This window comes from Cydia pomonella, chromosome 10 (assembly GCF_033807575.1).
Source record: "Cydia pomonella isolate Wapato2018A chromosome 10, ilCydPomo1, whole genome shotgun sequence".
Lineage (NCBI taxonomy): Eukaryota > Metazoa > Arthropoda > Insecta > Lepidoptera > Tortricidae > Cydia > Cydia pomonella.
Window position 1 is genome coordinate 17,681,167 of NC_084712.1, and position 72,089 is coordinate 17,753,255.

The 72,089-nt window shown below is 36.7% G+C and overlaps 3 protein-coding genes across 3 annotated transcripts; 1 reads left to right on the forward strand and 2 right to left on the reverse strand.

Annotated features, from left to right (window-relative positions):
* Positions 1-15,835: 15,835 nt before the first annotated feature.
* On the reverse strand, positions 15,836-20,853 carry LOC133522309 (macrophage mannose receptor 1-like). The gene is made up of 6 exons (XM_061857605.1): positions 20,728-20,853; positions 19,025-19,123; positions 18,092-18,232; positions 17,372-17,560; positions 16,683-16,949; positions 15,836-16,136 (listed from the first exon to the last, which is right to left on the reverse strand). The coding sequence occupies exons 1-6, from the start codon at positions 20,837-20,839 to the stop codon at positions 15,913-15,915; spliced, it is 1,032 nt and encodes a 343-aa protein (XP_061713589.1). The 5' UTR covers positions 20,840-20,853; the 3' UTR covers positions 15,836-15,912.
* A 10,399-nt stretch (positions 20,854-31,252) lies between these two features.
* On the forward strand, positions 31,253-36,135 carry LOC133522310 (uncharacterized). The gene is made up of 5 exons (XM_061857606.1): positions 31,253-31,359; positions 32,598-32,780; positions 34,137-34,256; positions 34,505-34,651; positions 35,446-36,135. The coding sequence occupies exons 1-5, from the start codon at positions 31,321-31,323 to the stop codon at positions 35,836-35,838; spliced, it is 882 nt and encodes a 293-aa protein (XP_061713590.1). The 5' UTR covers positions 31,253-31,320; the 3' UTR covers positions 35,839-36,135.
* Positions 36,136-38,561: 2,426 nt separating this feature from the next.
* LOC133521715 (uncharacterized) lies at positions 38,562-40,434 on the reverse strand. Its single transcript, XM_061856778.1, has 3 exons — positions 40,007-40,434; positions 39,331-39,591; positions 38,562-38,989 (listed from the first exon to the last, which is right to left on the reverse strand). Exons 1-3 carry the CDS (start codon positions 40,290-40,292, stop codon positions 38,736-38,738), a joined length of 801 nt encoding a protein of 266 aa, XP_061712762.1. The 5' UTR covers positions 40,293-40,434; the 3' UTR covers positions 38,562-38,735.
* Between the last annotated feature and the right edge of the window lie 31,655 nt (positions 40,435-72,089).

Sequence of the window (72,089 nt, forward strand, 5' to 3'; positions counted from 1 at the left end):
GTGCAGTAATGATAAGTTTCTGCTCTAGAGCACTGTGCTTTCTAAATACATTTTTTTGCTCTTTTGTTAGATAAGAAATTAAAGTTTTGGTTTTAAATTTCCATTCTGATTATTAACTACCCATTCCATGATTGACAATATTTTAACCTAAATTGTTAATTGAAAGTACCCTCAAGGAATACTACTGAAGTTTATAGCCGTGTTTTTTTAAATAAATATGAATTTTACTTTCCTTCTCGGGTGAAAGGTACCATTTCAGTCTAGGACTATTGGCGCTCTGACTATGGTCCAGCACAAAACTGTCTCGACAGAAATGGGTACCCTTATTCTTTTACAAGGGGCCGAAGTTGTTATTTAACATCTCGTTATTATATATTAATACCCGAGCAAACGTAAATCTAGAGCGTTGCAAGGTTTTAAGGCACGAAGTTAAAACAAATTTTGCTACCGAGAGAAACACAACATTTTTCACCACGCTGACGCAAGGAAAATATGAACTATAATATTTGCTATAATTTTTTTTACATTCAAAGTCACTACTTATAAAAACATGAGGTACCAACTCAAAATTTGCATCAAATTAGTTTGCCACTCTTGTAGATAAAATGCAACTTTATTATCAGTTTTTTGAATAATAAAGGAAGCCTTTATCAGTTGTGGTGAAAATAATACTTCTATTACTTTTCGTGAAGGTTTAGTTAAAGTTTCAAGTTTAGGACGTGAGAGTTTAATATGTGGTGAATATGAACCCACATGGTTGTGAGTGTTACCATAATATTGGTATATTCTGAACTTGAACCTAATCCAGATGTTTTCTAAGGGATTAATCACACGGATGGACGGGCCCTTTGCCTAGATTAAATTAATTCGAATATTATTGGCATACAGCCAGAGAATAAATTGGTTTTGGCACAAGCGTAGATTTATAGAGCAATTCATTGCAATGTTTTTTCGTTGAAGTCATTTGTTTCAATATAACGGTAACATTCAGATGACAAATATAGCAGTATGCAGCTGCCTTTAAACTGAGGCGAGATGAGTGGAAATCAGGGACCCGTCCACTCCTTCTCAGAAAAATGCATTTAAATGACTTGGTAGTTTCTCGAATAGCCCCAAAGATTAGCTTTCCCTTTGATTTACTTACCCGTTCATTTGACTTGGTTCTAGAGGCTTCTAGAAATACCGCTAAAATGAAAAGGTATCCTCTTCAAAATTAAAAAATAAATATGACACCTGTGCTGTCAACGCAATATTTGATAGTTTTACGAAGAAAAAGTTAGAATCGGCATAAGCGTTATAATTTATACTCGATACGTCTACAAGAGATTAGTGCTTTGGAACGGATATCAGCTTTCCCGTATTATTAAGTGCTTAAATTAATAATTTTTTAGTAGTAAAATTTAATAGTTAATAAATTTTATTGAAAAAAAAAACAGATGTGCTGCACAGGTGCTCTCTTTATGGTACAATTTTTTTTTTATTACAATACAACCCCAAAAGTTATTCGATTGATGAATAAAAGTGTTTCTATCTGTAATATATCTGTATGTAAATAGTTTCTATCAAATAAAGTGCCAGAAAAATAGTAATTGGTGGGCGGTCCATTAAGAGGAAACATTGGTGGTCATTTTTCCATACAACGTTCTCGACATTTTCCTCTCTGGATGTTGACCCTAGATGATATTTTTTTAATGAGTTAAATATAACCATTACCTGTGTCTGTACGTTTTGCCTTTTTTGATGTTAAAGTTTTTATAAGATCTAGGTTACTTCAAACAGCGCTAAAACAGCCAAAAAATGCGCCGTAAACAGACGCCTAGCGTAGAAAATTGGCAAAAATTAAGACGAAATCCAAACAATCAGACAGATAATTTCTTTCTTATTCGATTCCCAAAATTTCGGTACGATTGGTTAAGTTTTGGAGGAGAAACATGTCGAGAACGAAACCTCGGTTTCTACGATTTTTACGCAGGGATTTTCGCCTAAGCTGCTGTTTGTTCTTATCATATTCATTTTAGAAGCCAGCTAGTCAGTGCGACGGAGATATTTACTTGAAATTCTCATATCTTTTCATATATATTTGGCCCTCTGGTTGACTGTTGACATTTGTATATTTGTATATTTTTTGCTATCTTTTTTTGAATATCAGAGAAAGGGCTCGGCTGGTATTTCCTCTTAATACCACACTTTCTTATTTATCAAACAATCTGAACACCGATCCAAGTTCAGAAAGAAACCATTTGAATAATTCCAACTGCGTACAAAAGAACAAAGAAAATGAAAATATACATAAACGAAAACGTTTAGGTACTGAGAAACGATAGGATTGTACTGTGTAATGTTGTATATTAACGAGTCCTTTATTTACTGTATGTCCAGAGAGAAAAATTGGATTTTTGTTTGTATAGAAAAAACGGTTGCCCACTTTCCTCTTAAGGGCTCGCAGCATCATCATCATAAGACATCACTGACATCAGGCGTATTCGAGATTTAAAAATATGATTTCCATTCGATTTAAGCTCAGTCAAGTGCGTCTATCTTAACTTAAGCCACCACAATGAGTGACTGCGAGATTCTAATAGATATATCATTTCAATATTAAATTCTACTTTACCTGTGTACGTTCTTGCGTACTTACCTTTGTACGTTATTTTGTCAGGTAACAGTCTTCATTGTTAATTAATTTATAATAATAACCCAGCTAATCTGTAGTTCCCAGAATTTCAGATACCCCCAATATATCTACGTCATAAACCCAATCATTATTCATACTTAATACAGCGCATACGGGAAGTTTATTCCCAACTCTACCCAAACGTGATGAAACTCTTTAATATGAAATAATTGCCGCAAGAAGCTTACGAAGTGTAACATCCGCACCGGGGCTGCGGAATAAAAAGGCCTTAAGATCAATATTACGCCAAATTCATATCTTATAAGTGATTTCAGTTGACAGGATAAATGTTTATGGAACTTATAACTATTCATAATTTAGGCGTAAATCTGCATTCCATTAGCCTCACGAGACCGAGCCCACACATTTAAAATTTCACAAACAACGCAAACGGATGACTGGATTGCCCCACTATGCTTAAAAACTCATTCGTTCGATTTAACACCTTGTTTATACACTATAAAGCACACTTTCAATTTAGTTTTCCGTAGTAACACAGGTTTGTTATGTTACGCATAGGTACGTAAGAAGTGTAAAAAATCCAAAGTTTACTCTGAAACTCTGAATCCTTTCATAAACGTTAACCACATAGCCTATACCCGAGAAACTATTCATATTCATTTGTTAAGCATACATTGTCATAAATATTACAGCTACACAATAGTCATTACACTAGATTAACAGAAAATAAGCACAAATTTGGAAAATATTTACAGTATAACATAAAACAATTAATAGTAATTTTTATAATAAGTCAGATTAAATTAGGAATAAAGAATACAAATCTGTAGAAATAAGAAATAATATAAAATATCAATATCAATTCATGTCAAAAATTCATTGGATTGTTTTTTAAACAATCAAATCAAGTCAAATTTTAAGTCAGGAGATCAGTTACGGAATCCTTCTGGATTAAGAAAGATTTCAATTTTGAGACAAACCCGAGATAGCTAGGGGTATTTTTTATACATGCTGGAATTTTGTTGTATATTTTCGGTCCTAATGGCCAGCTTTTTTAAACCCGTATTTAGGCGTCCCTAGATCTTGCTCCCTTTGTTCCTGACAGCGGCGTTTACTGGTCCAGTTTTTTTAGGGAACTGGTCTAGATTTTGTCTTACAAATTTACCTACCTCTAAAATCAACAGAGAAGGTAGTGTCAGGGGAGGCTCGCAACATTTTTTTTTAATTTTCTTTCTGTCTTCTGTCCTGTTCCTGTTAGCGGCCAAGTAGGCATGATAGGCACTCATTAAATTATCGTTAGACAGGATAGATATAAGTGAGATATTATGTAGTAAGCCGAGTTGAGTTTACTGCATACCCTGTCTAATTGTCTATATGTTCTTGCCATCGCAAACCAGAATCTAGAGTAAAACCCAGAAATCTAGCATGCGTAACAAAGGGAACAGAGGTATTTTGTATAAGTACCAAATTTGCGTTGACAACAGCATCTCGACTCTGCCTCAAGTTGAATTCCGTTACACATTTTTTATGAAGATTTATTTAGATTCCTATTGCTGTAAACCATTCGGAGAGGCCTGAGATCACATATTGAACATTTTTTATTAACTGGTCCCCGCTGTCCGCATTGACTATGACGCAAATATCATTTGCGTACATTACAAAATCCACAATCGGCGATTCGAAGGGAAGGTCGTTAATTAAAATAAGGAATATGTTATTTCCTACATTCGATCCTTGAGGTACTGACTTAGCTCCTATTGGGTCAAGACACCATTTTTCGTTATTAACTTCCGTAGCCTGCTCTCTGTCACTCAAAAATGACATAATGACCTTGAGAGCAATGCCACGGATGCCATAATGGTCGAGCTTGCTCGCGATGAGATTGAACCAAATTGAACGCGCGTGATAAATCAAAAAATACAGTAGCTACGCGCTTCCTATTTTTCAGTTTTTCCAGAACCATTCGGATCAAGAGTGCTATTATTGACCTCTCAAATTGTGGACATGATTCCTTCACTAATAGTAGTATTAGTATTCATATTATGATGTAATAATATTACTTAACTTCTTCCTCCTAGCGTTTATCCCGGCTTATTGCCACGGCTCATGGGAGCCTGGGGTCCGCTTGGCAACTAATCTCGAGAATTTGCGTAGGCACTAGCTTTTACGAAAGCGACTGCCATCAGACCTTCCAACACAGATGAAAAACTAGGCCTTATTGGGATTAGTCTGGTTTCCTTACAATGTTCTCCTTCACCGAAAAGCAATTGGTAAATATCAAGTGATATATATCAGTTCCGAAAAACTAATTGGTGCGAACCGGGGTTTGAACCCGCGACCTCCAGATTGAAAGTCGCACGCTCTTACCGCTAGGCTACCAACGCTTCAATTACTTACTACCTAAAGTACCTAAACATTTACCTAGCTTACCTAAATGTCCCTCCAACCACTGAAATCTTGCAAAAGCTTATCAAAATAGTACTTTACGATACAAGTGCGAAAAATAGGAAATTCAAAACGAGTGGCGATAAATTAAAACACGACCGAAGGGAGTGTTTTAAATCGACACGAGTTGCGAATTATCTATTCGCACATGTATCGTACAACGTTTTACAGTACATATGGCCCTTTAAATATTCGACACAGTAGCGTAATATGCTAAATTTCGCACTAGTGCGGTAAAGTAGCACCATCTGTACTGTAAACATATTTTAAGGGCCGATACAGACGGACTGCGTCCCGATTTCAATTTGTATGGGAACTGCAACGTCAGCGTGCAGCCGGGGTCCATCTGTACCAGCCCTAAGAGTTACCCGAACCTAGCCGGTGGCAGTAGTCACGTGTAGGCAGTAGTCCGGTGGCAGTAATAGTAGCATCATAAATGCGATAACTACATTTAACGATTCATTCAAAATTATACCTTGTTTATTTGTAATAGGGTATACTAATATATGTGGGTTTATGCGTAGTTAATGCACTTTTGCCAAGTAGTCGGGCGTATATTACCTTAAATAGCCCGCGGATTATATTTATGTGTGCAATAAACTCGGCGTTCGTAAAATTGTCGCCCGTCGCTAAAGCTCATATAACATATTCTGGGACACCGTGTATACCGACGGTATACTTTCGAAACCTCGTATCGCAAGGCAACGTTTGATGAAAAAACTACCGTGTTTAAAATAGAATACGATTTACTTTTGTATCAACACACAACATACATATCTACGATATTTAATTTAACGCTTTCATTACTTAGGCGATATTTTTTTAGGTATGCAAGATATCTTATAAGTATTTCATTTATCAACTTAACATGCCTGTTTGTTTTAGTGAGATTTAAAGTCATTTAGATATACCTAAAACAAAACAAAAACCAACAAGAAGATATCAGTAGTAAGTGAACGTACAACATTCTTAATGAAATAAATACTATACTTATCTAGCAAAAGTTTTAAGGTTGTTCCCGATTCGACTAGTTAGATCAATTTGTCTTTAGTGGAGCTCCACATAGATACGTCAAACAAAACCCGGAGCCGAATTCAGATTTACAAATTTGTTTTGATTTTGATCTTGTTTTGATACAATATTGACGACCGTCTTGTTGATTTACGCGCATCACGTACAATTTTCTCATCATTACGGGTGCACCAATCAGCGTGAACGATCGTCAAGGTCGTATCAAAAACTATTATAATAACTATTAATTTTACTCGGGCTAAGTTGGCCACCAATGGTGAAGTTAGGGTTACTTACGGTGGATACTTTTGTTAACCCTGATTTTCAATGAATTGCAATCAATAGATAAAGGTGGGGTTTGGTATGTGTACGCTTATTTTTTTATACAGATTACTACCCAAAGGTGACATTGAACATGTACAGGTTTATGGAGGTAAGGAGAACAATCTATGTGTATGAAAAGTGTCCATCAAAAAACGTTAAATAGGTGGCGCCATAATACACCGCGAACAAATATTTTAATTTTGATAAAAAAATAATGTCTGACGGTACTCTTCACTCCGTCAATAACGTCTAAGTTCATGTCATGTCCTTGTGCTATCCTAGCGCCACCGGAGAAGTTTCGAACTATTATTTACAACTGCCAGCTAGACACTTTAGCTGCAGTTCTAAAAAGGTTGCCAGAGCTCAACGAGGGTCGGCAACGCGCATGTAACTCCTCTGAAGTTGCAGGCGTACATAGGCTACGGAGACTGCTTACCATCAGGCGGGCCGTATGCTTGTTTGCCACCGACGTAGTATAAAAAAAAAAGTTCTCCCATAAGAGATTGTTCTCCTTACCTCTACCTTCCATATACAGATTGAATTATGCTCTGAAGCGGATATTGTACGATAAATTTGACAGTTCAGTACTAATCTCGCGCCAGCTCGTATGAATATAGCAATACATCATTTTATAATTTTTATTAAATTATAAACTGAAATAGATGGCATGTACTAAATAAAATGTTTCCAAAGTAGGCGAGGCCGGAATCGAACCGGCGTCTCAAGCTTACGCTTTTTATTAAAGTTTGTAACAAAGAAGTATTGCGTAATATTCAACTTTAGTCGGTATTTGACTTAACTCGTTAGTGTTCAGTAAAGTTAGGAAGTGCCCTGAACACTCGCTGTTGCTAATTAGTTGAATGTTTTAGTTTCTTTCTTGTATCGAGCTTCCGCGCTGCCTGCATAATGTATTTGCTCTGAACTTGGTCGTGTGCTATTGCCTCCTTTAGACAATTACACCAACGTAAGTACAGTCAGCCTTGATATAGTAGCGTACGGAACAATGCGCCAAAAGCATCTGCCATCTTAGAATATTTTTCCAACTAGAGATATATCTCTACAGTTGGCTATCGGCCACCGTTATTTACGAAAAACTAAAAAGGGACTTTAAAATTGATTATTATTAACATTCCCGCTTTAGTATCTTTTTGAATATTGATCCTAGCGAAAAGTGTTCAACATGACAGTGTTTCTTGATATAAGGAAATTTTATGATAATTATTTATGGATTAGATTTTTTTGCTCTGGGTCTTATTTTACTAATTATTTACGAAAAACTAGAGAAAAGGAACCTTAAATATGATTTTATTTAACTTTCCCTCTTTAATATCTTTTTAAATATTCATCCTTACAAAAAGTGTACTGAATCTTTTTTGTGTAGGTTATTGACTTTTAACAACAACTTTTTCTATTGGCCACCGTTTATACGTTATTTACGTTAATACAAAAAATCTTACCGCAGAATTGATTTCAATTAACTCTCTCGCTTAAATATTGATCCTAACGAAAAAGTGTACGGAATCTTTCTTGCGGAAAATTTTCTATAGATTATTTACGTCTCAGAACAGTTTTTCTATGGGCCACCGTTTACGAGTTATTTACGAAAAACTAAAAAGGGACCTTTGCTGATGATACAAAGGTATTAAGATTTTTAACACTTAAATGACTGACAAATAGTCTTGCAGAGCCTTTAACCCTTTGAAAGCTTCGCCTATTATATATAACGCGCCACAGCAAACCTTATCGGAATCACGTAACTGAGCGCGTTAATGGACGTCTTTAGCGGTCAAAGGGTTAAACTCATGAAAGTTAAAGGCGAATATAGTGAAGCGGTTGCAGTGTGATAACCGCCTAATTTTTATACGCAGTTTCGTAGCATTACCGCAGAGGCCGGGAAAAAGCAATTCGTGGATGAATTTGGATGTTGTCGGACGACGCGAAGACAAAGAAGACGAATCTACGAATTGCTGTTCCTGCTGAGCCATATATAGTGCTTTTCTTCAAACATGCGAAGAAATAAGGTAAAAAATCATAATTTAGGCATCAACCAGCACTCAGATCGAACCTTTACATCAAAAACGTCAAAACAATTCCCGTCTTTAATTATTTGAAAAAAGTTAAAAGCACAACTTATTCTGCCGTTCAGTACCATTCAATATTCGTTCATTAAATATATTTGTGCAATATAAGCTGCATGTGCACGCACGAGATCCTAAAAAAAAAAATTTAAAGTTATATAGTCTTTGATTTTATTAAGCAGTATTCGCACGATCATACACGACGGTCTTGTAAGAACGAGACGACACAGCTTGAAATGATGCTGACCGGGTCGTGTAGAGGTGGCCTGCGGCTATATTAATTGGCTGTATGCGTTTTTCTAAGTGTTTTTTTTTAAGTAAAAAACAATACTGTAATAACTTCCCGTCCGCTAAAACACGACATTAATGGTTTGAATGTTTTTAATTTGACCATAATGAAGAACTTTCCGTAGTATTTTTGATATAATAAGAACATTTCCAAGAATATTGGAGAAAAATAGTTATTTTTTTAATACCAGACTGTCCGCTGATCGACCCAATTCGGTTACCATAAAGTCGACGTTCGGTTCGGACGTAAACTACGGCTGCATTACTGTTGCGACATTACTGTGCTGATGTGTTTATGCCGTTGCTGTCTGTCAATTGCCGAGATTAAATGAGTGACGAATTGAATGTTCGAATCGTGACAGTAATGCGGCGAACGCTCATCATTCATTTTATGAAGGAAATTGATAGTTAGAGCGGCCGTGACAGTAATGATTTCGGCCAAAAAACTGCTAAACGTAGCTGCCGCGCCTCATCTGTAAGTATTTTCCGTAGTACCCGGCTGAAGTTTCAGTTTCGCTTTCGGCAGATTTTGGCATAAAAATCATGTTTTGACTGAAAGTTCGCCTTCGACCGAAACTAGAGTAAAACTGAACCTTCGATTTTGGCAAAAATTCCGGCTTCCGTCGGACACTAGTTTAGATGTCAATTGAAGGAATGGGGAAGGTTGATTTTAAAGAACAATTTCTTCTAGTATTTAAAAACTCTTTATACACCTATAAATATATAGAATACCTATAAATATAAGATTTCCCCCAAACATATAGTAAGAGTTCCTATAGAGAGCTTAAGAAATGGCCAAGGTTGATTTCCGACCCGCAGATGATCCAAGCATCCGTACCCGTCACATTTTGCGGGTTGTTTCACACGTCTACTGACAGCAAAGAAACTTCCCGAATGAGCAATGGTTTGATCGATGGTGGTTGTGAGGTACAAGTCATGAGAGAAATGGTCAAACATACTTATCATACCTATCAGACTTATCATCATCCTTTGAAGGATTATTCTGATCCTGATTTAAAATATTTAGACAGTAACAACATTAGGAAAAACTAAACCTAAAGATTTTGACGACCTGTCTGGCCTAGTGCGTAGTGGCCTATGAAGCCGATGGTCCCGGGTTCAAATCCCATTTATTCGTGTGATGAGCGTGAATATTTGTTCCTGAGCGATGGATGTTTTCTATGTATTTAATTATTTATGAATACGTATATATTATATATATCGTTGTTTAAGTACACGCAACACAACCCTTATTGAGCTTACCGTGGTCAATTTGTGTAATAATGTCCTATAATATTTATTTATTTATTTAAATTTAGGTACTAAACGGTTAACTTAATTTAAATCGCTTCCTCCCGTCACTCACGCCGATGTCGCTCCTTTTAAGTTTTTCGTTCATTTTTACCCCGAAATATGTTATATTTGAACATCATTTCTCTGCCTGTGTATTCATTTCATTTGCTCATCGTCAAGTGTATATTGAATTCCTTATGGTAATGTCTTTGAAGGGGTGTTTTCTTTCAATTCAGAATGTAATGAGCGACAGACTTGACATGTTGCGCACACAAATTTATCTTCATTTTGAGCGTATTGTAATATTACCTAAAGTTTCTTTCAATCGCTAGCGTATTTTAATTTAATATTTTACTTACCACAGATAAATATAATAACCCAAATGACACAAGTCACATAACACAGAAACAACTGAGGATAGCAACAATCTGGTATATTTAAATATATAGTATGTATTTTTTTAACCGCATATCGTAGGTTTTAGTGCTATGAAACGATTATCTGAAAGTTTATATTTATTTTTATTATAGTGTTAAATCTTAATTACATTATTGATTTTTTCGAGTGGCAATGTATTTTATACATCGTGATCACTTGTGAAACTTATGACGTCTTAAATATGATGCTTTGAGTTTAAACAAAGTTGTGTTACGTAGCTCGAACTTTTATCACATTTTGCACTACTATACTTTTGATAAATAATTTTAAGCGCTATTGCAGTCGTGTACTCTTTTGTGTGACTACATATCTATGACTACTATGGGTACAATCTGTCGCAATGCTGTTACGCATTTACTTGCAAATCAAAATATTCTTGGCACCAATGCAATCTTTTTGCCAAGCTAGCGTTAGCGACTCATAACTTGCAATGTACTTTTACACTGTGTGAGTATCAGAATACCTATATACATTTATACTAACTTAAAATGTTCGCGTTTTGAACACTTACATAAGGAGTCATTTTTAAACGCGCTATAATCCTTAATTTAATAATTTAAAGATCAAAAACATATTATTATATTATTAAAACTTAAAATTTACACAAACAAACCGCTCCCCACCGTCCCGAGTGCAAAGGTGCCCATGATACTCGCAGCATTTCCACGCTGAATTACCATGGACAGCCTTTGCACTAGGAACGATTCGGAGCGGGGACCCTCCCCCTTTTGCCTGAGACGACGGCCTAGTTCGCGTGTAAAACGTTTTGCGTCGGCTCCCCAGCAACCCGCCGTTTCTACAGCGAAAGGAACGAATATGTACCCTGGGCAAATAGGGGCATATTTTTGCCCAGGGCACATATTAATCCTTAATTAGATTTTAATAGTTTTGTCTTAATCTATCACTAAGACCTATGTATTAATGATTTATTTTTTTATTATTATATGAATTAGAAGCGAAAAAAAGTTAAATACAAATTGTGAAAAGCTCCTTGTTGTCATTAAAAAAATCATAGCTTTGGTCAATATATTTACTAAACATCAAATTGTACAGAAATATTTTCTAAAATATGAATATTCTGATAGGCAAACGATGAAGTTGTCCACTTTTCTCTTTAAAAGCTTAAAAGGAATTTTTAAAGGCCTATTTGTTTACCAAAACTATACGCGACAATAATTTGGAGCTCATTTAATGTACCTACTATCCTGGGGACGACCTCAAAACATTTCGTGAATTAGCCTTGAAACTAAGAGAACTCACCTTTTCACCTTTACGAAACCAGAGAAAAGTAAATTATAAAGACACATTATCAATCTAAAAATGCACATTAGAAGGTCTCAGTTCGATTTAATTAAATATTGGAAGAGCTTTGAAAATAAATAAATAAAATAAAATAGAGAAACGGCCCGATTCGAAGAATGATTAAGACACGTTTATGATCTTAGAAAGATCTTTAAAAGATCGATAACTAAACGACATGTCAAAATTGACGTTTATTTCCATTCGGCTGTGATCCCAATAAGATCTATCTACGATATTTCTAACGTCAAAGTGACATTGGTTGGCCGAATCGAGCTGCTTCTGTCAATTATACGACATCTAAATGAGGATTCGACTTATCTAAACCAGAACTTATCGTTATCGTATCTTATTCATCGAATCGGGCCGAAAGATAAGAGTCGTAGAATGTATGGCTTCGCTTACATTCCACGACTCTTCTCTTTCCGCACAGAGAAAGGCTAGTATCGATATTTCGTAGGAATATGCTTGATAATGATCCTGACCGAAGTTTTCGTCATCTTTTCTGGAACGTTTTTTTCTTTATCTGTATTATATTCTCAGTATTTATCTTTATCTTAGAGATGTAGGCCTCCTTAAATTTTTACCATTCTGGTCTATTTTGCGCTCTATATACCTATTTCGATCCAGCTATTCTCTTGATATCGTCATACCAACGCATTTTTGGCTTCCCTGCTGGGCGCGATCCATCAACAATAATAACGAGTAACTAGGCCCGGCATACGTCAGGATTTGCCCTAATATGTCCGGGTTCTTGGCCCTTTGTCTGGATTACGGGGGACTTGGCGAGTGTCAGGGTTTTTAGAAACCTCAACTAAACACTAGAAGCTAGCTAAACGTTTGGAGTTGGGCAGAGGAGACGGAACGTTATGTCAATGCTATAGCTACAGCATATAGCAGGTTAACGGGCTAGTGCCCATTGTGCACTGGATCATTTTTGGAGAAATATCCGTCTAGTAAATGTGAGGATTTTAGGGTTATGTCTCGACCTTCGTCACGATATTCCATTTTTTCATATGACAATTTTACTCTAGAAGTAAGAAACTGGCATTTGGCGATAAGAGTCTCTATTATTTATTAATCTATTCCTCAGAAACAATAAACAAGGCATTGTTTATTCAGCAACTAAAACGTGTTCCCAGAGGTTTGAATATTACATACGATTGTAAAAGGTTTTTACTGTAAACTGGAAATTTTACAGATTTGTACTGATAACAACTACAAAGTTTTCGAAGTACTAAGTAATGACGAATGAGCCTGGATGCTCATTATAACTTATACTTTGACATCAAATGATGATGATGTCTTCTTGTCATAATTCGCCCGTGCGTCTCACTCAATACATGTATGGACAAGTACCAGGTAAATGTCCGCCTTAATCCGTCCGTCATATTAATCGGTCATTGGTCATGGTCATAGACTCATAGTAGTAGTAGTACAGTCAACGTCAAAAAGTTCTTTACAATTTTCGCCTTATTACAAAGGAGTAAGTTACAAAAGTGTCAAGATATATTTGACTTCGACTGTACTAAAGTCAAACTGTGAATTGGACCCGAGTATGTCCTTAAACTACATCCAAAAGAGAGGTATGGGCACTGTGAATGTCATTTCACTTTGAGTGGTAGGGCACAGTACAGCGGATGTCATTCCAGATCTAGAGCAAAGCCCAACTGGGGAAGTACCTCCACCTTACAGAAAACGCAGCGAAATAACACTAGACCCTACTCATAGTGTTGTGTTCCTGCCGGTGAGTAAGGTTGCCAGAGCTCGACTGTGCGGAGTGTTAGGGTCGGCAACGCGCATGTAACTCCTCTAGAGTTCCAGACGTACATAGGCTACGGAGACTGCTTACCATCCGGCGGGCCGTATGCTTGTTTGCCACCAACGTAGTATTTAAAAAAAAAAAAACAAGTTAAGTTGGTAGCGATTTTGATAGCCCAGACGGTGCGCGGGTTATTTTAAACGTCAAATTCAACAGCCGCTATACAAACTTTCTACCATATTCCTCAAATTAACTGTTGCTCATCAAAAAGTCATTGGTCCAGAGTATTGGGGTGTATATCACCGATCGTTACTGTACGAGTCACTACCACTGTTTCGCGATAAAGTTTGAACATATATTATCTACTTATTTAGTACCTAATAGATTGATACTTGTCACGTCGAATGAATAGTTCCTTAAACTATCTTTTGATCAGGCTTAATTAAGAAAACAATGAATAAATATGTTTTTGCCATATTTATTGTACTTAGTTAGGTTATAACTTCCGTCACAAGGGTTTTGACTTATAACATGTAATACAAAGCGTTCAATAAAACTTTGCCATGATTTGAAAGCTTGTCTTGTAATGATCAAAACGTAATTTAAAGTTTACTACTTGTTTTGTTTATTTACTACTTGTTCACTTTTGCATTGTCGTTAGACGCTAATACGCGGCTGGATTGTGAAAAATTATACTTTATAAAAGGGAGTAAAAATCAATAAACGGTACAATTGTTTATTTGTATGAACCTACTTTATTAGAACGTTATATTATCATCAGCAATTAGTTCTCCGACAAGTCTGTACTTCAGCTAATACCCTTCAAACTTACGGTACTTTTCAGTGACACGAAATTTTTTGACTGCCGTCCAACGAGTATGTTTGGTAAAACACGTACAGTTGCAATTTTGGCAATCCAATACACATAAATTATATATCTTAAAAAAGATCATAGACCCAGGTTTTGTTTTATGTAAGATTGAACCATCTAAAAAGGAAAATAAATGAATAGGGATTAAAATCACTTAAGTCGCGTATTTTTTGCATGTTTTTTATAACATTTTTCCTAATATTACATGAAATTATGCAAAACTGAGACAGCAAATTACTTTAGATTATATTGTAAGTGATTAAGCATTAAATAAGCGTTCAACCCATATATATAAATAAGAAGGGATTTGTACCTATAGCTTATCAGTAAAAATCCTGTGACAGAACATATGACCTAAGTACTAAAATGCTATAAATGAATTAGTTGATGTGCTAATCTTAAAAAAAATAGCACATTTTACGTGACAGCTACTCGATATAAAATTGAACTGTGATTATCACGGGCGAATGATAAGAAAATTACCTACTATCATTTTGACATCGAAATATACTTGCGTTGCGTTGCGTTGCGTCAGACAGTCATTATCATGACACTGATCATGATAATGACCTATAGCCTATAGGTACTAACATATCCTTACTCTGCTTAATATAGGGTGTAACAAAAAAATGGGCATCCGTTAATGCGGCAGGTCGTCCAAGTCGGCAAACCCTCGAAACAAACACCAAAAATTTTTCTGATCAAAAAAATGTTTCTTCTATTTTTTCCTAATCAGAACACAATACTGAATATGCCCTTAAACGGATCTCCCTTATCTTTGTTACACATTGTAGGTATATGGTCTATCGCACAGGTAACAGTTACAGATTGCGATATTTGTAATGCACAGTATCAGCACCAAAATCACTTTACGTTCGAGTTCGTTTTGGCAATAGTTTAGTTCAATTTATACCTACAATGGTATAATGCTATAAAAAATATAACTTCCACATTTTGGAACAACCTTTTTTCTTGCATCTCTAAATCCAAAGGTAGGGGCTTCAGTAAAAAAACGAGACAGCCTCGACCATCCCTAACGATCTGGAGAATGGCCGATACCGCTTTTTGATGGAGCGATCCAACACAGCCAATAGGCTTCTATATACATACATACATAGAAACATATAATCATGGGTAGGCAGAGACCACGGATTCCACATGCTACGATCCTGACATACCTCTTTCGCTTCCTTCACTACGTCTACGTCTCCTGGGCGTACTCCGAGGAACTGGTGTTGATATCCAGAGAGAAAAATGTATTTAGGTATACGGATTTGCTCGCATGGAGAAGCTCTCTTCTTTTTTTCTTTGAAAAGTGAAACGAGAAGAGCGCGATGCATTACTACTTTTTATCTATCTGCAGAAAAAAGGACATTAAAACAGTTATTCAATTTGGTTCAAAATATTTTTATTTTTTGTGACAATGTCTCAGTTTTCATCACTAATTCAAAATACAAAGTTTTATAAATTAAGCAACAGTAGTAACCATATTTTCGTACTCGGGAATGTCCTGGATGTACTCCGGCTGCTTCTCGCAGATGAAGGAGCGGGTCCAGTGGTCCGGGTCGCCGTCGTAGCAGTTGACGTCGTCGAAGTGCCCGTTGATGAACATGGCGCCGCAGAACTGGTTCGTCGCGTTGTTGGGCTCGCCGTGGTTCCACTTCAAGTACCCGGCGTCTTCGAGAGTTTGACCTGGTATCAGGTGTGTTTTTGTTAATGAAACTTTTTTTAACACGTACAGTAGCCAGCAGATATTTCGGAGCGCCCAAGACTCAAAAATATCTGAACAAGCGTCTTGATACTTGAATATTTTTCGGATATTTCTGAACACCTTGACCGCTTCGATATATCTGATGGCGGCTGTACATATTTTTGTTTTGATGCATGAGGGAGATAGGGAGTTTCTTAACGTGAATTTACCAGTTTAAGAGGAAAACATCATCGATTTATGTGTGACACATACGCTACCATCTCTAAGTGCTATGAAACATCACTTTAAATAGGTCTATTAATATACCCCTTATTAACATAATATCGAATAAATACTAATTGCTAACACTCGAATTCGGTAAGGTCATTTTCTGAATTTCAATAGGAAAGAATTAAATAAATAAATGGGTGAAAAGAAATCAGATATTGAACCCCAAATATCTCAGACTTGAAGATTATTTTCTACGCTAGAAATACTACGTCTAAAAAAATATATTTTAAATGTTCTTTAACTAAAAAAAAACTCACCATGAATAGTCATCCACAAGCCTCCTTCCCTGCCCCAGTCAACGAATCCGATGTGAGCTACTTCATTCACCCAATCAGGTACTTGACCTTCCCTACGACCGTACTGGTTAGCTCTGAACAGTTTCTTCAGCACTTCAGCTTCGTCGTCACTGTTGATGATGGCCAGATAGGCACCCTCACTATCGCAGGAGGCAAAGGCGTCCTTCCACCACTTATCTTCCCTGTGGAACTTGTAGCAGCTGCCGATTTTGGCGTTGTAAATGTAACCTACAGCAAAGAATAGAAATTAGTTATTGATTGGACAGCTTGCTGAAAATTTCGCAGGAATTTGTTGGACGAGGAAGAAAATAAACTTCATATTTTGGTAAGTGAGGTGAATTTTGTTAGTTGAATTTGGCTTCGTAAGGTTGTTTTGAATTAAAGTCGCCAGTGGTGGAAATATAATGAATTTCAAATTCGTTATTGTTTTTACCAACTATACAGACTCGTATTAAGGGGTTTTGAATTATTGGGATTATATGCATATTATAATACTACTAGTATATGATACTTTATCAGAGAACAACTTTTCTCTGTGAAGTCTAAAAATGAATTTTAAAATTAGTTTCCTAGATCTCTAAAAAAGTAATATTATATTTTTGAGGTAATTATTTAATTATGATTACAAAGATTTTAACAATCATGCTTACCGTTATCCTCAGGACCGCAGCTAGGTATCTTAGGGATGACGTCCTTCCTGAAGCAAATGAAAGGCAGCTCGTCAGTGCAGGCGCTGTCGACGAGCATTCCATCGTAATGCATGCTTACGCAGCTTTCATCGTTCTTAGACTCTGGTTTGCCGGGCGCCCATGGTACGGGTATATTTTTTAGAGGAGTACCTGCAATAAAAATATGTTAGAGGATAGCTCTTAACGAATTGTTACTGGACTCAAAGAAATCAGGGACACAGCCGTAGTGTCTTGACCGCGCTAGAGTGTTCAATTTTAATCCTTCTACATCTCGAATCTCTGTATGCCTCGCAAGAATTTTAAAAACGTTTTACGTCAAAAATAATAAGAATGTAAAGAACCGAAAAAACAAGGTCGTGTAAGAAAACGCCATTCTATGATGTTCTCACTAACACGTCAATCTAATATTAAATAGCTAGAATTGGGAGCTTAACCAGAGTTAGTACGACAACCCTTCATCATTATTTTAGACCTCCATTCTTTTGAAACAATTAAATTTTCTCTTTTTTTTTATCTATTTTCTCTTGTAACAAAGACAATAAATAAATCCAGTTAACCAAGTGGATCGATGTTATCAAATCAACGTGTAGGAATGGACTAAGAACAACAATTGGTATTTATGGTGACCAGTCTGCAATGGACTGATTAAGCTGTTAAACATTAAAATGTCTCGTTTATTACCTCCCAGAGAATAGAAAAGCCCTTTAGAGAATGTGTCGTGGATGCCGGTGAAGATGTAGGATGGCGTTTTGGGGTGAGCCAGCATAGCGCCGCTCATGGCCTCTAGAAGGGCCTCATTTTCTGGCGAAGCCAGCACACCACCTGAAAAATTCGGAATAATTTCTTATTTACTAACCATAGCAACGTTTCATGACTAAAAAAATATATTTACATGACAAATTAGTAGTAGCCATGAATAGATTGGAACTAAAGATTACTATTTTAATATGAGAACAAGAGAAATTCGTTGTTATATGTGTATTTAAAAAGCAAAGAACTGATGTGAATCTACTCCTTTTTTGATATAAATTTAAATGAATAAAAGCTATCTAAGTCACAGACATAAACAACTAGTTATCTACTCAGAATAAAATTGTTTAAGCCTGCATTGTAGCCACAATAAGGTATTTTCAATGTCATTCCAAATTATCTCTTGGACGTGGACGTTCACAAGTAAGATAACTTAATGATTTAAGTATCCAAACTAAATACTGATTTCGTCTCGTATCAAGAGGCAAAAGAGGAACATAAAATATGCTACGGTATAAAATATAATTGCGAGAAATAAGTATGATTTTTAGCGTAGACTTTTAATTCTAGTCCTTGGTGTCGATGTATCTTTTATAATATATCATTAATACAGTCATAAGAGAGGAGATCTATCCAAAATAACCTTAAAGCAGCCCAGGCCTTAACTTGGCCGTAGTGTTCATTTCCCCGATCATATCAAGAATTTTCAAAAGAGATAATTGATACTTTAACCTATTATCAAATCCGGCCTGCAGTTCTCCAGGTTTTGGGCGTACCGTGGACATTCAGCCTGCTCTTTGCCTGACTATAGTGTCTATATTCTTGCTATAGTCAGGTAATTCCTATAGTTAAGTGATCCATTACCTTCCTCGAAGCAGGTCAAGCGAGCTGTCCTCCATGTTGTGGGTTTATCGTGGACCTTCAGCCAGCCCTTGACTTGGCCGTAGTGGTCATAGCCGTCATCTGCGCAAAAAAAGTGTTTACAAATTACTGCTTTGCTTGCACGGGTAGATACAGTACCTAAAGTTGCAAAAGTGTAAACATAAATCTTTGACGTCGATTGTATTAGTTACTTACTATATTACTAAGTTACTAACACATGGATCATGTAGATCATTTGGAGAAATAAATAAACAAATATTTAAGAGAGGTATGGGCACTGTGAATATCATCTCGCTTTGTGTAGTAGGGCATCTCACAGCGAATGTCATTCCAGATCAAGAACAGAACCCAACTGGGGAAGTACCTCCACCTTACAGAAAACCGCAGCCAAATAACACTAGACCCTACTCATAGTCTTGTGTTCCTGCCGATGAGTAAGGTTCCCAGAGCTCAACGAGAGTGCGGAGTGTTAAGGTCGGCAACGAGCATGTAACCTCTGGAGTTGCAGGCGTCCATAGGCTATGTGCACTGCTTACCATACCGTATCCCATTCTTACATTTGTATGCACAAATAGTTACCTATTTGTTTATTTATTTTTCCTTTACATTAAAACTTCAAGAATGCACAAACAGTAAACACAATAATAGTAGATGAGTGTCTGATTTTACTCAAATTAAATATTTTTGTTGATAAACCGACTATGGATTTTTTTGGAAATCAGTTAAAAATGTAGCAACGACCAAAAACAATCGGCCTAGCAGTTTCGAAAGAACTCATACTCGTACATTACTTATTACGTTCTTAAACAACAAACATACATTAACCGCTAAAACCATACACCTGATACACCGTACCAAAACTCAGTAAGGCCAACATTATATTTTTTATAAATGTTATTAATAGCACAACAAAATTAATAAGAAGTTCCGAAAAAACATGTTTCAAAGCAAGCTAATCACGAATTGCAAAAACATTTCTTGGAATTGTACCGGTCTGTGATAAAAATGATATAAAAATAAATTATCATCCTCAAGTTAGAGGTCAAGCACCTATCAGTGCCAATAATTTAAACAAGTTTTTTTTTTATTAATGCTTTTTGTATTCCTGGAGCGGTAATCAGATTTGACAACTTTGAACCTTGCCACAAAGCGCACCAAAAAGCTCTAGAATCCGTCTAAGGTAACTTCTCACCGCTTAGAACAGAAGAAAGTGAGAGAATGTCATAAAAGTCATACTTTGATATATATGACCTTATTACACTTTGTCATTGCAAATGCCATGAGTGCCAGCATTAGCTTAGTCCAAATCTAGATCGTATCGTAATCAAGAACAAATCAAGTTAAGATTTAAAAATAAGGTTATCGCTGTTGGTGTTAATTTAAACTGGTTGTTGTCGGATTAAGTGTTAACATGAAAACTAACCTCTCGACAAAGTATTTAGATATTTATGAGTACCTTGTTCTCTCCCACATATATCATAAATAAGAACAAGAAAAAAACGGTAACTACTATTTATTTACTTTTGTTTTTAGAGAACCTGTGATTTCCATAAATACTTGAAATAGGTAAGTATTTGAATGAAGTAATGTTTTCAATGTAGCCCGCGTATAAAAATAAAAAGGCCGAAAATTTCTTATAGATAATTAAGCAAAGCAAAAGCGGTAAAAAAAGCCAAACAACTTACCTGCGGCCACAGCAGAAATAACAAGAGCAAAAATCAAATGCGTAAAATACATTTTTACGCTTTCATCAAACTTTACACTTAAATGGTTCCAAAGGAACTGACTAAGATACATCTTACACGTGAATATATACCCGATATACTCAGGAATATAACTAGTATACTTAATCACTCAATATTCTCATATCATTATAGACTCTATCACCTTCGAATACGATCTATAATTAGATAAGTAACTTCTTTTACGAAGCTTATCACCGTTCGTATTTGGAAGTAAGTGTGTGCATGTAAGTTCATAATGAAAAACCCTGCGGAATGGGATAAAACATTATGTCATCTATATAAATATTTGTTTGTATTCTTGTATTCCCTGTATTCGAAGTGCGTGGGGGAAATTCAAGCGATGATAACGCACCACGTAGGACAAAGGCCATCGTCGATTTTGTATAGACACTTGGGCCCAGAACAAACTGGAGCGTTTTGGATTAAAAAGAAGGTTTTATTCATCGTCAGATTTTTCGATTACGATGGTAAAAACAGAATCACAAAATAAAACGGGAATATGAAGAAATTCTGCAGTGAAAACATGAATCTGAAAATAAAAACTTATAAACACCTATACTATTCATACTATTCCGTAAAATAAGTGTGGTATTTTTCATAAACAGTGACGAAATCTGGGGTGTAAATAAAAATGAAATCATTTTCTCATGTAATAGTTCATTATTTCCTAATGTAAGTGAATATAATGTTAATTGACCATTTGTAATACTTCTTTCAATAATAATAAAGTTTATTTTAGGTTGGCGTTGCTTGCAAATATTTGAAAAATTGAAAAAAAGATCGATAACCTTTTTGACAGAAAAAAAGATCGATGACGCTACATGAGTGACTGAAGTTACATAAATTATAGGACTAGATATCATCCTCATCCTATTGTAAGTAAAAAGTTTCAGCTCAATAGATTGATTGTAAGCTAGAGCTTAGCCAGTCGTTTTAAATGAGGGCTTAACTACGTTTGTAAGAAGAACCGAGCTTGCTGGGAACCCTTAATGACACTTGACAGCATTCCGTTTAAGATCGCACTTTTGATATTTGACAGGCAATCTTATACAGCAACACACTTAACTGTCCATCGGTGGAGCTTATGCCTTTTGTAATAAAGTCCACCTATGGACAATTAATATAGTGTGGGCAATGGTACATTCACAGGGTACATTCTAGACCTACATGTGCTCAAATCAGAGCGAATAGGGGTGTACCATCTAAATTTAGTACGAGTACATTAGGGTGTTTCACTTTTGTATGGAGAAAAAAAAATAGTGATATTTTTCCTTACTTCACTCACCAATCGAGTCTCCCCTCTTTAAGCACTATCTATTTAAATTTTCAAAAGAATCGTAAAAATTTTAAAGGTTGCACAAATTGAAAAGGTAGAGGGAGAATACATTGCGTGAAAATTAACTATGTTCTAAATTAACAAGATATAATGAACTGATACTAAATTAAAATCGAAAGCACTTTTCCTTTGGAAACAGATGAAAAAACTAAATCTTAATTAGAACATTTATCGAGTAACCGAAATCCAAGTTTAATACTTTTTTTTCACTTCGATGGCAGACGCTCAAACAATATTCTACTCTCCGATGTAGAGTCGTCGGTTATTTGAAAAAATCTTTGTTGATATTGTGCAACCTTTAAAAATTTACCGATTTTTATTTTTTTGGCATATAATATTTTTTTATCAGTGAAAACAAGAATTTAAGCGAAGTCAGATGAAAATCGAATATTCAGGAAAGTTAAATACCCTAAAGTACATCATATCATATCCGTTACGTTTATTGCCAGTGATACAATTGGCGGGCTTAAAGCGTTAGGCATTCTCTACCAGTCAACCGTTTTGAACAGTTGTTTGGTAATTTGATTTCTAATAATAGTCAAAGTGTAATATTCATTTAATAATTAAATTGCATCGTTTAGGCGAATCGTGAGTTTTCAGTTCGGGGCGAACTATTACCTAGTTATAGTTCGTGTCATCCACGATGACGCGCAGATTTGTCAAATCTAACCTTTAATGACATGACAATACGAGTCAAGGCACACGTCTTCGTAAATGACACGATCTATACTTATATTGTTTTTCATAATATTTGGATATAAAAGTTTACTAAACTTACCAAATAAGTCTAAAGGGTTTTTACCCACGTGTGGTATTTATACGTCAGCTCATTATACTAGATAAGGTAATGACTTTTGACACTTGAAATCACATTAAAGATTCAACAAGACATAGTTAAATTATAACCGTCGTGCGTCATTTTATGTAGTTACCTACATACTGTAATATATTTGTTTATGTAGGTATTCTGTAGTTGCACTGAACTGCATGAATTTGCAAATAAAATTCTAACCAACTTTTAAGAAAATGTAGCTTAATATATAATTTCCACGAAGATTATGTTGAACATGATCGGTTCAGCCATTAATGAGCTTTTCCAAAAACTTTCCTTTTTGTGTTCCTGCTGGTGAGTAACGTTGCCTGAGCTCAACGAGGGTGCGGAGTGTTAGGGTCGGCAACGCGCATGTAACTTCTCTGAATATGTTGAGAGTGTGTTGTGGGTACTCGGACAACGATAAATACTTATATACATAGAAAACACCCATGATTCAGGAGCTAATATCTGTGCTTATCACACAAACAAATGGCCTTACCGGGATCCGAACCCAGGACCATCGGCTTCATAGGCAGGGTGACTAGGCAAGACCGGTTGTCAAAATGTATGTATTGTTTATTGTTCATAGAAAAATAAATAAGAGAAACACCAAGAATACGAGAAACAAAGAGAATTAAATACAACAAAGGCCAACTTATCCCTATATTATCATATCTTATGAAACTATGGAACCCTCCATTATGCGTGGCCCAACCGTAAGCTTGTTTTGCCACCAACATTGTTTAAAAAAGTTCAGTCTTTTGTAGTCATGTTACGAGCACAATATCAGACTCCATATAAGAGCCTCGAATCGCGTCCCTGTAGCGCCAGCAAAGAGAATTTGAAATAGAACTGCCATCTTTTAATCATGCGATTAAAACTTTTAGAACGCCATTTGACTTTGATCCTTATTCTTTTACAGATATGTGTTAAATTTGTTAAATATGTATAAAAAATGGCGCCATCTTTTTTTATATTTATTTAGAAGAATCTTACCGGGCATAACCCAACGGTTATGGCGTCGTCATCACTCGAAACGATGCCGATAACTTTGGCCTCTGTACCCCTAGTGTAAATATTTTCGACAGCGAAACGTGACGTACGCGTTTGCGTTAAGTGTCATTTTGTATGAGATTTTTGACTTTCCAAAACGTCCCGCTTGGCGCACTGTTCAAAAACCCATACAAAATGAGACTTAACGCAAACGCGTACGTCACGTTTCGCTATCGACTAAAATTACACTAGGGGTACAGATCTATTAAATGGCGCCACTTTTTGATGTTTAACAAATTTAACACATATCAGTGAAAGAATTAAGGATCACAGGCAAATGGCGTTCTAAACGTTTTAATCATGTGTCGAAAGATGGAAGTAAATTTACTGTGGCTACCATTTTTTGTTTGATAATCCACCTGTATTTCGAATCCTCTTTGGCGCCAGTAACGATGTACCTAATCATTTTCAGAGACCGACTCTTTTCATGAAATTTTCCGAGTTATGCACACAGTAGGTACATTAGGGCGTATATTCCTTTCGAAGGTTAACGAACCAGCCCAGATTCTATTAGAGATACCGTCAGAGTCCTGTACTGGCGGGGACGATGGTAAACTATTAGCGAATTTAGGAATCGTCAGAGGTACCAATAAGAATTGCCAAAGTAATCCATTACATTCATGGCCACTCATTCTTGTTAACGGTAGTTGTAAGTACGGGAGTTATGTTAAAACTAAATACTTAACTTTTTTTTATTTAAACTTTATTGCAAAAAGATATACGATTACGTACAAATGGCGGATTTGATGCCAAAAGGCATTCTCTACCAGTCAACCACAAGGCCAAACAGAAACACTAAAAGATGGTACAAGGAGAAACGAACAATCCAGTAACAGGTTGGCTTAAAGAAATGAGAAATTTTATTTTCGAAAACCAGAGAATAAAGACAATAGATATAGTTTAATGCATTTTATAATGACAAACTAGAACATATCCAGCATTAAAAGCAAATGCTATAATAAACCAAATTGCTCCGTTTCTTTAACTTCGCGTAACTTGCTTCTGATCGTCTGCATTACACTTTGGACACCTTTCAAGTCGAATATCTTTAATTACTTTTGGATTTTCATTGTTAATTTTATGTAATTCTCAAAATAACTTGCCACCCATCGCTATACACATATAAATGTACTTAAAATTGCCCAAAAACCTTCGAGCCTTAAGGACATTCGGAAGTATGGAATCATTTAGTACTTTTGCCACAAGCGCGTAAAATTAGTCAAAAACACCATCACATACATTTTTACCAAAACATGCAACTCTCCGAACGTTTCTAAAGTGCCATCAATTGCAGATCTGTGGGCAATTTCCAGTGGAATAATATTGTGAAGGATGGCTTTTAATGGACGAGAAGCTAATATGCCGAAATAAATAAAATTAATGGTAAAAAGACAGTTGTGAATATTGACTAAAACGTTGGACAAAGCATTATGGTCGGAAAACACTACAAAAAATCTAAGGTGGACTTTATGTTATAGGTATTATTGTGTTTGCTTATAATGTCGAATATGCTCTAGTTCGTCATTATAACATAATCCAAAAACTAATAGCTTATGGTATTTATTTGTGTATTCTAAAATAAAACTTTTCAATACTTTAAGAGGCAATTCACAAATAAATTATTACAAAGGCAAACATTGTTTAATATATTATATTCTTACATAAACATACATATATATTATATAAATAAATATACTTATACATATATGGGAAAGCTTTATTCAGCAGATATTCTCGCATATTATGATATGCGAGCTATGGCTCGCAAATGGGATGAATTCGTTTTTTTCCACGCATGGAATGAGCACTCTCAGTTTACTTAATTGTCGATGGTTTTATAATATTATACACACGCAGAATTAAAATTGTATCTTATTAAGGGCAATGGAGGCGAACTGATCCGAATTATATTGGCTAAAACCGGTTCTGAAGTTTTGGCTATACCTGCCTAACAAAGGAGGATGAGCTAATTAACCCATTTGACAAATAAGGGCAAGCGTGACATACACCGGATAGATTATTCTAAGTTGTAAAAAATGTACAACTTTTACTAGGTAGTTCCAAATCTTTCTTCTTCTTCCTCGCGTTGTCCCGGCATTTTGCCACGGCTCATGGGAGCCTGGGGTCCGCTTGACAACCTAATCCCAAGATTTGGCGTAGGCACTAGTTCTTACGAAAGCGACTGCCATTTGACCTTCCAACCCAGAGGAAAACTAGGCCTTGTTGGGATTAGTCCGGTTTCCTCACGATGTTTTCCTTCACCGAAAAGCGACTGGTAAATATCAAAATGATTTTTCGTACATAAGTTCCGAAAAACTCATTGGTACGAGCCGGGGTTTGAACCCGCGACCTCCGGATTGCAAGTCGCACGCTCTTACCGCTAGGCCACCAGCGCCAGTCCCAAATCTGTGTGTGAAATAAGTTATCGCCGCAAAAAGTAGTGCGAGTTGAAACGTGACTACATATTTTTTTCGATACTAAGTTCGTGTGTCGCAGATCATAAAGGTTTTGTTATTGTCAACGATTATGTGTCACGATATTTTAGTTTTTTATTCGGTTTTCTTGTTTTTTAGGGTTCCGTAGCCAAATGGCAAAAAACGGAACCCTTATAGATTCGTCATGTCCGTCTGTCTGTCCGATTCTGTCACAGCCACTTTTTTCCGAAACTATAAGAGCTGTACTGTTCAAACTTGGTAAGTAGATGTATTCTATGAACCGCATTAGGATGTTTACACAAAAATAGAAAAAAAAAAAAAATTTTGGGGGTTCCCCATACTTAGAACTGAAACTCAAAAAAACTTTTTTCATCACTCCCATACGTGTGGGGTATCTATGGATAGGTCTTTAAAAATGATATTGAGGTTTCTAATATAATTTTTTTCTAAAGTGAATAGTTTGCGCGAGAGACACTTCCAAAGTGGTAAAAAGTGTGTCCCCCCCCCCTTAACTTCTAAAATAACAGAATGAAAAATCTAAAAAAAAAATATGATATACATTCCCATGCAAACTTCCACCGAAAATTGGTTTGAACGAGATCTAGTAAGTAGTTTTTTTTTAATACGTCATAAAAATTAAAAAAAAATTTTTTTTTCATCAAACCCATACGTGTGGGGTATCTATGGATAGGTCTTCAAAAATGATATTAAGGTTTCTAATATCATTTTTTTCTAAGCTGAATAGTTTGCGCGAGAGAACCTTCCAAAGTGAAAAAAAGTGTGTCCCCCCCCCTGTAACTTCTAAAATAACAGAATGAAAAATCTAAAAAAAATATATGATATACATTACCATGCAAACTTTCACCGAAAATTGGTTTGAACGAGATCTAGTGAGTAGTTTTTTTTTAATACGTCATAAAAATTTAAAAAAAAATTTTTTTTCATCAAACCCATACGTGTGGGGTATCTATGGATAGGTCTTCAAAAATGATATTAAGGTTTCTAATATCATTTTTTTCTAAGCTGAATAGTTTGCGCGAGAGAACCTTCCAAAGTGAAAAAAAGTGTGTCCCCCCCCCCCCTGTAACTTCTAAAATAACAGAATGAAAAATCTAAAAAAAATATATGATATACATTACCATGCAAACTTCCACCGAAAATTAGTTTGAACGAGATCTAGTGAGTAGTTTTTTTTTAATACGTCATAAAATTTAAAAAAAAATTTTTTCATCAAACATACGTGTAAGGTATATTGGATAGGTCTTCAAAAATGATATTTAGGTTCCTAATATCATTTTTTTCTAAACTGAATAGTTTGCGCGAGAAACACTTCCAAAGTGGTAAAATGTGTGTCCAAAGTGGTAAAATGTTGAACAAGATCTAGTAAGAAGATTTTTTTTAATACGTCTGAAATTGTACGGAACCCTTCATGCGCGAGTCCGACTCGCACTTGGCCGCTTTTTTTTGTTCGCTCTCTCTCGTCTCGCAATAAAAAAAATCAAGTATATAAAAAAACCTTTGCGTTAGTTTGTCGCTTACTCTTATTGGTTCATAGGTAGGCCAGTGTCAATACAAATCTGCCCATCCTCCTATATGGTATTTTTTTAAATTTCTTGGGTACAGAAAAGACAACTTATTTAATAAGAGAGAACCTGACAGCTGTGTTTTAGGTTTTAGGTTGTGCTGCTTAGCGTTTGTTCCTGTGTTCCAAAATCAACCTAAAATTATCTTGTTACGATTAAGTACCACCTACTGACATAATTGACTAAATACAAAATACACAAACTTAGTATTTAATAAATTGAACTACGAACATAGCGAGTGGTTCGAAAAGTGGAGTTTTGAGCGTTATGAGGATTAAACACACTTTGCTCCCGGGTGAAGCACAAAAATATTGACCACACCAAAGCGAGGAAAATACTAACTGTAAAACGTTACAAATCAAACTCAAATTAATATAATAAATAAAAACATTTTATTTATACAATTAACAATTAATAAGAATTACAGTAAAATGTAAATAAAGGTACAATACAAACTTAAACTAATTAAAAACTAAAAATCTATATCTAAAGAGGGCCCCTGGGGCATAGTGCCAAAGATACTGGCAGCATTTCCCCGCTGAATCGCAACGCTTATTTGTTGAGCGAGGAAGCTGCCAGCTCTTTTGTCCCCTGTAACGTCAACCAGCCGTTTGGCCAAATCATTAAAGATGATCCCCATACTTAAATATTTATCATTCAAACTCATCACTTAATAGTCAATTCTACCAGCCAGAGTTAGCCATTATTTGAATGAAATTGAAAATTATATCTAAATAATTATTCGAATGAACAAACATTCGTCGTGGGATTATTCGCGAATTAGGTATATTATATTTTCGAATTATAAATGAATTATTCGTTATTTTATTCGAATAAATAACACAAATGATATTTTAGTACATTTTCAGGATAGCAAATTGAATAGGTAAGTAACTCCAGAGTATTTGAGGGCCAAGGAATTTATTACATCGCAGGTAACCAACTATAAAGATACATAATATAAATTAAAGAGCGAGAAAGTTTCACGCAGAGACCTATTTTCTTATTTGTTTGTAATTATTACTTTACACATTAGGATATACCTAGGTAACCGACATTAAACCTACCAGATAAACCTATATAAAAAAAACATTGTTTTTCTAATTATTTGGATAGAAAACAGCTAAATATTTATTTTGTAAGCTAACTATTCGACCAAAATTATTCGCGAATAATTTTTCGTGGACTATTTTATTCATGATTTTCATGAATAATTTATTCGTGGAATAAATAAATACAATGTACCTTTTTTCAACGATCAACTAAGATAATTCTAACAAACCTGATCATAGTCGTAGTGAGGTTGCGTTTATATATTAAGTTCCTCTGGCCACCTCCGTCAGATCAGCTCGATTGTTGAATTTTATAACAAAATCTAGTAAAATAGATAGCAAATGTATTACGATAATGTGAATATTAAATTAATATATGGCAATGATAAAAAAACCGGACTTGAAAGTTTCAAAATGTACGTTTTTTTTTTAAATCGAAAAAGCTAAAAAGTAATGATACAATATTTCACCGACAAAAACGCAATCTTCTTGTTTTTCATACTAAGATGGGTTCTCAGTTGGATCGTGTCACAAATCACATTCTTTAGATTTTTAGCGAAGTTCAAAATTTGAATGCCATTGTTAAATCGATATCGAGGTTATTATTACGCAAGAATGCCATTTACACATATAAGAAATTTGTTCTAACAAAATTTGTTTTTGTACTAGCCATACGTTGCGGTTTTTAAATTCATCATAGAGGATATATGATACGTGTATAGATAAAACAAATAATTTTACTTAAGAGGAATCATTATTGGCCATTTTGGCCTTAGAAAAATATTTTTTATATGAGTTCAATATTACCAGTACCTGTGTTATTTTGCTTTTATTTATTCTTGGTTTTTATAAGAAACAGGCTATTTTAAATATCGTCGTTGTCACTCAAGATCGTATCGTGGTCGTTTAAATGTGTTATCTGTATGATGAATAATATTCATTATGTAACATTAACAGGAATGGAATTTCTTATAGTAGTTTAGATACAGGGGGAGGGGGAAGGTTAGTAATTAAGATCAGCGCTGGAAGCCACCAGCAACATGCTGACATCGGGCCATTTCGTGGCACTGTATAAATAGTTTCTATGTTTTTGTTATATTATGTATTTTTTCTTGTTTCTGTTTAGGAATAAAATAATTTTATTCTATTCTATAAAAGCCGACTTTAATAGCAAGATTTTTACTAATAACAACCATACTAGCCTGCCTTACTCGTAATGAGAAACAAATAGCTGTACGTATGCCTGCCAAAATCTGAAAGCATGGCAATGTACATGCTTTCAGTTTTCGGCAGGCGTATAAGATTCCTCCGAGAAGGTAATGTAACTGTAGATTATAGGTGCTTATTTATTTATTTAATCTTTACTGTACAAAAAAAAACCTTATAGTACAAAAGGCGGACTTAATGCCATGAGGCATTCTCTACCAGTCAACCTTTAGGCAAAGCAGAGAGATTATAGGTTTGTTTTAGTACATTTTTCACCAGTAACTCTTTTTATCACATATTGCATAAAAATTACCATTAGACAACTCATAAATAGAAGTTACATGTATTGTATGTTACCATTGGATGTTGATGATATTAGTACCCAGGTATGTCCATAAACTACGCCCAAAAGAGAGGTATGGGCAGTCGGTCATCTCGCTTTGCGTGGTAGGGCACAGCACATCGGATGTTATTCCAGATCTAGAGCTGAGCCCAACTGGGGAAGTACCATACAGAAAAACACAGCCAAATAATACTAGACCCTACTCATAGCGTTGTGTTCCTGCCGGTGAGTAAGGTTGCCAGAGTTCAACGAGGGTGAGGAGTGTTAGGGTCGGCAACGTGCATCTAACTCCTCTGGAGTTGCAAGCGTACATAGGCTACGAATACTGCTTACCATTAGGCGGGCCGTAAGTAAGTAAGTTGTTTGCCACCGACATAGTATAAAAAAATGTCAAATGACAATTTTAAAATAAAATAACATAGCAAGCCTATTTCCTTGAAATTATTTCGATATTATCACACGTTGCAAAATTTCGCTTATAGCCAATTGCTCAACTAGAAATTTACATTTGTCCGATTAATGTCCAGGGCATGCTATACATATATATTTCATTCGTATTTTGATAGTATTTGAGAACAGAGTTAAAAACATACAGTATTTTATCAGACATAAGTATAACAAAGATAATGGGGTCAGGGGGCAGTGGCCCCCAAATCTTCAGTCTACATACAACGGTTTAATAGATAGGTTTGTAACTGCAAATTTGTGAAAATGTGGTTAAAAATTGTGTTAATCGTTTTTGGTGTTTCGGTAAGTGGCATTTACGGAAATGTTATGAAATATTAGAACATATTAGACGAATCGGTACGTGTTTTACTCAGTACTACCACAGTTTTGAAAGAGTCCGTCTGAGCTAACTCTGCGATGGGTTGATATGCGGTAGAGTGTATCATCAGCCGTACATCAGTGTACATCAGCCGTAAAAGTGCATGGTGACTTTATCAATGAATTTATTAATAATTTCTTCATGAAATTTCGCAGCTTACTGTACATGTGCGAGTGCCTACACCATTACAATAAAAATGTAACGTTTCCAGTGGCAGTGACTTGTTTTGATCTCTGCCAAGTTGTTGTTCATTCGTAGATATAGTAAAGCTCGATCGGAACCGCATTGAGTCCTCCATGTAAATTTCTAGATACTTCAACATGCTTCAACTATGCAATGCAATTCCGTACTAAACCTACTCATATGGTTGCCATTCTTACCTAGGTTTATCGCGAATAAAAGATTCTTATTCTTATTCTTAGGGAAATTCCCGCTGTAAAGCCCGGAACAAAGACAGACTAATAATAATAATTCAGCCTATATACGTCCCACTGCTGGGCACAGGCCTCCTCTCATGCCCGAGAGAGTTCGGGCTATAGTCTTCACGCTAGCCCAATGCGGATTGGGGACTTCACATACACCTTTGAATTCTAAAACTCTTCGCAGATGTATGCAGGTTTTCTCACGATGTTTTCCTTCACCGAAAATAGTGGTGAATATCAAATGATATTTCGTACATCAGTTCCGAAAAACTCATTGGGACGAGCCAGGATTTGAACCCGCGACCTCCGGATTAAAAGTCGGACGTCATATCCACTCGGCCACCACCGCTTCATAACACAAAACACACACAACACAAACACAATACAACAAAACAGACTAACAGCAGTTTTTTAGAAGTCCATTAAAATTATACATACAAGCAAATGTGTGGGTGGGTACGTTAGACAATTTTCCTGGGGTAATAGTGAATTTATGAGGGACGGAAATAATGCAATTATCGCTTTTGAATGGAAACGGCCGGACAGAAACCATGGCTCCAAGCATGTGTGCTCATAGCCACAGACCGTTGGAAGCGACTTACGACAAGTTAGATGGAACTAGGACAAAAATGTTTATGGGAATAGAAGGAGAGGCGTGGCGTCTAGTACCCTGTGCACCTCTGGGGTGCCTTAAGAAAACAACAATAATAAAATAGCAAAATTCCTATTTTTTATTTCAGGCTTCTAGCTCCCTAGATGTCGGAGGGGTGCTCTCTGGCAACCGGATGGGGGGAGTTCCCCTGGGCGTCTCGTTGAGCGAGGGCGAGCTGGATGTGGAAGGGATCTGCAGCAAGCAGGGTGTGGCTTGCTTGAACTGCTCGCTGGCTATCAAGTGTGTGATATTGCCGGTAGGATGGCTAAAGGTTTGTGTTTATTTTTCAAACTTACCTATACTAGTTGTAAGGGTAAATACCTATATCATTGCCGCTCCTGCTTTCCAATTCGGTAATGATATTGCTAGAGTATTCTCTAATGACGGGAGTTACTAATGTGTAATGTGTGCTAGATAATTCCAAATGTACAGCCAAATTGCGTAATATATAGTAAATTAATGTTTAATAGATTAGACAGCAACAACATTTATATCTATATCTATATCTATATCTATATCTATATCTATATCTATATCTATATCTATATCTATATCTATATCTATATCTATATCTATATCTATATCTATATCTATATCTATATCTATATCTATATCTATATCTATATCTATATCTATATCTATATCTATATCTATATCTATATCTATATCTATATCTATATCTATATCTATATCTATATCTATATCTATATCTATATCTATATCTATATCTATATCTATATCTATATCGTTGATCCCCTGGAGGATGGGCCGTGCGCTGGTGTGGGACGCTACTTGCGCCGATACGCTGGCAGCTTCCTACTTGCCAGCGACCAGCAGAAACGCCAGGGCGGCGGCTGACGCCCGAGAGCGCTTTAAAACTAATAAATATAGCTGTCTCGGCACCAACTACGAATTCGTAGCTTTTGGTGTCGAGACACTTGGTCCGTGGGGCAAGGGTGCGCGTGGGCTCCACAGGGAGCTTGGAAAGCGATTGAGGGAGGCAACGGGAGACCCTCGCGCAGGCAGTTTTCTCGCGCAAAGGCTTGCCGTCGCGATACAGCGCGGGAATGCTGCCTGCGTGATGGGCACCCTGCCCAGAGGCCAGGGTCTGTTTTAGGTATCTTTTTTTTTTCTAGGTAGGTTTAGTTTTAGTAGTTTTATTTTATAAGTAGTCATAATTCATTCTTTGGTATGTATATGTCATACGTGAGATGTGTCAATACATCTACGAATTTACTTCTGAATATGTGATGATAGACTGCGGATGGTGGAATTAAATAAGTACCTTTTATAATTTTGAGGAAGTGCCATTCCTAAACACACTCGTCTGAATGCATTCAATAAAATAAAACAAAATCGTGTAAACCAATAAGAGAAGACTATATTGTGTGTTGTACAGTCTGGATCACTACAACATATCAGACATGTCTGTGTACTTGGAGATTTTATTAACATCGTTTATTTGAATTATTCTTGTTACTTTAAAATATTTTGGCTTGGTTCAGATCTTCATGAGTATAAAGCTACTCATGAAGATCTGAACCAATCCATGATTTAAATAGAATATGTTAAAGTAGATGACGTAGATGGTAACAATTTGATTACGAATACACTACCTGTTTTACAGATCCCGTTGGAATCTTGTGACGAAGGCATGACTTGCAACGCCCACCTCGGTGGTTGCTCCGAACAACATGTTCCTGAATGCGACTTTGCCACCAGCGAGTATCAACACTCATGTGAACAGGTTGGCTAAGATACTTGTTTTAAGTAAAACTTTGGTAGGGGTTATGGTGGGTATGTCAGTTAATAGTACATTACGATATAAGTGCGAAAAATAGGAAATTCGAAACGAGTAGCGATAAATTAAAACACGACCGAAGGGAGTGTTTTAAATCGACACGAGTTGCGAATTACCCTAACTATAAGCTGCCTATTCAATTGAAGAAAACAGGCAAGTGGAATACCAAAACTAAACCAGGGTTTATTTTTCAGATTGGCATGTTTCCTGATGCCTATGACTGTAGGAAGTTTCACATCTGCTCGCCTCCAGAAGACAGTCCTACTGGTAGACCAGCAGATCACCGCAACGCCCTGTGTCCCAGACACTACGGCTACAATCCGACGACTGCTCAGTGCTCGGTGAGAGAAGTATTAATTATCGATAAGACTGAAGATCCTAACAAGAGACCGGCAGGCCACCGCACCGGTATTACTCCTAGGGACTACAAATATCAATCTAGTGACTGTTTAGTGTTGGCAAGTGTAACAGAAGAACTTTCAATGCTCGCTTTTTGAAGACTGCCTTAATGATACCGGCAGACTGATATTTATTCCAAGCGCTACGACTTATTACTGCTTGCAAACGTTTGCTCAGTTATAGCTATTATGAGAAAAGTTCCACATCTGCTTACCTCTTGAAGGACAATATTAGATTCATGATAAATAACTGCGCTGTATAGACAAGTCGAACCAAACCTTTAAATAATCCCCCATCAAACCGATGACCTATCTATAACCCGACCTGCATTAATAATAGCAGACGTATTCCGCGGTCGCATTACCCGCATAGCGACACGCAGCTAATCCAGAATCCCCTGAGATTCCGCGCATTATGCCAACATGCCACTTGCGATGCGATACAATACGTGTAGGATAATATAGGCTACTGCTAATTTAGATTATCCAGTTAATTTGTAACCATAGTACGCCTTTAATTGATGTCCGTATTGTCCGTTATGGAACTTGGTTTCTTACCAATTTAAGAATTAGTCTGGAATAATAGGTACTTTTAGAATTTGGTACCTAGGTATTTTATCCGTATTATAATTTATACAGAACTTTTGTGCCTTAGGCATATAGTTGATAAAGTATGCTTAAGTAATAATTAATTGTATCGATTTCCTACTCATCAAAGCATTTGCTACCTCTTTCAGATTCCACTGAAAGACGGCCAATGCGAAAAGAGACCCGTACCCACCTGCACCAAAATCGGTCAAACAGGCGTACTTCCAGGCAGCCCCAACCACTACTACGTCTGCCGCATGAAGTACAACAACCTCCAACCACAAATTTTCCTCTGTCCCCACGGCTGGTACTTCGTCGACGGCTTCTGCCGACCAGAACCCGACGTCAAATTCACCACTGAAGCGACCACAGTAAAAGCGACCGAAGTGTCTAGATTAGAGAGTTTCTTTTCCACTGAGAAGGCAAGCACATACAAGCCAGATACTTTCTTGGCTGACAAGTTTGATTTGGCTAATTATGAGGTTGCTGATGATGAACAAAGAGCCACGGCAGATTCCTGGGAAAATAACGTTTCTTGGTAGAGGAATCTTAGAATTAGTTGTTAAGTAGAATGTCTCAGTACAGCCTGATAAGATGAGACAACGCCAGTCTTAACACACACACATTCGAATGGCAGAGTGTTGGATTCATCGTTCTTATCAAGACAACAATATGGCACCAACAGCAACGCAATTTATCAAGAATAGATAGTAACATTGCCCATTTCCCGCAGCTACATTTAAGTATGTGTAGATATGGAGAATGATTGCTTAATTCAGAATCATAAGAAAACTAGTAGTTGTAGAATTTATTGTGATTAAATCGTTTTGTAATATTGATCAACTTTTTTTGTTGTTTTTCTAAGTCGTTGACAAAGTGACAACAGTAGCACCGTCTGTTTTAGAAGAATTAATGTTGTACATCAGTATCACGTTTTGTTATTTCTATTTCTACTGGAATGCTTAGAAGATGTCCAGATGAAGATGGCCGAAGAATTATGAAAACGACTTGTTTTAAACTATCACAAAAAGCATGTTTCGTGAACTTAAATACCGTAAAATCATTTAAAGAGTTATTTTCCCCTGGAAAACTATTGCTCCGGCTTGCTATCGCCTAAGGCAACCAGTAAGCCGAAGCTGCGGAGCCAAGCGAAGAGACAACTATTGTTGTGCTTCGCAATAACAACGATAAAACAATAAAAAGTAGGTTTCATAATGACACTATTCATCGAAAATTTTACAAGTCCTAAAATCCTCCTAACTTTGAGATCAAATATATCCGCCATTATTGATTTTAAAGAAAAAAAAAATCTAACAAAACATGCTTAATTTAGCGTATTATCTACGATATAGACATCAAAAATATGCGTCATAATAACATCACATGGATGATTTTTTTCCTGTTTGGGGTGCAAACTTCTTTGCTTTTTTAGTCCAACCGATTCGTTCCAGTTGTCAGCAAGTGCAGATTTGTGTACTTGGCGCTTTTTAACAGCTTGTTTGAAACTGTAGTTAAGGCTGTAAATAGGACCGATAAGATTAGATTAAGGTAATGTAGCTCACCTCAGCAGGTCAAGTAATTCCACTGTTGTCCGCTACAGCAGCCTTGATACAGGCGATGTGATGTCACTGTCAATCGAATCAAAGACATCGCCCCCGTCAACGCTGTAGTAACCCTACAAGAACAGCGCTACTGTAGTCGTTATCTGAATACAATCTTTATATAAATAGTTAGCGGAAATCCGTATCGTTAACACAACCAACAAAACACACGAAGAAATCACTGACAGCACTCTCTGTACCATTGTCGACGTACTTCATATCATAATCATGACTAACGTTACTCATGGATCCTCCCATCACTTGAATTCTTCTTAAACACATACGAGAAAAGAATATCCCACCAAAACATTTTATGTAAAGTGTTGCCAAGACTAACATGCGCCTATAGTTTTCACACTAAAAAGTCATCAGATCTCTTAATACCAAGACTTTTACTCCGTTAATCCTAATCCTTTAACTCTATAAATCCTAACTTCACAAGCTCTAACTATATAAAGCCATCATCTTGGTTAAACAGTACAGCTTGGCCGTTTCATTGCTGTTACAAATTTTGACCACGAGTCCAATGTCACCTTACCTAAAAAAATTTAGCTCTCTAGCGTTATTCTAACCGAAACTACGAGGGTCCGAAAATACGACGAAACGTGCCGAGAAAAGATTTTGCCCTTTGTCTCATATTGGCGGGGGCACGGCCATGCCCCCAGATCTACCCTCCATAAACTAGTAGGTATACTAAATACCTATTAATAATCATGTAAATAAATGATTCCACACATGTAACCGCAACAAAGCTGTCCATACACACGAACAAGATGTTAAATAGCATATTCAGGTAGCCTAGCTAAGGTGACACTCATTTGTGCTACGATAACAAAAAGCTTTGTGTCTCACTCTTCCATATTAGTGCGACAGTTGCGTTTCGTTCGCTACGGAGAGTAAGCGATTGGCATGTTGGCTACGCAGACTGGTGTGTTTGAGCAGCTTGGCCACTCCTATTGGATGGCCACTGTAAAACGGCACGTGCTCACTGCAACGTATCATACAAATGACATTAACGAATCTGTTAAACTATTATTATTACTACAGTGTCTAAAATATTATTTGTATGAAATGGTAACTAGAATTGTATCGTAACTTTATAAACTTTACTAGTGTAGCCGTACCATGAGTTAACACTTGACGTTTTCGATAGCCACTGCATAAACTCAATCTAGCCCATCTCACTCGCACTGATGGATTGGTGCGATAGAGAGGGAATACCATCGGGTTTACGCAGACGTAAATGTCAAACGTCAACTCGTGGTTTCCGCTTAGCTTGTATTTTCTAATACCAGGCTTATAGATTCTGGCAATTCTGATCACCGATATGAGAGAGTATAACTTTGCTAATTACTTTGTATTGACAGTTATTATGTAGGTATGTTTACTCTTTATTAAAAGTACCTACCTATTAATGTACAGAGCATTTCTATATAATAAGTACTACGAGTATTTTAACGATGAGCAAAAAATACTAACCTAACAAAAACAGCAAAGAAATGAATTACACAACAAAACAGCATTTTGCTGTGCAAATCTAAACTTTTAGAACGACTTTTTATTTTGAGGGACGATTATTAATAAGTATTTTATTTCAAATATAAAAATAAAATCAATGAAAATAATATTAAGTAATTTATTCAGTAACTTAATAGCTTAACAATATGCAAGTTGGCATTTCTTTTCAAATATGACATAATGAAAAATATGGAACATCTAAAAGGACACACAAACACTTCAAACACATAGCGAGATAGGGCGCTGTGGGCTTTAGTTTTGTAAATACATTACATTTCTTTTTCTAAAAGGTCAAAAATACAACTGATAAAGATGGCTGTTTAGTAATCAAAATCATACTCGTAATAATTAGAATTAACACTTTCATTGTCAATTGTCTCTGAAGCTAAGGTGTAAATATATTCCGGTTTCTTCTCACAAATGAAGTAGCGAGAGTACTGGTCTGGATCTCCATCGCCGCAGTTGACGTCGTCGAGTTTTCCGTTGTCGAACATTCCACCACACCACTGATTGGTCTTGTTGTTTGGTTCACCAGTGTTCCATTCTTCGTAGCCAGCCTCCTTCAAAGTTTGACCTGATTTCAAAATATTTTGTTTAGAAAAAATATTCAAAATCTTTGGGAAAATGTTGTATCTTGTTTACCAAAGTTACATTGTTTAGCGTACCTACTCACTACGAGTATCTTTTGTAACGCTTATTTGACGCAAATTAATTTAATAAGGACATTTGGGGTAAGAGAAACCGTTCTTTTTTTTTGCGCGGGGCCAGAGAAAGAGTATGAGGATTCCGACCAAGTGTTACTCTTGTCCTAATGTTTATCTTACCACATCTAACCTTCTAGGAAATTCCCCTGACAAATTTTAAAAATTTTGCGCAATTGCCAGCAAATAGTCTAAGTATCTCTGATAGTCTTACCATCAATTGTCATCCATAGCCCATCTTCTCTTCCCCAGTTAACGAATCCCATGTGAACTACGTCTCTAAGTTTCTTGCCATATGGGTTTCTAAATAAGACATTTGATATGAATAGATCCTTCAGTACTGCCGCTTCACCATAACTGTTGATGATAGCCAGATGAGCGTCCTCCTGGTGACATGCTACGTAAGCGTCTCTCCAGTATTTAGACTCTTTATGGAACTTGTAACAGCTACCAGTAGTGCGGTCTATTTCGTAACCTATAAACCAAGAAAGGTTGTTATATTTAAGTATGACTGCAAAGAAACATGAAGCAAAAGATAGAAAATCTATGCCAATATAATCTGAATAATTTTATAGTGGGTTATACTTACTTAAAAAAATAAGATTGGGGAGAATGTAGTGTATTCGTAAACAAAGGAGAAATTGATATTTCCTGAAGCCAGTTCTAGGTTTATTTTTATTTTCGTGAGGATTGTCTTTTTACCTTATGATGTAGATTGTTTCCTATAAAGGGTTAAAGTTGTGGGCATTTTTACACCATTCATTCAATTTTCGGTAACAAAAAAGTTAGATAAGGTTAATGTCAAATTTAGCCATTATTTTATTTCTCCGCAATCACGAAGTTAATTTTCAGCGTTCAAGCCCCGTTTTATAAATAATAATGTTGATTACCATTGCCTTTAGGTCCACAACTGAGGGTCACAGGGTCTTTCTTGTAGCAAATGAAGGGAAGTTTGTCGGTGCACTGGTTATCAGCCAGAATTCCATCACGGTGCATACTTAAGCAGGTCTCAGTGTCCAGAAAGTAGAGTTTGCTAGGCGCCCAGGACACTGGCATTTTATTTAAAGATGTCCCTGTAATACAAAATTTATAAATAATATACATAGACAACAAGTGTATAAGTTTGATTTCCAACGTTTTCGCGACAAAAAAAAGGGTAAAGGCAAATCGTGACATAATTATTCCATGGGTACATAAGTACTTACAAGGAGCTGCAAAACTATAAGTAAAGGGTTGTTGTTAAAACGTTGACATCATTGTTATTGCAAATTGAATGTCGGTTGACACATTTTTGCTAAATAACATTTAATATGATGTATCAAAGCAATTTGTCACTGGAAGTGTTTGATACTATAATTACCTAATACATTAGTTCTGAAGAATGGAAAAAGAAGTATTTCCTGGAGAGGTGATTGCCAGATTAGAGATTGCCTGACAAAAGTTATGAGTCAGAATATGCCTGTTTCCACTGAGCTCAACGAGACTGCTGAGGGTCGGCAACGCGCAAGGTAACTCCTCTAGATTTGCAGGCGTACATAGGCTACGGAGACTGCTTACGCTTAATAGAGCCGTATGTTTGTTTGCCACCGACATATTATAAAAAAAGGGAAGGCATTAAAATGAGGGCATTTTTGAACTTGTCTGAAGCTCATTTTTTTTATTACCTTCAATAGACATGAACACTCCTGTTGCCAATACATCGGATATACCCGTGAACACGTGCGATATTCCAGAGCTTGATGATATCATATGGTTCATGAGATCCAACAAGGCTTCATTTTCTGGGGCAGCGAGCATAGCACCTGTAAAATAAACAGTTTAACTTAGCTGTTATATCTTTAGTGGATATAGTATTAACATGTCCCAGAGTATTTTTTTCAATTTTGAATTCGGATCCTTTCTTTCTTGCAGTTCAAACTTGAATTTGAGTTAATTTTAAAAGGACATTGGAACTTGGAAGGCTATGCACTGTAAACGCCTGTCAGCGCACAATACGCAAGCTTCATCACATACCACTTAACACTGTTTTTTTCTTAGGCTTCAAAACATATACACCTCAACTCTGCCTCAACAAGATGTATAGTCAACCAATTTGATTCCTAGGCCACCATAGAACCATGCCATAATGACTTCTACGACAGTGCTTATTGAGTGATGCGTGTCAAGTATCTATTAGTTAAAGCGACAAGGTTCTATAGTGGTCTAGGATTCAAATTGGTTGACTGTACGTTTTGTTATAATAAATATAATATAATGTAAAGACTTTGAGACAAATATTTGAGACGATCATTATGGCTAAGCGCGACGATTTTCGAAGCGCTTACACTGCAGACATCAAAACTCGAATTTTCATTATATTTTGCACGAGAGACATTTCCAAAGTGGTAAAATGTTTGTCGTCGCCCCCCCCCCCCCCCTGTAACTTCTAAAATAAGCGAATGATAAAACAAAAAAATGGTTTGAACGGGATCTTGTAAGTAGTTTTTTTATACGCCATAAATGGTACGGAACCCTTCATGGGCGAGTCCAAACTCGCCCTTGGCCGCTTTTTACGTATCATGAGTACGCCACCCTGTATGCGTTAAGAGGGAAGTATACCACGTGATCGTTCATACAAAAAGAGAAAACGTTTTATCCATTTTTAAACATTTTCCATTCTCCATGATTTTTTCACAGTGAAAACACTATGTTAAGGATGCCTTTCGAAGTTTCGACCAGAGTTGTGCTATACTTATGCTATGCTATGTTTTCATACATTTGAAACGCGGCTCCAGCTACAGCTACGTTTCAAATGTATGAAAACATAGCATAGCAAAGCATAGCACATCTCTGGTCGAAAGGCACCCTTATAGGTGTTTCTTTTCTTTTCAAAATTTGCAAAACGAAAAAAACCGAAACCTAGAAATTTAGTAATATTTGTAGTACCCTTATAAATATAGAATTATCATATTATGCTGAAGCGATCGACATCAAAATCATTTGTTAAGATTTATTTAGTGAAAACGTTTTCTCCCGAAATGGAATTTCATAGAAAAAGTACCGTTATTTCGCTAGAATCGCAAAGCTATTCGTCCCTCTTAACGCGTTTTTCTGACGTTGAAGGTCTTTATTAGGTCGCTTAGCTGAGGGCCTACCGCGAACCACGTTCGAAGTGTTGCCTCTCTGTCACACTTGTAAATTCGTACGTAAGTATGACAGAGAGGCAACACGTCGAACGTGGTTCGCGGTAGGCCCTCAGTTCTGGTAGTTTGACGTTACCTTCTTCAAAGCACGTGATGCGAGCCTCTCTCCAAGTGGCCGGGGTTTGGTGTAGCTTCAGCCACAGCCGCGGCTCCGCGTAATGCACATAGCCACTTAATTTGGATTGGATGGAATGGAGAGCTTTCCCGTCTGCAAAAATAAAGTGTTGTAAATAATGGACACCAAGCACGAAAAAGTGCATTGACCAGCCTGTTTCAATTTCTATCGCACGCACATATTTGTGCGAAAAAATTGTGTTTCACTCGGTGGCCAAATTTGTTTAACCCTCGTGCCTGAAACCCTCACAAGGGTCAAGATTCCACTTTTAGGACCACTCGCTATGCTCGTGGTTCAGTTTTGGGATCTTTGCCCGGGTGTCAATATTGGCACGAGCGGTTAAACGACAACTTTGCCCCCTTGTAAAACAAATAACTATTGTAACACCTCTTTTTTATTGTGTGGCAATGAATAATATCTTATTCTTATTATTTTATTGTTATATGTTATTTCCGCGATTCCGTGTACCTCTCATACATATATAGCTACTATTGGCTACGTGCGAAGTGCATGGTGGGGGTAAGTAAAGCGATCCCAGCGCATAAGGTGGTAATAATTAGAACTAACTGCGGATAGCGTCTTTAACATTTCGTATAAGTTATATGGCTCGAAATGAAACTTTAATTTACGATTACTCCTGAAATATTAATTAAAATTAAATGATGTAAGGGGCCATTGTAATCTGTATGAAATGCTTAATATAACTAATTTTACAGTATTAATAATATAATTATTAATACTGTATCCGTGTAAATAGGTTTACAAATGCCACATTATTATGTGATTTTTTCTAGAAGTTGAGAATGGGTATAGTAAGTTATCCTTAAAATATAGACATTCAACATCGCGGACTTTATTGTAGACCCATGACAGGGAGACAACTCCACCATACATTGTGTTGTTATAGATCAAACAGATTAGGCAGCGTTTTCGATTATCCTAGCTAGCGTAATTTTTTCACCAATTTACACAAAACCTTAACAAGTTATATACCTAAACCATCCTCAAGAATCACTCTATTGATAAATTAAAGTCGTATTTAAATCCATTTAGTAGTTTTTAGTTTTGGAGTAGTTTTATAAGATATAGTGAATTGACGTTTTCCCCTAGATTTGCGAATGCTAGGCGCAACAGTCGTGCACATAGCTCGGAACTCATACTTTTTATTTCGTAAAAAGGTGGAATTGGCCATTTTGGCCATAACTATGCTGACTGTACAATCAACGAATCTTTGCCCACGACAGAGTGCCGAGACAACCAAGTGCATTTATGACAACTCTGTTTGTATAGGTAAAGTCACCATCAAATATATTGGAGCGGCCAAGGTGCGAATGCGAAACGGATTGATCACCCTGTATAATTACGTAATAGGCAACAAACAAGCTGACGAGCCACCTGATGGGATGCAGTTATCGCCGCCTATGGACATAAGCAACATCGGAGGAGCCACTAATACGTTGCAAACCTTTTTGAACCCTAAATACCTGCTTCTTGAAGAACCCCATGTCATAGCGCAAGTGAAACACCTCAGAAGGTAGCTCATTCCATAAATTACTCATAACATTTTTAGATTTATCAAACATATTAAAAAGGAACCAAAAAGCAAAACTACCATTGGTAAAAAAAAATGGACTTACCAACTGCGGCAAAGTAAAACGCCAGAGTAAAAATTAAATACGAAAAATTCATTTTTCACTTTGCTTCAACTTGATGTAAGTACTAACAGCTTAAGAAGAACTGAAGAAGAAACCCCTAGGCACACTTTATATACAAGAAATTAAGTTCAGACCTGTATTGGTCATTATCCAACTTAACCCGTACACATTAAAGTCTTAATTTACTTATTGAAAGGAGCTTATCAGACCTCAGTGCCAATATGTCGCAAATAATAACATCGGAGTTTACAGTAGCGTCACTAATGATAAGCAGACATTGGTATTTTGGGCGTAGAATTTAATGACGGGTAGGAAGTTCCTAGGGAGATAAGTGATACATTTGCAATGTTTTAGCGACGAAACTATTTCAATATCTATACGATGAAATTTAATCGGTAATTAGGATTTAAAAAATGACATATATACTGTATATGTAAATATATATAGTTAAACAAATAGGCAAATTTGCATAATCAGTACCTAATTAAAGTAAGTCTTTTTACTATGAAGGGGAAACTTTTTGCGATAACTCAACAGCTAAACTGACGATGTCCGCTATAGTTTTCATTTAATGTCTTTCTTAAGTTCTACTTCCATGATTTTTTTTCATATTTTTTAGTCCTATGGTTCAAAAGTTAGAGGGGGGGGGGGACACATTTTTTTTTTGTTGCGATTATCTCCGAATATATTCACTTTATCAAAAACTGTTTGTTGAGGACCCCTATTAGTTTTGAAAGACCTTTCCAACGATACCCCACACTGTAGGGTTGAAGCAAAAAAAAATCACCCCCACTTTACACTTTACTGTTACACACAAAATAATTAAATTTTTAGATTTTATTGTACGACTTTGTCGTCCTTTATTGATTTATATATCCATGCCAAATTTCAGCTTTCTAGCACTAACGACCACGGAGCAAAGCCTCGGACAGACAGACAGACAGACAGACAGACAGACGGACATGGCGAAACTATAAGGGTTCCTAGTTGACTACGGAACCCTAAAAAAGTGGAATCTCTAGAAGTGAAAGGTGTATAATGTGGGGCCAGGAGCGAACCAGGGTGGCAGGGAGTGATCATGCAGAAGAGAGTGGGACGGACATCGGAGCAAGGCAAGCTAATCCGAAAGTTTTATACCCCATACATTTTCTCACCTAACCCCATTGCTATCCCTTTTAACCCCAACTTCCCTGTGAACCCCATGGTGAGGTGGGATTTCCCACTATTATGTGCTTGTCGTAAAAATTATGAAATGAAACGACAGATTTTGTTAAAAGACTCATATTCATAAGACCGAAACATTTTGTATGCATCAAAATCAACGTGCTACATGTAAAAATACTGTTATCGAGTTTTGAATGTCTTTTTTGTCCCTACTCACCCCTTTTTACGGTAATACTTCTAGAGCCTATTATCCTCGTTTTGTTACAAACATCTTACGTAGGTACAAGTATTTATATACCATCCGGGGCTTGCCATGAACGCACAAACTAGGTACTTTCACTCTTATTTATGTAGGTACATTCCTGGTAAATCATTTCGGATGTGGAATATTTCCATGTAGGTAAACAAGTAAGTAAGTAAGTAAGTAAGTAAATATTCTTTATTGCACCAACAATTATACATTTTACATACATGTAAAACTACAAATGATTTTTAAAGGAAAATAGAACCAGGTAACAACAGGCGGTCTTATCGCTAAAAAGCGATCTCTTCCAGACAACCTTTAGGTAGCAGGAAATTTCGAACTCATACAAAAGTCAACAGGTAGTGCAAGGAGCTAAATATGGAGACTATTAAATACAAACACACATACTACTTATATAAGTATTAAAACAATACCTAATATACTAATAAATATACAATATAATATAATACAATATATATATATATATATATTTATACTTACACATATACAATATATAAATGGCAACTTAAGGTAGAGATAGAAAGTATAGTTTCAGCTGATTTTTGAAAATGGGGAGAGATTTAGCTAATCTTAATTCTACTGGCAGAGCATTCCATAACCGAACAGCCCGGAAGGTAAAAGAGCTATTATAAAATTTTGAAGTAGATAAGGGAGGAGCAAGAATATGAGTCTGAGAACATCTGATAGAAGAGAGATACTTGAAACGCTCTTTGAGATAAGGTGGTGTAGCGGGGTTAAAGAGAATGCCATAAAGGAGGGCAAGAACATGAGAGTCACGGCGAAGACGAATAGGAAGCCACTTGAGCTGAGAACGAAACTGAGACACATGGTCATATTTGCGCAAGCCAAATATAAACCTTATACAGAGATTCTGGAGGCGCTCAAGCTTATTCAGCTGATCCTGCGTAAGGTCAAGATAGCAAATGTCAGCATAATCTAATATGGGCAGTAAGAGAGATTCAGCTAGCGCAATTTTAGTGGCGTAAGGCAAGAAATTTCGAAGTCTGCGGAGCGATGCAATTGCAGCAAACATCCTCCTACTAACCTCACTCACCTGAGGTGCCCAAGAGAGACTCTGGTCCATCATGACACCGAGATTCCTTACCTGGAGAGAGAAGGGAATCTGAATACCGTCAAACACAATGGCAGGTAGAGAGCCAAAATCAATCCGGGCAGTAAGCTTTGAGCTACCTACTACCATAACCTGAGTTTTAGTAGGGTTTACCTTGAGACCGTAACGCTTACTCCAATCTAAGATGCTCTCCAAGTCAGTGTTCATGGCGCAGATAGTCTGTGGTAGATCGGCAACAGAGCCCTGAGAGTATATTTGAAGGTCATCAGCGTAAAGGTGGTAGGAGGACAAAATATTGGAAGTGATAGAGTTTATAAAGATAGAGAAAAGAAGAGGAGACAGCACGCCGCCCTGTGGGACACCAGCAAGCGTGTTGCACCACGAAGATCGAGAGGAATCCACCTTTATACGCTGCCGACGCCCTACTAAATAACTGCGAAACCAGTCAACTACCGCAGGAGATACATTAAGTGAACGCAATATGCCTAGCAAGATATCGAAGTCAACCGTGTTGAAAGCATTACTGAAATCCAAAAGCGATAATACCGTGATCTTACGATTATCCATACCAGCCCGGATATCATCAGTAATTTTTACAAGAGCGGTAGTTGTGCTGTGTTTTCTGGTCAGCGTCAATAATAAGATGATAAGGCGTATGTTTAAAATATTTTTAATTATGTATTTAACTCGACGACTCGAATTCCATAACGGCAGATATGAACATCCAACCAAAATAACCTTTTTTACATAACGGTAATTAATACATTTACTGCCAACGTTTTCGTGTACGGTACAATCGTAGCCGATCCCAGCGTTTTCCCGCTTTGTAGACGAAAGCGAGTTTTTTGACCAAAGATCGCGTGAAAAGGGGATATGGTATAGAACGGTCCAGCCACAACTTCCACGCGCACCTTGGTTTGAAGACTGCAATTTAAATCGTATGGACACAGCACTTGCTATGAGACTTCGAAGTGGACACATACCATTAAACAAATTTGCTTACATGATGCGTAAAGTTCCATCACCGAATTGTTCTGAGTGTGATGTAGAGGAAGACGTCTATCACATCTTAATGGAATGTGTTCGCAACGAATCAGTTCGCCGAGAGACGTTAACTTTTTTAGGATTGGTGGATGTAATTATATATTGTCCCAGCCGCTGTCAGAGGCTGCAAACCTAATTTATAAGTTAGTAAATGTAGGCTTAAGTAGACGATAAGATTTATGTAGTACTTACAGAGCGACATCGTCACTCAGTGACAAAGCTCTTTCAATAAAGAAAAAAAAAACGCATTTAAAGGTTTAAACATTTTACCCTTGTAACCTTTAAAAAAGTTATGAAGATAGAGGTCTGATTATATTTTCCTGTAAATTTTATAATAATGTTTATATTATGTAAAAATTTCATAATTTTTCATAGCTATACTTCGGAGATGAGGGTTTTTTTTCACATTTTCCTTCATAAATATTTTTTTTCTCTATGAAAAAAAAATGTTTTGGAATGTACAATTTGAGCTCTTTCAAATGATACCTCACTTGACCTCGCTTTGCTTTTTGTGCTTGCATATAAATTCCATGTTGACGAGTAAAAGTGCCCTTATGGCCTCTTTTCTGAATACATAATAAAGTTGAAGAAGAAGAAAAACGATAGGCGTGCTCAATGTCCTACTTCTTTCAAGAGAAGTTTGGGAGGACAATGAGACTGGGTTATTGCAAAGAGGTCTGGACACCTGTCATAACAATGTTTTCACTAGTTATCGAGGCAGGCTTATTATTATTATTATTTAGTTTTAGACAGGCAGCTACAAGATTGATTCACACTACAAGAGTTTGAAGAAATTTGGTTTAGAGATAATGTGAGGTCTGGGGAAAGACATAGGGGAGTTTTTATCAGTCATCACCATTATCACACGCAGACAAAAGAACCGTAGCCATAAGCTAGTTTACTTATATTTAAAAAAAAGTCGTCAGGGCGAGTTCGTTTAACTCGCGCACAGAGGGTTCCGTACAAATCTTCAATTACCTGATGTAACCTAACCTAACTATAAACACGAAATACTTTTGACCTTATACTTTATACTTAATATAATTGTGTACAGCGCCATCTATCTAAAAATAAATATTTAAAATGTAATTTGCGCGACCTGTATGTATGTTGATTATGAGGGATAATTCTTTATCCGACCCGTCCCCCGACCCGGAACCGATATCACGCGAACCGATGAAAAAATCTATTTCATCCGTTATAGTTACAGTTTCTGTGTGTTTTGACGGGCCCTCCCCCCCTAGGCCTCAGGCGATATCCCCCCCAGTTCACTGGCTGGCTACGCCCTTGCAGCTAAACCTAACTCAATTTCAAAGAAAACGAAACCAAAAAGTATGTTATTTTTACTGTGCGGTGTGAATTGCAAGTACAATATGGTAAAAACATCAGGTACAATTCACAATTACTTGTGCAATAAAATACTCAACGGGACCGCTGATTTGGACTTGTGCACAAATCACGCGGGATTTTCTCGGCTACTTTTTGATCTGTCATCCCGACACATTTCTTCATTTTGTTTGGCGATTGTCGGTGCACGATTGTCATCTTGACTAGGCCCCCAGGACAATAGTTTCTATTCATCTATTCTGCCATCAAAATGCTTATGCGTCTTGTAAGTTACCAAAGTTGCGTCTTTAAATCGGTTTCAGACTAGCGTATTTTTCTCCGCGTATATGTAAGGTCGTTTCCGCGTTACGAACTTTCACGCGCGTTACTCTCCCCTACATTTAGCTATTACGAGCTTTCACGCGCGTTACTTTTCCTTACATTTGGTCTATACGAGCTTACACGCGCGTAAGCGTTCGCTTGTATAAACTATAAAACGCTAGTCTGAAACCACCCTTAGATGCGACTCGAATCCTCAAGTTATTGCAAAAGCAAGTAGTAATTTTCGTTTAATTTATTCACGTTTAAAACAATGAGAAACAAAGGCACAAAGGTGATGGTAAGAAAGATGGCTAAAACAATAAAACCATTATTCGCCATTGACGCCATTGTAATCGTGTGTACTCGTATCTTTTAGACTTCGATTCTCGGGAAATAACTTACAGGCCAATTCGGACGTGCACCTGACATCCAAGATCCAACCGATATTTGAATCATATTGGAATCGTTCGCTCCTTAGCGAACGAAACGCAACTGTCTCTGCCGCATTAATATGAAAGTGATGGAGAGAGATAACTACGTTACGCTACGGAGCGTGACCGATTGGCATTTTGTCTACGCACCTAGTTAGATGTAATTCGCGCGTACTTTTCTGACGGACTTATCTATACAAGAATTAGGGCGAGCGAGATGCCCGCGCGAATGACGGCTAACTGATATAATTCAAATATCGGTTTGATGTCAGGGCACGTTCGAATTGGCCTGTTAGTATCGAAAAGAAAGGAGAGAAACGATAGAGTCACTATCGCTACCGCTTTCGATTGCAAAGTGTAGAAAGCCATTTACAGAATAAATAAATACAGAGTTAAGTACGGGACTATCTGGGGGCACGGTAATGCCCCCGCCAATGAGAGCCAAGCGAAGTACGAGGGCACTACCTACATTTTCTCGAAGCGCTTCGTCGTTTTTTTGAACCCTCATAACTTGGGTTTGGATTATCTCAGATAAACAAATTTCAAGATAAAAAAAGATGGCAATAATAGACCTACTAAATATAAGAAGTTTCAATTGCATCGCATATCTAAAAAAGCCCCGTTATGTAAATGTTATTGAAATTATTGCCAGAATGAATCAATCAAAATTAAGCCAATATGAGATGTTAATTATTGTGGTTATTTGTCTACAGTTGCAATAAGAATAAATTAAAGAGGTTTGTAAATAGATACTAAATAAATAAACACTCATAATAAATAAAGCTTCAAGGAGAAAGCAATTGCTTGCTATCGATATCCCTAAGGGTTATCCCTGAGTTGATATTGAATTTATCACTAGCACTGGTACAATTTGCCCCCGAAAAACTGAGCTATGCTTATTTAGGGCCTCCGCTAGCTTGCGCGGGTGCACGGAGCGGACGAGCAGGTTAACGAAAAATAGTATGAGCGACGCTAACTGAAGCGGACGCGTGCGGCGGATTTCACCTACAAATAGCACCCGCGTGCGTGCGCACGCGGCGGGCGTCCGCGTCAGCTAGCGTAGGCCCTTAAGAATAAGTAACTATTCGGAGAAAAGGTAAAAAGTAAATCGATGTTCTTTATGGCTTATACGGGTAGGTACAGTCACCATGCAGCCAAGGTGCTCAAAAATATCTGAGCTTGACAATGGAGGCGTGTTGAGATATTTGTGAGCACCTTGGCCGCTCCGATGTATCTAATGGCGACTATACCTACTTATTTATTACAGTTCAGTGTTGTTATCGGTAAAAAAATATATAGGTATAGTAACCATCAGATATATAAGAACGGCCGAGGTGTTCACAAATATCTGAACAAAGCTTCCTGTATCAAGACGTTGAAGTGCACGTTCAGATATTTTGAGCTCCTTGGCCGCTCCGATATTATTTGATGGTGACTAACTATTTACAATGTAGTATGTAGGACTGTGCCGGTGTTAGAGAACAATCGCGTCGACCCGCGACCCGTCCCTGAGCGCACAATGCACTAGCTGCACTAGCGGCAGACTAGCAAGTGACTAGCGACTAGCGATGTATCTGTAGTCAATAACATTCCTTGGGAAAAGAATGCACGCTCCTAGCGTCACGAGTGTGCACACTTGTATGTATAACGCATTTTGTAGCATCAACGCCGAGCTAGCACACTCCAGACGCTCTGAGCGTTCATTTCCCTCGGCTTAGGGAATAGTTGTGTTGATCCTCGACCCGTCCCTGAGGGTACAATGCACTACCTGTACTAGCGGCTGACTATCGAGTGCCTAGTGTCTAGCGATTTATCAGTAGTCGCTTTGTCTATGTGACAGATAAACTAGCAGACCAGAGTAGAGGTGCTATGATTTTTAATACTATTATTGCATCCTTGTTCGTTCCGTTATCGCTGTACTGTGGCTCTAATTTGGGCCATCCGACATAAGACACCGAAACTGCATCAGTGTTCCATCTTTGTCTATTCTGCCAACGCTTACTGCCGCTTCGGTTTATGTTTGCGCTGCCTGAGCAAGCATACTATGTACAAAAACAAAAAATCCGCCATTAGACCAGTGTCTATGCCAGTCAGTGAATTGCGTCATATTTTAATGCGAGCAGCGTAGCTTGTTCCGCTATCGCTACTGCCACTCTTACTTCGGCCACCCGTGCCGGCTAATGGTGTACAAAAATAAATCTCTGACATAGACACTGAAATTGCATCAGAGTATTCTACTATCCACTCCGCTAGCAGGTTCCGCTTCCGCTGCCACTTATTCTTGGGCCACCCGCACAGGCTAACGGTAACCATCCACTCCGCAACAGCTCCCGCCTCCGCTGTCGCTTATGTTTGCGCTACACGCGCAGACTAGAGGTGTACAAAAAAACAAATACCTCTAACAGTTGACACTGAAATTACCTCAAAATGTATTACTATACATTCGGCTATCGCTTCCGCCCCCGCTGCCGCCCATCCTTAAGCCACCCGCGTAGGCTAACGGTTGCAATTGCATTGAAACTTGTTTGCATGGGGGTCAGTTATCTCGGCACAGCTTACTGTACTAAAAACGAAAACCTCTGTCATTAGACAGTGAATTACCTCAGAATGTATAACAAATACATTCCGGTGTCGCTTCCGTCTCTGCTGTCGCCTATCCTTACGCCACATGCGCAGGCTAACGGTGTACAAAAAACGAAAACCTCTGACATTAGACACTGGAATTGCATCAGAGTTTGGTGCGATCCGCCGTGGGAACCTTGTCTGTGCGCGTACATTGGTGGTCGGTGGTGTGGAGAAGGCTTTATTTTAATTCAGTTACCTAGCTGCGGCAAAGCCAAAACAGGGGGGTTATGTATTTGACCTGAACATATGTGCGTCTACATATATGTTCTCTCTAAACTACATAACAGCTGAACCCACTATATAGTGTCATATATTGATTAGTGCGACAGAGACAATACCGTTTCGTTCACTACGGAGCGAACGACAACAAGCGAACGAGAAAACAATTGTGAATGTTTACAAAGGAATAATGGAAACTTCGCCACAATCATAAAATTGGAGTTATACGGACTGTGCCAAAAAAACTGCGGCATTGACTTATTCATATGTGCACTAAAATAATGTTTACTATCCCTGAAACATCAAATTATGACAGCTGTCAGAATTCCACCGAACTAAAAACCAAGGTTTATTGCCATCTATGTGTGGTATACATCACACATAAATGGCTTTAGCGTAATATATATATTTCATATATAAATGAAATGAAATGAAATGAAATGAAATTTTTCACTGTCTCAATAACATACAAACAAATCATGGAGTATGGAATATATTTAGAAGTATACGGCATACTTATATATGGTATACTTCCATCTTAATTCTGGGCTAGGTCGATCTGTGTCGCAGCTCCTCAAATATTGATTCATTATTTATCAAAAGCCTTCTCCACAATTTATAGCCGTAACCCATAGCAGCATTTGTCAGCCGAAATGCCAGCGCCGATGCGAATCTACGGACCGCTATGCAACACGGTTTGAATGGTCTTGATAATTGAACAACGATGATTCGTCACATTCCGAGATGCGTTATCTTATCTTATTATGCAAATCAATGTTTTTATATCTGACCCTTCTGTATAGCTCAAAGTGTTGTGAGTTGATGTCTTACTTAGAGTACTTGTGCTAGTTTGAAGTCAATGGTACTGTATTTGAGAACTGCTTGCCGCGATTTGATGAAATATTTTACAGTACAAATGGTGCTACTTTCCCGCACGCGTGCGGTATGAGCACTTTCCGTGCATATGTCGAAACTTAAAAGAGCCATATGTACTGTAAAACGTACACGTTATATTATACACGTGCGAATAGGTAATTCGCAACTTGTGTCGATTTAAAACACTCCCTTCGTCCGTGTTTTAATTTATCACCACTCGTTGCGAATTTCCTATTTTCTGCACTTGTATCGTAAATAACTATTTCATTACACAAGCTGGTAAAGACTCTTTGTTCTTCAAAAACTGATTTTACAAGCTCTTTATTAACTTGCAATTTACCTATGTATGTGCGGGTCAAATCTTGCATGTTAAATTTGACCCACTTCCCTATTTCCGGTTGAGCTGAAAATTTGCATATGTATGTACGTATAAGTCGGGTGACAATGCAATATTATGGTACCATCGAGCTGATCTGATGATGGAGACAGGTGGAGGCAACAGGAACTTTGTGATAAAACAACGCAACCTAATTGTGTTTTAGGTTTTTTAAATTGTCTCGATGAGTATTAGTTGCCTGTTGTAAGAAAAGTAGGTACAGTCAGCGATAAAAGCATGTACCAAAAATGAAATTTTTGCCAAAAACTTATTATACACAAGAATAGCATAGTGATTTGATGCTAATTTTGAGTTAGTATTTAGATAAAACCTACAAAACCCTATGTACCCTAATAGCCTATGTACGCCTGCAACTCCAGAGGAGTTACATGCGCGTTGCCGAGCCTAACACTCCGCACCCTCTTTGAGCTCTGGCAACCTTTCTCACCGACAGAAACACAACACAAAAAAGAAGTAAAGAAAGTTAAGAAGAAGTAGGGAAGTAGGGTGTAGTGTTATTTGGCTGCGTTTTCTGTAAGGTGGAGGTGCTTTTCCAGTTGGCATCTGGAATTATATATTGTACACAAAACTAGAGAAAAAAACAAATTATCTGACTGTTAGGAAGTGTTATGTGGCGTTATTCATAAACGCACTACGAGCCTATATCATTTTCGGTTTTGTATTTATAAGACGATTTTGTTTTGTATCTACCGCATGCATCCGAACAGATGCCTACGAAGTGAATGCCAGTAGAAGGGCATGGACGCGGCGGGTCCAGACGGAGATGGCGGGACGACCTAGACACCTTTCTCAACAACTGCCCGGAAGAGTTAGTGCCTCTTCGGGAGTTGTGGAAGACAAGGGGAGAGGTATTTACCAAGCAGTGGGACCATTAATAGGCTAATAAAAAAAAGAAAGGCCTATAACATAAATTAGCCAATTGATGCTTGTAAAGTTAAATGAAGAGGGGGGTTAAAAATGATTGTCCCTTTAGATCAATGATTGTACTGTTTCCAGGTTAAAGAGTGGCCCATTTCCCCTCTTTTCTTCCATTAGCGTGGACGCATGTTAATAGTTGAAAAGCTGCAAGTTATAAGTTCGCTATTTATCTACCTTTTTAACAAGATAAATACATTCATAATGTCATAGCTATCCGTCGAATATTCATGTAAAGGTTTCGTATAATTTCAAGCAGCAAAAGCCATTTTGGGTAAAAAATAATAATATATTATTTCTTTAAAAATGGATCGGTATGTAAATTAGACAAAACCCCTAAATAAAGAACTCTGCCCCGTGGTAAAGCGATCCGTGGGCGGGAAAATGTGAAAATTAAATTCGAATTGGTGCAGATTGTGAGTGTTTTGACGTAAAGTAATTTAACAGGGGAATATACTTACAGGCCTGCTCTTTTTAAAAACATGCTTATATTTTATTACCGAGCACAACACAAAATGTGTAGGTACAAGTAAGGACACTATATGACGAATTTTCATATTTTCATATCAATTAATTATTTTTACGCTACTTTAAGAACAAATGAAATTACTTTCTATGAAAATATTAGAATTTTTAGTTTTTAGGGTTCCGTAGTCAACTAGGAACCCTTATAGTTTCGCCATGTCCGTCTGTCTGTCTGTCCGAGGCTTTGCTCCGTGGTCGTTAGTGCCAGAAAGCTGAAATTTGGCATGGATATATAAATCAATAAAGCCGACAAAGTCGTACAATAAAATCTAAAAATTTTCTCCCCTACACGTAAAGTGGGGGTGAATTTTTTTTCGCTTCAACCCTAGAGTGTGGGGTATCGTTGGAAAGGTCTTTTAAAACTAATGGGGGTTTTCAAGAAACATTTTTTGATAAAGTGAATAAATTCGGAGATAATCGCTCCGAAAGAAAAAAATAATGTGTCCCCCCCCCTCTAACTTTTGAACCATAGGTCCAAAAAATATGAAAAAAATCGTGGAAGTAGAGCTTAAGAAAGACATTAAATGAAAACTATAGCGGATATGATCAGTTTAGCTGTTTTTGAGTTATCGCAAAAAGTTTTCCCTTCATAGTAAAAAGACTTATTTTAATTAGGTACTAATTATGCAAATTTGCCTATTTGTTTAACTCAGGTGAAAGGTACCGTTTCATCCCTTGGTTAACAATTTACTATACTTTAAGCTCCAGCAGTTTAGCTTATTGTGACGGAAGAGTAACTACGGAACCCTACACTGAGCGTGGCCCGACATGCTCTTGGCCGGTTATTTTACAAGTAGACACACTACTGTCTAAGCTTTAAACGAAATAAATTTAATATACAAAGGAATAAGTTTTTGGCAAAAATTTAATTTTTGGTACAAGCTTTTATCGCTGACTGTACTTTTCCTTCCACAGGCTAATATACTCATCGAGCAAATTCTAAAAAACCCCAAACACAATTAGGTTGCGTTGTTTTATCACAGAGTTCCTATGTCCACTTCTTGTCTCCATCATCATATCAGCTCGATGGTACCATAATATTGCATTGTTACCCGATTTACATATGTATGGAAATTTTCAGCTCAATCAGAAACCGGGAATTGGATCAAATTTAACTTGGAAGATTTGATTACAAACAGACAACGGTCAGGTGAAAGTAAATAAAAGCTTGTAATAAAAAAAGTGGCCAAGTGGTTAAGGCATCTGTCACATAAACGGAGGACGCTGGTTCTATTACAGCCCTGGGCACTGGAGGTCTTGGTCATTTTTTCCTTTGTATAATTATGATATTTATTTCGATTATAATTTTATTCTCATCACTATGCAAATGAAGTAAAGTCCGTCTATGTTAACTTTGCAACGATTTAAATAGAACAAAGATCAGAAAAGAGGTGTCATTATAAACGTCATATCTTCATAGAAATGTTACATTAATAATTAAATTTATATACTTTTTCAGGGCACGAGGGAAAGCCAAAAATAACGAACTTACTCAACAATTTCTTCATATCACAATAAAAAAGTTATTCATTGTACCAACTTTAAAACAGTATTAATAAAAGCTATCATATATAATAAAAATTACACGAGATCTTGAAAGGCGTGATCCCCCTTTACTACCAAATATCACCGAGGGGCGGGGGGGGGGTTGTCATAAGTAGGCCAAATATGATCACGTAATTTCTAGACGAGCCCTTATCTTGGTTCGACTCTATCATTATTTAAAGATTATCACTATTACCTACATACTTACTGCCTGAATCGCAAAAAAATGTCTTTTCAAATAATAATAAAAAAATCATTATACTTTCCACAACTTTGATTTATTGTCGCTTCATCTTCTTCCTCACCTTATCCGGTCATTTTGCCTAGGCTTAGCCTGAGATCCGCTTGACTACTAATCCCGAGAATTGGCGTAGGCACTAGTTTTTACGAAAGTGACTGGCATCTGACCTTCCCACCCAAAGAGTAAACTAGGCCTTATTGGGATAAATCCGGTTTCCTCACGATGTTTTCCTACACAGGACAGCGACTGGTAACAATCAAATGATATTTCGAACATAAGTTCCAAAAAACTCATTGGTACGAGCCGGGGTTTGAACCCGCGATCTCCGGATTGAATTCGCACGCCCTTACCGCTAGGCCACCAGCGCAACGCTTCGTTTACATGACATAATTTTTGTTTCCTTGTTGGTTGTAGTTGGTTGGGTATAGTATAGAAATATCTCATTCTCAACCTATGTTCACTATTAGATAACTTCACAATCTTCACATACAGCTCTTTTTTCACGAATGTAGACTGGAGTTAAATTTCACATATAATCTAACATTTTTACGAAGGTTGTTTTCTACTTTTCGGTGAAATATTAATAAATCACATAGGTATATATTATCTAAAAATGTATATATGTAAATATAATATTTTTAATTTCTCATGCTCTGAAAGTGGGTCGTTGTTGTTGTAAGTGTGCAGAAAATGATACGTTTCTGCTCTAGAGCACTGTACTTTCGAAGTACGGTTTTTTCTCTTATTACGATAAACAATTAACATTTTGATTTTAAATGGATTTGTTGTACAATTTCCATTCTGATAATTAACTCCCCATTCCATAATTAACGATATTTTTACCTAAATTGTCAATTGAAAGTACCCTCAAGAAATACTAAGTATTGAGTTTATCCTTAACCGTGTTTTTTTTTTAATTTACTGGTATTCGAAATGAAAAGTAGCGTGTTTAACTCGGGTGAAAGGCACCATTTAATCCCTTGGTTAACAATATACGATACGCTTATAAATAAACAGATCATAATAGCACTGTTTACTAAAAAGGTGCAAAATTACAAAGTATTGACGATAAATTGGTGGGTTTTGTTTATAATTTTTGCCAGTTTTATTGGACTTCACTTTATGCAGGTTTTCACTTTGTGCACAAAAATTTTGTGGTAATATCAATAGATATTCCATACTTTAAATTTGAGTTCAATCTAAAACATCTTTGGATTGAAATGAAAGTCAAACCTAGTCCAAAACCAATTGGTTTTCAAATTCAAATCAACGCTTAAAATAGGTTTCTCTACCTAAACCTATTTAGGTAAATCAATACAAGGACCATGAAACAATCTGACTTGTTATTTAAATACTAGCTGTAGCTAATTTAGTCTGTAAGTTTTTGCATCGCAACCGAGCATAAAACAAAAAAACAATAAACAAAGACTACCTAACAGCACTGCATTCGTCAATCAACCAAGCAAGCATCCACTACCATTACTCCCGTCACAATTTAAGACACACATTTACCGGCAAAGCCGCACAGACCTCACTACCATTCATTACTCTGCACCTCCACTAACCGGTGCATCGCGACACTAGCGTTCCAAATTTGAAATTTTGAATTTCCGAGTCGGCCATTTTGGAGCTGTCAGTTTTGCGCGCGAAGTGTTTTTTTAATCGTGCTGTTTTTGTGGATGCCAGTTAGATTTGTCTGCAGTGAGGTAAGATTTTTTTGTGCATAATTTTGTGTTTTGTTAAAAATTGCTGCAGGGCCTTGTTTTTGTATAGTAATTGACCCAATTAGTTATTGAAGCGTGTTGTTTTAATTAATAAAGTTATTTCAGAAATGTTTTTATAATTAGGGATTTTTATTAATTAGTAGTTTGTTTTTGGGAATTAAAATCTACGGCCGATACTGTGGTGATGAAATCTGATTATTTAAACACACATATCCATCATTGCAATTAATTCGCATCCGATTGTTCTATTGGTAACAATTTGAATAAACATGTTTAATAGGATTGCCAAGGCTAATACAATCATCCTAAGCTTCAATTATTTGCATATTTTAACACCAGTACACATAATATGATAAACTAAATGAGAAATATTTTAAGTATAGCTATAACTATGGGTATAACTGGCTTTTAACTGTTAAATTAAAACATACTAGTCAGTCTATGCACAGATTATTCAGCAACAAAGTGTGTAAATTTCATTATAAAAGGCATATTTTCGTAGGAAGTTGACCTTTATAGCGGCACTTCCATACTCTACCGGATGCCAAGTCGGTACAGATTTAGATTGGTCGGACTTTCTTTACAATAAAAATGTCCTGTTCATAAAATAAGTAGTTTTATAACGCCACTCCAACTGTATTTTATCAGTATGAGCCTGTCAGTCAAACTATTTCTGATTATAGCCACGGGGTATTCAAATTAACAAATTGATAACAGTGGGGCTTAGTTATATTCTTGCAAGGTACACCTTGAATAACACGAAAATATAAATCTTATAGGTTCTAACCCCGCTGTAATCCAAAACTCAATCGGTTAGGAATTTGCTAAATTAATAATATTTATTTACAGTACATATGGTGCTACTTTCGCGCATGCGCGCGGGAAAGAGCACTTTCCGTGCATATGTCGAAACTTTAAAGAGCCATGTACTGTAAAACGTTGTACGATACACGTGCGAATAGGTAATTCGCAACTCGTGTCAATTAATAACACTCCCTTACGTCGTGTTTTAATTTATCACCACTCGTTGGAAATTCCCTATTTTCTGCAGTTGTATCGTAAATAACTAATATAGTCGAATTACGTTACTAGTTTTCTTTCTCCAATCATACTTTTAGTAAAGTACGATTGGATTGGATACCAACTCACTTTGCTTTTGTATTTAAGCTACATACTCGTATTATTCCTGCATCCCTTTAACTTGCAAGATTGTAACAAATTTCATTTGCGATTGGGGTTGTTAAATAAGAACTGAAATCCTCTAATACATAATAAAAAAATATTTATATACTGTATAAAGATCACACTGGGATTTTTTTATCTGAGAGTAAAAGTTGCTCGGTATGACCTGTTATATTCATCTCGCAAAATATGGCTAAGGGTTAAAAAAACAACCTAACACTAGCCTCGTTAAACTGATTTATAAAATTGAAATTGTTAAAAATCTTTACATTCAAATGGTGGTTACCATTTAAATATTTTTCATCTCTTATACTCCGAAAATGGGTCATTATTGTTGTTTGAAGTGTGCAGAAAGTAATACGTTTCTGCTCTAGGGCATTTTACTTTCAAAGTACGTTTTTTTTACGATAAGCAATTAAAATTTGGTTTAAAATGGATTTATTGTACATTTTAAATCCCCATTCCATAAGTAACGATACTTTTACCTTAATTGCTAATTGACAGTACTATCAAGGAATACTATATAAGTTTATACTTACTCATGTTTTTAAAATACATATGTATTTTATTTTCGGCTCACTGTGTCCGAGCGCCATACTACATCGGCTGAAATGAGTGCCTTTCATTCCTTGGTTAACATTTTACTAGGTACGTGCACTTTTGATCCCCACACTGTCAGACAAACCAGCCTACTAATGTGACTTCTTCTAATAACGGTTTACATTGAAACTGCAGTCTGTATCATTTATTTGTCTCTAAAAGAGACAAAGGCAGACAGCATGTTAAACGAGGGATTAAACATTAACATTAACCTACATTTTTTTCAGCACTAAAGGTTAAATACCAACTGCAAATGACTAATAAGTCCGCTATTTGAACACAATCATAAATATTTGAAAGGTTAAAGACAGTCATTCCTTTATGTACCTTATCGCCTTCGTTTTAAGACTCGTTTTTAGGTAGCGGTGGGTTGGAATGTAAAATATTATAGGTACAGTACGCTAATAAATTTTGAAGAAGAACAGTAATTGCTAGTTATGCGTTTTGCAATATAATCCTATCTAGGATTAACACCCGGGCGCATCATTTGAACCGTTAAAATCTGACCATAATTAGACATTACTGTTAACAAACCTCACTTGCACTGGTGTATATACCTATACGTGCGAACAAGATGCACTGAGAACCAAATATCATATCAAGATTAGATTTTCTAAAGTTCGAATGCCGCTTCAGGTCATCAAGTAACTGTAGGTTAGCCAGTAACTTATAAATGTTTAACAGCGATAATATTTTCTTAAGAAATATTTTCATATAAACAATATTTCTTAACGTGGACGGCAGAGAGCCGCCAACACTAGCGTCTCCCGAGCGTCGGCGTCTAGTCAACTGTGTGGCTGCTGCTCGACGCAACGTTGGCGCAACTGCGCAGAGACGTTATTTTCCATAGCGCTAACTAGACGCCGACGCTGAAAAGACTCTAATGTGGGGTGGCACTAAGAGCCACCCCACACTAGCGTCTCCCGAGCTTCGGTGTCTAGTCAACTGTGTGGCTGCTGCTAGACGCAACGTTGACGCAACTGCGCAGCTACGACATTTTCCATAGCGCTGACTAGACGCTGACACTGAAAAGACGCTAATGTGAGGTGGCACTATGGGTGATATGTATCGATCAATTACCTTGATAAGTGACGGATTGAACGTCATAATCGCGGCAGTAATGCAGCGGCGAACGTCACTCATTTTATCAAGCAAATTAATAAATACAGTCCCCGCGTGAAGGCCGCAGCAGTAATGTCGCAACAGTAATGCAGCTGCAGTTGCCATTCAATCGTCGACTTTAGTAAAGTTTAGTAGTAGTAGTAGCATGACGTCACACCAGATTGTAATGAAATCTCTTTTATATCAATAGTATAAGTACCTAATTAAAAAAAAAATCAAGCGCAAAAAGATGTTTGACCTTGCCTTTCCCTATATTTACGTAAAACTGTTCCTAATTGTGATACATTTTAATTTATTCAAAGTAAACTAGCCATTTGTAAACTCGTACCCAGAAAGTGCTTGCTAATTATAAATCATAAAAATGCAATAAATGTAAATTTTAATTTGTATTTAAACCGTGCAATAACGGCTGTTTTGGCCGTTGCGTTGGTTTGAGATGTTATCTTGACTGGAGATAACTCCTCCATTTAACAATTTTGAATATTTTTCACCTACAAATACCCGAAGAACAGATGATGCTTTCAGTACATTTTTTAGACTTACTAGAGTCTCTGATACACCAATGTCTACAATAGGAATGGAAGTATAAGTATGGGCACTGGTTTCGAGCAACACCGATGTCCGACACGTCGGAAAGGAGGAGCCCAAGCGATATCTTATCGTACAAATCGTTCTGCCAATCACATTTCTCACTCACTACATACAAAATCCTAAAATATGTATTTTAATATATGTATGTATATGTATTTATATATATTTTTTATTTATATTTATATATGATATATTGTTTAGTTTTGTGTTTATTCTGTGCTAGACTTGTTTTATTGCATCTGGAACACCTACTGACATAACATTTTTTTTTTAATACCGCTACCTAAAGGTTGTCTGGAAGAGATCGCTTTTTAGCGATAAGACCGCCTGTTGTTTACCTCTTCTTTATGTGTTGTATTATTTGTACTGTTTCTGTATTGAGGTGTGCAATAAAGTATATTTGTATTGTATTGTAAAATCCAATCTGTAATGACGACACAAATACAATGACACTCGTCAAAGACAAATCTTGCACACTTCGATTTCTTTTTGTGTACGAAGGAGTCACAACACGCACCGCGCTATGCCCAGTTGGGCATGTGCTTCGGCAGAGGGGAAATAGTGTGAATGTTGATTCTCATAATTTTTTTCCGTACCGATAGCATGTTGAACCGGCAACCGCAACATGGAGCAAAAAGTTTCTTTAAGTTTTTTTTTGTTTAATATCTTGCGCTATATCGCTTTCATTCATTCAATACTATTTTTGCAATTAGTACCTACTCTGTGTAGCTGTGTATGTAAATTCACCACATCTCTTCTGGCGATAGCCTGTAGTCCAATTAAAGTCCGAAAGTAGTACACTCTACTGTCACATTTTGCACTCTGTACACAAAAGATTGGTAAATATACTAAAAAGCATACTCCTAACATAAAATACAATAAATTGCCAAAATTTACGACCTATAAGAAAGGTCGATTTATGAAGTCATATATTCCATACGGCAAGTTGTAAATTATTTGAGGGCGTAAGTTTTAATTTCACCCTTATTGGTCCCAATTTGGGAATACTGTGCTGACTATAAATTATTTGAAGCCAGTTAACGAGCGGGGAGCGGAGAGGTTGCGGAAGCGCATTTAGTTTGTAGGTCTGTAGACTTAAGAGGAAACATTAGTGGTGACTTTTCCTTAAAAACGTTCTCAATATTCTCCTCTTTGGATTTTGGCCCTAAATGAATACTTTTTAGGGTTCCGTAGCCAAATGGCATAAAACGGAACCCTTATAGTTTCGCCATGTCCGTCTGTCTGTCTGTCTGTCTGTCTGTCTGTCTGTCTGTCCGAGGCTTTGCTCCGTGGTCGTTAGTGCTAGAAAGCTGAATTTTGGCATGGATATATAAATCAATAAAGCCGACAAAGTCGTACAATAAAATCTAAAAATTTTTTTTTTTTTAGGGTACCTCCCCTACACGTAAAGTGGGGGTGAAATTTTTTTTTCGCTTCAACTCTAGAGTGTGGGGTATCGTTGGAAAGGTCTTTCAAAACTAATAGGGGTCTTCAACAAACATTTTTTTATAAAGTGAATATATTCGGAGATAATCGCTCCGAAAGAAAAAAAAATGTGTCCCCCCCTCTAACATTTGAACATAGGTCCAAAAAATATGAAGAAAATCGTGGAAGTAGAACTTAAGAAGGACATTAAATGAAAACTATAGCGGACATGATCAGTTTAGCTGTTTTTGAGTTATCGCAAAAAGTTTTCCCTTCATAGTAAAAAGCCTTATTTTAATTAGGTACTGATTATGCAAATTTGCCTATTTGTTTATCTCAGGTGAAAGGTAGCGTTTCATCCCTTGGTTAACAATTTACTATACTTTAAGCTCCAGTTTAGCTTATTGTGACGGAAGAGTAACTACGGAACCCTACACTGAGCGTGGCCCGACATGCTCTTGGCCGGTTATTTTATATTAGTTCAATATTACCAGTACCTGTGTCTGTATGTTTTGGTTTTTTTTATATATTCTTCTTATTATAAGTATTAGGTTACTTTGAAAAGCACTAAAACGGCCATATAAATGCACGGGAAACAGACGCCTAGTATACAAAATTGGCAAGTGTAAATGCAAAAATCGAAATAGACAGACACAGATAATAGTTTTTCTCATTCCGTTCCCCAAATTTCGTTACGTTTGGTTAAGTTTTTGAGAAGGAAGATGTCGAGAACGAAACCTCGATTTCTGAGAATTTTACGCCAGAGTTTCGCCTATGCTGCAGTTGTCCTTATCGCACTAATTTCAGGAGACGCCCTTCTCAGCGCGACGGAGATATTTACCCAAAATTCTCAAATCTGAGAAGAGGCTTTGCTGATATTTCCTCTTATAGGTGACGTTTGGAACACAAATGGAGCTGCATTACTGTTTCGACATTGTCGCTACTGAAATGTGTGACAGAATAAAGTCATTATTTCGGCAGTAATGCGACGGCGAACTTCACTATATTATCAAGGAAATTGACAGATGCCACGGCGGTTCGTTTTCTATGGAAAGTACCACGTGATCACCGATCAGCCGTCATGGAAATGACGTGTCGGACGCTCCGGCCCGGCCCCGGCCCGATCTGGCGTGAGTCATCCGTAATGCAGCTGCAGTTGACAACCGAACGTCACCTTTACATGTCAAATGAAACTGACTCGGCGACGCAACACATAGCAAACCACGAAGTAATTTAGAGGCATAAAACCATCCATTTTGTCACGTAGTATCCCTAAACAAAAACCACAAAGAACTTCACATGAATGTTCTCTATTAAAGTAATTCACGCCACACGGCGCACCTTCAAACCTTCAAGAAAAGAGCTGTACTCCCACCGCCAACGCACTTGCTAACCCTCTGGTATTGCAGGTGTCCATGGGTGACGGTCATTGTGAAGAGCGGGACGTCTCAACACAGGCTTTGTAAGCCTAAAGAGAGGCCCCAGCAAACGCTTACTATATGTCTGTAAATAGATAATAAAGATATTTTTCATTTTTTTTTCATTTTTCATTTTCATTTCATTTCATTGTTTACAATCAGGCAATTTCTCTGCTGTAAGAGAGCTCTTACAGCATAAAAAAACCACGGATCGCGCTCAAAAAAACATGTCTGTCGGATGACATATCTTCACCTCAAACTGCTATTTTCATTCGTCCAAAACCGACATAATTTGGGTGACACAAATAAATTGTTTTCTCCTTAGTTTTAAGTAATTTATGCGAAGTCTCGTCCCTGGCCACCAGCGGCGCGTGCTTGAGCATTTCCTTATAATCCTAACTAATAGAGACGATCCGTATTATCCCTTCTTTGCTTTGTTTAGTTTCTTTGAGGCAGTAATTTGGGGTCCTACTCTGGGGAATTATAATCTATTGATTAACAACCAGGTAGGGTACCTATTCTGTACATACATGTATGTAACCGTGTGTATTCATTTGTCCATTTCCAATCGCTAGATCATATTTTAGGTTATGTATGGTCATTAAAATCGTCTTAATGCGGATCTACTACATAAAACGTTTTTCTCAAAATTCATCTTAAGAGGGAAGTATACCACGTGACTGTCTATACAAAAAGATGAAACGTTTTTCCACTTCTAAATATTTTCCAATCTCCATGATTTTTAGTATGTTATTGACACAATAAAAAAAGGTTTATTGGTTTTTCTTTTTTTTTAATTTGCAATACATTTTTTTTAATCGAAACCTATAAACCTAGAATATGCTGAAGCGATAGACATCAAAATTAATGTGAACTGTTAAGATTTAGTTAGTGGAAAACGTTTTCTCCCGAAATGAAATTTTATAGAAAAAGTACCGTTATTTCGCTAGGATCGCAAAGCTATTCTTCCCTCTTAATAGGTTCTGTGTTTAAAAAAAATTAAGTATTATTTCAAACAAATATTTTCCTGGAATTTGTCTCATCTCAACGGCGCAATTTTGTGCTTAATTGCTTACGTATTAACGGTGTATTTTGGTAACTAAAGTTACCAAAAGCCAATGAGTTGCTAACCGCCGTAAATATAAACGCGGTAAATAGGGAAATAGGTGCCGAAATCAGTGAGAATTATTAAAAAACTCTGTTTGTGTGGCCTCTGCATAAAGTGCTACAAAACTGTGCGACAAAAATAAATCGTTTTATCGGTAATCCAGTTTAATTTCACCTGGTTAATAGCTAATTACTGCTAAACGCGCAATATAATGATTCCAAACAGTACATTGTAAAAATAAAGTTACACAGTGTTAGTATCAGGGATCGGAAACCGGTATTTTTTGTATGGGAACGAAAACGGTATTTTTTCGTTCTTTGTTAATTATTTCATTTCTTATTGGGCAATCTCATAATCTTCTTCTTCTTCAGGTACCATATCCTCTACGGATGTCGGCTACCACAGTCCGGAACTCTTCTCTATTTGCAGTCTTTCTGCCCAGCGTGGCAGCGTCCATTCCCGTCCAGCTCCTAAGGTTATCCATCCATGTAGTTTTTCTTTTCCCTCTGCCTCTTTTCCCTTCGATTTTTCCCTCTATTATCCCCTTAATAATATTATATTTGCTATGTCTGTATACATGCCCAAAGTAAGCGGTTTTTCTTTTCATTATTGTAAGTACCAATTCTTGTTTCTTTTTCATTCTTTTTAGTACTGCTTGATTAGTGACTTTGTCTCGCCAAGATATCTTAAGCATGCGTCTGTATATCCACATCTCAAAAGCGTCAAGTTTATTAAGCATTTTTTTTGAGAGCGTCCAACTTTCCGATCCATAAAGAAGTACTGACAGTACATAGCATTTAACCATTCGCCATCTCAATTTTAAATTTATATCCTTGTTTAAGAAAAATGACTTAATTTTCATAAATGTGCTTCGGGCAATTTCTATCCTAGTTTTGATTTCTTTGCTTGGGTCCCATTTATGGTTAACCCAACAGCCTAGGTATTTATATTTTTCTACTCGTTCTATATAATCGTCATCTATTCTGACTGGGTCGCATAGTCTTTTTTTCTTGCTAACTAACATGAATTTTGTTTTTGAGATATTCATCTTCAAACCATATTCCTTTACCTTGGTGTTCAGGTGATTTAGTAAGTACTCTAGATCTTCCTTCGACTCTGCTAAGATAGCTGTATCGTCGGCATATCTTATGTTATTTATTATGGTTCCATTTGATTTTATACCGATGTTAATATCATCTAAAGCTTCTTGAAAAATAAATTCTGAGTATAGATTGAACAGAACAGGTGACAGAATGCAACCTTGCCTGACTCCTTTTAAAATGTTCAGATCTTCCGTGCAATATTGGCCAACTATGATGTGTGCAGTTTGCTTCCAGTACAGGCTTTTTAGAGAATAAAGGTCTTTACTGTCCACCTCGGTTCTATTCAATATCTCTATTAATTTATCATGTTTGACATTATCAAATGCTTTTTCAAAATCTATGAAGCATATATAAACGTCTTTTTTGAATTCTAAACACTGTTGTATCAGTACCTGAACGGCAAGAAGAACCTCTCTCGTTCCTAATCCGCTTCTGAAGCCAAATTGTGTTTCACTGATGTTTTTGTCAATTTTGTTATATATTCTATAATGAATTATCTTTAAAAATATCTTGAGAACATGACTCATTAAACTTATCAGTCTGTTCTCCGCATGTTTTGGCGTTAACTTTTTTGGGTAAGGGCAGAAAGGTGGATGCGAGCCAGTCCTTGGGGAGATTTCCGGTGTCATAAATTTTATTAAATAACCTAGTTAGAGTACGCATGCTATCTCTATTTAAGAGCTTAAGTATTTCAACATGTATTCCATCGGGGCCCACCGCTTTTCCATTCTTCATGGATCTTATTGCTCTTTCAACTTCTTCTACCAGAATTGGTGGTCCTTCTAGTTTTTCTATTTCCTCTTTGTTCTCATTCCATGTGGATCTTTCGTCGTCAAAAAGTTTGCGAATATACGTCGCCCAGCTGTTACATTGTTCCTCTTTGTCCGTAATGAGTTTATTACTGTTATCGACCAATTTTGATGCCAACTTCTTTCTGTCTTTATTTGTAAATTCTTTAATTTTCTTATGCAGGTTAAAGTTGTCATTACATCTATCTAATTTCTCTATTTCGCTACATTTTTCCTCCAAATATTTATCTCTTTCCTTACGAATTTTGTTCCTTATTAATCTATTTATTTCTTTGTACTGGTTTTCATTATCTGTGAGTTTATATCTTCTACGTTCTTCCATTAACACTAATATTTCGTCTGTTATCCATTCTAATTTTGTAGTTTTATCCTTACTTCCGATACACTCTTTGGCTGACTTTAGTGATATAGTTTTTATACAATCCCATATCTCCTCGATGTTCTCATTTTTGTTTGCTGACTCTAGATATTCCTTAATGTGACTATTGATGTACTTTTCTGTCGTCTGTTTAACGTACGGTTGCTTTAGTTTATTGATATCAATTCTAGCATTATTCTTGTCGTTTATTTGCATTCTCTTTAACCTTATCTTAAATTTTGCTACCAGAGGGTTATGGTCCGATCCTATGTCGGTCCCTGGATATGTTTTAACGTTAAGAATAGCATTCCTGTATCTAGATTTTATCATTATATAGTCTATTTGGTTTCTGACTATCTTATCGGGTTTGTCCTGTGGCGATATCCATGTATATAACCGTCTCGGTGGATGTTGGAAAAATGTGTTAGTTACTATCATATTTTTCTCGATACAAAACTGTAGCATACGGTCTCCTCTATCATTTCGTTTACCAAGACCAAAAGCCCCGACTGTTTTCTCTACCGCACCTTGGCCAATTTTAGCATTCATGTCTCCTATAACCAGTGTTATCTCTTGAGAGTTGATACTGCTAGTGATGTCTTCTAGGTCTTTGTAGAAATTTTCTATTTCATTATCATTACTTTGTGCTGTAGGAGCGTACACTTGTATTATGTTTAGTTTAAAGGGACTAGCATTTAATTGAAGGAGCAAGCATCTTTCAGAGTATGGGATGTAATTAGTTACGTATTTCACAAGTTCTTTTCTGACTAGAATACCAACACCATGATAATGTTTTTTTTCTTCTGACGGCTTCCCCGAATAGAATAAAGTTGTGTCGTTACTATTATGGATTCCATTATCGGCCCATCTTATCTCACTAAGTCCCAGAATATCTAATTTAAGTCTTTTCATTTCTTTAATAGTATTTTCTAGCTTACCTTCCCTTAACAAGCTTCTTACATTCCATGTGGCAATCTTCATAATTTGGTTTTTCTTCTGCTTTAGTTTGATAGCATGATCTTCTCCAGTTACATATTTGTCATTAGGGTTCAGAACCGGGAAATCCCGGTCTCGAAAGTACCGGGAATTCCCGGTTCTTTTGTCAGTAAAATGGAACCGGGAAACCAAATTTGATTCCCGGTTCTTTCGGTACTTTCGGGAATTTTATTTTTATTAAGCGATTCACACTACTATTTACTTATTTACTCTTACTTTAATTTTCCACACTTTCTACTATTCAAACATTCAAAACTAACGTGAATAATTCAGCGTTAAAATAAATAACGCGCGAAATTAATGGTGCGCTCGATATTACCAATAACTACCTACACTCGCTCGCTGTTGCTAGGAAGGAAAGTAAGTATATAGTAAGTCAAGCTTCCCCGCGCCTGCCGCGCATGCCCCGCTCGCGCGCCGCGATCTTTCGTTCACTTAGTTTATTTTTATCATTTTATTGACAGTTAACACTTACTTAAGAACCTAACAAAAACACTGTGATTGATTATAGTCTGATATATATATAATAACTTACTACTAGGTATGAGAATAGAAAATAGTTTAATTTTGTTGCTTTTGAAAAATGTTTAAGATAATTCTAAATGTTTAAGGAAGTTAAAATGACTTCCTAATTTTGACCATTTTATTGACAGTAAATACTTAAGATCCTAAGAATAACACTGTGATTGACAATAGTCTGATTTATATATAATTACTTACTACTAGGTATGAGAATAGAAAATAGTTTAATTTTGTTTTCTTTAAAAATGTTTAAGATAATTCTAAATGTTAAGGAATCTAAGATGACTGCCTTATTTTTACCCTTTAATTGACAGTAAATACTTACTTTAGTACCTAACAATAACATAACACTATGATTAATTATAGTCTGATTTATATATAATTACCTACTACTAGGTATGAGAACAGAAAATAGAAGAAAAAATTTCGAATTAAAGTTACTTGAATACAGAATTTTAGTTTACTTTTGAAGCATAACCCTTGTTTTCTATGACAAAAACTAGCAAGAACCGAAAATACCGAAAAAACCGGGAAATCCCGGTTCCGTAATACAAAAGTACCGAAATTCCCGGTTCTCAAAAAGAATACCGGTTCCGAAAACACTATTTGTCATCATTCAGCCTGGTAACCGAGTGACGCCGGGTGCTGTCCGGGTTGCATAGCTTCTTTGAATCTGCATGTTCGAGTTCCATTTGTGGTTTTACTAGGAGCAAACTTGATGCAGTGGGGCCCCACTTCCTTCTGCACCGTAGGGCTTTTTAGGGGATATTTAGTCCCCAAGGCCGCCTACTGTACCTCATCTGACCGGTTGCCCAATCAGGAGTATGGATATACCGCCATTGCTCGGTCGCCAGAGCCCCGTCTGTTTTCTAGCAGGGAGCACCACGACGTCCCTAAAGACGCCGCCGTCGGCTGACCATATAGACAACCGACGCGGGCAGGTGGGGTTGACAATTGGGTCGGATAGGTGTAGGTTCCGTTCTCCCCTTACTCCCCAATATCCCAATCTCATAATACGAAGTCGTTATCTAAAAACACAACCGAGTCCTATATTTGGAGTATAAAATAAACCGAAATATATGTTTATTTCAAAGTTTTTCCAAAAAACCGGTTCCGATCCCTGGTTAGTATACACAGTGTTTCATATTCATACATAAACGCTGAACAACCAAATAGGCCTCAAGGGCACTTACAAAAGTAAGGTATTTTACAAGTAATAATCAAGTAATAAAATACAATTACAAATATCAATTCAATGAAATGTTATATAAACGCAGTCTCTAAATGTAAAATTATACAAAAAATAAGTAATTTAATTAGAAAATAACAAACAAACAGACATACCTATAATTTAAAGACCGATCAAGTGCGAGTTCGTTTAACACGCGCACCGAGGGTTCCGTACAAACATTAGAAGTACCCATACTAAGTATATTTGTGTACAGCGCCATCTATCGTTAATTTTCGCGATGTAATGCATGTATGTTAGTTTTTCGAGGAGAATTCTCTATCATGTGAAGCGATTTCAAAAATTGTCCTTTTATTAGTAAAAAAGCGTGTCTTTAATGTACCTAATCTCATAGAAATTTCAAGTGCAATGAACACACGTAAAGATGGTTAAATTGTAACCTGAACTCGGAAATGTATTTGTTAATTATAAAAAGTTATCAAGATAGATGTCGGCTTATTTTTTACCTGTAAAATTTATAGTAATGTTAATATTATGTACAAAATCCATAATTTTTCTTTGGTAAACTTCGGAGATAAGGGGGATGCTATTTTTTTCACATTTTCCTTCATAAGTATTATTTTTTATTCTGAAACAAAAATGTTTTGAAATGCACAATTTGAGCTCTTTCAAATGATTCCCCACTCGACCTAGTCACTAGAGTATGAAATTTTATCCCCTCTTCATATTGGATATTTTCCATAGTTAATTCATAACTATTCAAAATTTCAAATCGATAGCTAAGTGGTTCTTGAGATATATAGCGATATGACAGACAGACAGACGGACGGACAGAGTCGCACCATAAGGGTTCCTTTTGTACCGTTTTGGTACGGAATCCTAAAAATTGAGTACATAAATTTTAGCGA

Excerpts from the sequence above, each read along its gene's own strand:
- LOC133522309 (XM_061857605.1), bottom strand. The coding sequence starts at position 20,839 with ATGTATCTTAGTCAGTTCCTTTGGAACCATTTAAGTGTAAAGTTTGAT. Across the intron at positions 19,124-20,727 it reads TATTTCTGCTGTGGCCGCAG|ATGACGGCTATGACCACTAC; the intron begins GTAAGTTGTTTG and ends TTTTTTGCGCAG. Across the intron at positions 17,561-18,091 it reads GCTTTTCTATTCTCTGGGAG|GTACTCCTCTAAAAAATATA; the intron begins GTAATAAACGAG and ends TTTTTATTGCAG.
- LOC133522310 (XM_061857606.1), top strand. The coding sequence starts at position 31,321 with ATGTGGTTAAAAATTGTGTTAATCGTTTTTGGTGTTTCG. Across the intron at positions 31,360-32,597 it reads TAATCGTTTTTGGTGTTTCG|GCTTCTAGCTCCCTAGATGT; the intron begins GTAAGTGGCATT and ends TTTTTATTTCAG. Across the intron at positions 32,781-34,136 it reads TGCCGGTAGGATGGCTAAAG|ATCCCGTTGGAATCTTGTGA; the intron begins GTTTGTGTTTAT and ends CCTGTTTTACAG.
- LOC133521715 (XM_061856778.1), bottom strand. The coding sequence starts at position 40,292 with ATGTCACGATTTGCCTTTACCCTTTTTTTTGTCGCGAAAACGTTGGAA. Across the intron at positions 39,592-40,006 it reads TTGTGGACCTAAAGGCAATG|GTTACGAAATAGACCGCACT; the intron begins GTAATCAACATT and ends CTTGGTTTATAG. Across the intron at positions 38,990-39,330 it reads GCTATGGATGACAATTGATG|GTCAAACTTTGAAGGAGGCT; the intron begins GTAAGACTATCA and ends TTTTGAAATCAG.